Source organism: Chionomys nivalis, chromosome 13, assembly GCF_950005125.1.
Source record: "Chionomys nivalis chromosome 13, mChiNiv1.1, whole genome shotgun sequence".
Taxonomy (NCBI): domain Eukaryota; kingdom Metazoa; phylum Chordata; class Mammalia; order Rodentia; family Cricetidae; genus Chionomys; species Chionomys nivalis.
The window spans coordinates 41437408-41509005 of record NC_080098.1 but is presented as its reverse complement, the minus strand read 5'-3'; the positions used below and the strand labels follow the sequence as shown (position 1 = coordinate 41509005).

Sequence of the window (71598 nt, the reverse complement as noted above, 5' to 3'; positions counted from 1 at the left end):
CCAGGCTCCCCAGCCCAAGATGCTGCTTTGACAGGATCCTTTCCAAACACACTGGGGAACAAACACCCTTAGCAAACATTCTCCGGGGAAAACAACAGCCTGAACCTGAAATATAGACTAGGAATGAGCTGATAGACAGTGTTATGATTTGCTGGCCTGGTTTGTCACCTGGGTACCCTGTCCCTTGAATAAATAAGCCCCGCCCTCAGCCCCTCCCCTTTTGCCTAGAAAAGCAGATATCCACCTCATTCAGCCTGTGCTCTCTTTTTCCATCTCTTTTCTGAAGAAGTAACTTCTGTTCTCTCTCTCTCTCTCTCTCTCTCTCTCTCTCTCTCTCTCTCTCCACCCTCCCCCTCTCTCTTTGCCTCTCTCCTCCTGCATCTCCTCTTCCCCCATTTCTTTTCCTTCCATAACCCACTAAATAAACTCTATACCCAAGCTCTCTCTGTGTATGTTGAATCATTCTGTCTCTCACTTACCAAGATGACCCTCCAAGGACTCAGGGGACCTGCTGAAGATTTCAGGTCACCTACCAAGGTTTCAGATCACCTGCCACTATCCATCGTGGGACCAGCTGCCCCTCATGGGAATAGCCTTTCCCCCAGACTCCTCTTGTATCTTTAAAAAACTACAACATTGGTGTATGACTCTGCCAGGCTCTCTCCATGTTCCCTCCCACCCACAGGCAGGCAAGCTGAGGACATGTAGGGACCCTAGAAATAAACCATTTTCCAACATTGCTACTGGTAAGGTTCCCTATCAACTTCTTTCTAATTTCTATCAGCAAACATGACTGCAGTGTATTTCCCCTGCCATCACATGCCCATCTGCTTTTCTTTTTGCTGGGCAGCCCCTTGCCACCCACCTGTAAATGCTCTTTTTCTCTCATTTCTATTCCTTCTATTCTGTCTCTGCCACCACTATTACTGGACCCACAGAAACAGGCAAGATAAATCGGATCCACGAATCAGCTGTTTACAATTCCAGCCTTTGCTCCTCACGGTAACTGGTGGTGATTTGGTGATGCAGTGGCTTATGGTGCGGAGTATTTTCCTCCCACCTCATGTATGAAAGAATGTGTGACTGGTGTAGCCACACGGATGTAATTCTGTGTTTATTCCACACAGCCTCTATGTCTCTCTTGTTTCTATATTTAAAACTCTCGTGGCTCTAAAAATGTGACTTCTCTATACAACATGTGACTGCCGCCATTTTGACTAATGTCAGGTGACCTCTCCTCCATCCTAACTAAGGGCAGGTCAAGTGACCAATCTTTACTGAGGTATCCTTGCCTAGCCTTGCAGTTTACTTATGTTTTTGTCTCTAAATTCCTCTTACTTTTCCCCCTCCTCTTTCTCTCTGCCCTTCTTCTGGTAGAGGCAACTTCTGCTTCTCTCCCTTCTCCTCCCCCTTTTTCTTCCCTTCCCACTTCTCCCATCACTGCCAGGCCCTACTCTGTCTTATAGACTGGACTCCAGTTCGCAGCTTGGTGGCATAAGAGGCACTGTGTCCCGGTGCCCCCGTCCCCCACCCCTGTGCTGTCTCCCACTGCAGGAGTGGAATCTGTCTCTCTTTCATTCATGGAGTTCTGTTTCTACCCATATTATTAACCTGTGGATCTCCACGTGGCAGTGGCTTACCGGGAAAGAGTTGGCATGTCTGTCTCTCATGGATCCATGGTGTCTCTCCCCCTACTCTGCTTTTCTTCCTCCCAGCATTCAGTTCTGTCTTCCCCACCTACCTAAGTTCTTCCCTATCAACTAGGCCAAGGCAGTTTCTTTATTAACCAAAGACAGAAGGACCTCCTACACCTTCCTTACATTACACAACACATCTTAACCATCTGTTTTCCAGCTTCTTACCTTTTGTTTTTGTCTTATAACCTTATCTGCTGCTGAAAAACCTGTTGTTCTTCCTTTGCATAGAAACATCAAGATCATGATGATGCTGCAAATATCAAACAAACAAGGTATTCAGTTCATGACTTTAAAAAGTTGACAACAAAGGGGTTGTTCATTTTGTATTTCAAAAAACCTTAGCAGAACATTTCTCCACAACTGCTGTGGAAGCTCCTTCAGCCAATAGCCTTTAGGATAACAGCCCACTTGAAGCAGGCTCTCTCTCTCTCTCTCTTTCTTCCTCCTTCCCTCCTTCTTTGTCTCTTTCTCTCTCTTCCAACTCTCACTTCTGGCTGCAAGATTTGCTTCCTGTTCCCCATTCATGCAGAGCACTGTGATCTTGTACAGTAATCTGTTAGTCTACTCCTAAATAAATAACACTTTATTATACATAATTCTGAATTAGTGTGAGATTATTTTTGTAACTTTCGCCATCACCTGGTGCCCGAATGTGGGGGACTAGTCCACTCTTTTTGGTATCAATTTGCCAGCCACATGGTGCATTGGGCACTGACTTTTCTGCCATCAGCTCCAGCTAGCACTAAGATGCAAAAGGCTGCTGCTCAGTGCTTCCTACTGCTCAGTTCATTACATGCCAGCAATCCCTGTGGTAGACATGGTCCACAACTCACACTGATGGAAAACTTTCGGTTTTCTCTTTATCCTGCCCCCAACCCTTGGAACCATTTGATCACATTACTAACTGCTCATAATTTGTTATGCCGTTCGCTGCTGATAACATCCCTCATCCATGAGACTGCAACTGCACATATGCTGGCCGATAACGATTATGACACCTACTCCAGTCCATTGCAATCGCCTTACAACAGGTAAAATCCAAAAAACTACAAACATTACTGATAACTATCAGGGAGTTCAATAATTATTTTTGCTTAAACTATGAATGATATTCTACAAGGCTTAGGTGACTTCCCTTCTACAAACCTTTATTTGATTCTAGAAATTAGTTTTGTTTTTCATATTATCCCATTAAGAAATGGTTTGATAATAAGGCCCAGGATGAGGGTCTTTTAGAAATAGATTAAGGATGGACAGCTAATTGAGAATATCACTACTACAGGGAAAGACAGCGTCAATTTGACAGAATATTCTAAAAGAATTTGTGCTGTTGAATTTAACAATCAGAATCTGTTGAAAGCATATGATAGATTAAGGGAAAACATGTCCCTCCAGGAAGGTAATAAGCACACCATCAAAATTATGTCCAAGGATGAGATGTTATCTTTATGGAACAAGTTTCATACCTTGGAATCCTCAGTGAGGGCATTAGAACAGAACACTGGACAGGAGATTCAGACTTTACAAAAGGCAGTGGTCAAAAGAATCGAAAAGATTAAGGAATTTATTAAAATTGATGAGCAGGAACAAAAGGAACAAGGACAGGTTTTAGCCTCATCAGCCAGACCCCAAGATGACTTACACAGAGTTTTAACTGCATATCCAGTAATTTCCTCAGGAAGACCATCTGGCACAAAGTACCCTAAGGTAGTTAAAGAATATACATGGGGACAAATACATATGAGTAATCTAAAAGAAAATAAACAAGCGATGGTTTTTTATGGGCTACATTCAACTTTTGTCAGGGAAATGGTGAAAACATGGGCTCCAAGCACGAAGGCTACCCCACACAATTGACTTCAATTAATCTCAGTGGTCCTAGAAAATGAACCTCAGTTGCCTTGGAAGCATTATTGGCAAGAATAGCCAAACATTTTAGAACAACAGGGAAAAGCCAAAGGATTTGAGAATTCTCAAAATCAAATTCTTGGCGAGAGAAATAGAGTGAATGTTTGTAAGCTATTCTTTATGGATAATTTAAATTGTTATAGATTTTTGTTTATTTATACAGGTTCAAATTATATTTATTATATTGAATATGTTCCTATTTCTGTTTACAATATATGCACACCTATGCAAAGTTATTTTGTCAGATTATATACATACATGTTTCTACCTCTGTTTAAGACAGTTTATATATTGATACAATTTAAAAATATATTTATCATATTGCATTTTACATTTCTACCTCTGATCAAGATATTTATACACTCTTTACATTTTGAGGTCATTGTCTTACTTTACTGCACAGTTCTTTAAAGATTGTTTAATATTCTGATATGAACTTTTAATCTTTATGTTATATAAGTATTAAGTATTGTAAGTCAATAGTCTTTCATATTTGTTATACTTTTAGTCAAACTAACTAGGTTCTTTAGATACATAGAGATTGTATTCAGCATAGATAGGTAACCTTCAACCATTTCAAAGATCTTTAGAACATGGCATTTAAATAACTTAGGATCTGGTTCACATGAGACATCACTGCTTCTGGCAACACCAATCTATTCCTGAGAGAATGTGAAGCACTGAAGATCAGTCTGGTCTACAGAGCTAGTACTATAACAGGCTCCAAAGCTACACAGAGAAAAGAAAACCTTGTCTAGAAAACACACACACACACCCAAAAAAGAATTCTACAATTAACACCTGCTTAAGGCCTTTTTCCTTCCTGACTATAAACCTGCAGATTTAGGAATTCTCATTAGAAATTCTCATAAAATAAGGTGCAATCCCAGAGCCTCCTAATTATACATATCAGATTATAATCCTATCTGAGGCATCTCCAGAGCCACCCTATAATTTCAAATTATAATTTGAGAGACATCAAAATGGGATGTACAGCTAGTACTTAGACACTGTGTGACACAATACTCCACCCCCCAGAAGCCATGCTCTAAAGCCTGGAGTCTAAACGGTCTCACTGTGTGTCTGAGAATCTCTTTCTCTTAATCTAATGCTTAAAAAATCTAGGGTTGAAATGTGTGTTGATAAGAGGTGCTTCATTCTGCTACTTCAGAACACTCTTTTCTGTGAGAGACCCAACTCAGAGCTGTGCCCCTCCCTGTCTTAGCTGCCCCTGACAGGTGCACTTTTAGAGCTCAGTAAATCACTATTGTGGCTGTGAGAAAATCCCTTGTGGACCATGGCTCTACTAGCTGCATGCCCTTCAGGGGAAGGCATTGGATGGTGCTCAGGTCTGGCAGTGTGAGGCTGGATGTCTCGACAGCCAGAAGACTGGGGGCAAAAGACCCTCCCACATCCTAGCCTTGGAATTCACTTTCCCTTCTTCATCCAGAGTACTCAATAGATAGGAGAGGCCTGAGATGTTGCCGAATGGCTCTTTCCTCACTATTTTTCTTTCTTCTTCAGTCTCTCTGTTGATTGCTCATAATTGGACATTTCTAATTTGAGCAGTTTTGAATAATCAGAACATTTCCCTCAAAGAGATTGCTATCAGGTCTGGGACTGACTGGTAACTAAATCCAGTTCAATCATATGTAAAAAATTTGCTCAAGTCCTGAGATCATCAAGAATGAGACAGAGCTTCCCTTTCATTTCCTGACCATGGTTAACATGCTGCACTCATCTCTTGTGTCCTTCTAGTGCCTCCACATTCTGCATTTACAATCACACCCATTATTTTCAAAGCAGCCAGCCAACAGTTAGTAAATGTGACTTCTAAGAAAGTCTTCTACTGAGACACATTCTTTTTGTGCATTTTTATTGCTGTTACTCAATTGGTACATACTAGCAAAAAACCAACAAAAGTCAAACACCACAAACATAGCAAAAGTGAACATTACTTCATCTCCAGGTTGAAGCCAAAATTTTGATGTATGTCTCTTCTACCTACATTGAAATGAATGTATCTTTCATATATTATGACTTACAAAATATAACAATATTATTGGCAAAAAAGAAAAACACAAACAAGCAAAAATAAACAAAAATCCACAGCTCCCACATCCAAAGAGATAGTTTATTCTGAAGACAAATGTGAGTGATGCTGCCCTGGAACACAGGATTTAGTTAGCCTAAATCCCATGCTCCAGTGAACAGCAATGTAGCCTCATGACATTTCTATAGTAACAGAAGAAAGGTACAGGCCAAGGCACTTTTCAAATACATTTGTGAAAACATCAGAAATGTGGATTACAGTCAAATGGAGAAATGTCCATTGTAGGCCTCAGATGCTGTCTGATAGCATTCCAAATTTGTCAAATTAATCAATTCCAATTGGTTTTTATCTGTTAGACCAAAGCATAGGTAGGCAAATAAATGACTTTTTATACCGTTGTAGGTAGTCCAGGATAAACTGTAATAAATCTCTGTACCTGCTGCATTCCAGACTCTCCACATCACTATTCTATTCTGCCCATCTGCCTTTGCTTCCTCCAGGAATTCTCCTGCACACTGTACATTACACTTCAGCAACAACAGTGTCTTATTCTTTAAACATAAATTCCTGTTCTCCAAACTCCCAAGCTGATGTGGGATTCTCTTCTGTAAATATGTTTTCTTACCATTGGTTATTGAAGAAGCTGTTTGGCAAAGACAGGATAGAATATAGCAAGGCGAGAAATCTAAGCAACAGAGGAGGACAGAAGGTGGAATCAGAGAGACACCATGGAGCCATGGAAGGAGGAAAATGCCAGAACGTTATCAGTAAACCACGAACCTCATAGTAAAATATAAAATAAGAGAAATGGTTAATTTAAGATGTAAGACCTAGCTAGGAATATGCCTGAGCCATTGGCAAAGCAGTGTTATAATTAATACAGTTTTGTGTGATTATTCGGGCCTGAGTGGCCAGGAAACAGAGGCAAAGTCTCTGCTTACACCAAGCCAGCAAGTACCATGCACAACTGTCCCGTTCTCTCTATGGGCAATAAAATAGATCTGCATTATTCAGCTTTGTATAATTGCATTCCTATTCTTAGACAGTCTTAAAACATTTCTGGACAAGTTTTAGAAGAAAAACTGCAAACATAGATTATTTTTAAATTTGTTTTTTAGTGTGTGTGTGTGTGTGTGTGTGTGTGTTCCTGTCTGTATTTCTGAATGTATTCCACATGTGTGCACTGGCCCTGGAGACCAGAAGAGGGAGTCAGATGCCCTGGTTCTGGAGGTGCTAGGGTGCTCATTGTTGCAGGGTCTGAGAACTGAACCCCAGACGTCCACAGGAGTAGCCATTGTTTTTAACTGCTAAACCCTCCCTCCAGCACAGCGAGATTATTTTTATAAACATTATCAAATCACATAATATAATAAGTGTTAGACACTATTTCTCATGAGTGTTAACCGTCAAAATTTCACTTCTGAGGGGCCTTTTCCATAGTTTTGGCTGAGGTTCCTTTATATAAAATGTGTTTTTGTAAAACTTGCAAAAGTGTGTATTATAAGAAAATTATCTGAGACACAGTAGGAAAACTTTGCTTCAGTTTTGCCCCATACATCACACAATCATTGCAATAGCGGTATCTGACTTTGCGTTGGTGTCTGTCATTTCTCTTATAGACGTCCTAAATTATATAATACATGGCCTCATAAATCTAAATCTACCCCTGCTGTCTTCTCCAGTCTAAGCCCTCAACAGGAGAGAAAGAAAGAGACAAAGAGAAAAAGAGAGAGAGAGCTACAATTTCTCTTAATTAATGTGTTGCTTTATATCTTCAAACAAACAACTTTATCAAAATTGAAGCTTAACCTATCTCTTCCAAAGTTCAGTTTATACAAAGTTCCACAACTATGGTTACATATTCATTACTTTTTGTCGGTCCCATGGTGTAATGGTTAGCACTCTGGACTTTGAATCCAGCAATCCGAGTTCAAATCTCGGTGGGACCTTTTGTAAAGACCTTTCATAATTTTCAGCCTGGCATCATACGTGGAAGAACTTGTTCTTCTACTCCATGTGACATTGGACTCTGAAAACACAGACACAGAGGTAACAAGGCCTGGAGAAAACCTCCTGTCTAGTTAGAGACGCCCCAACAGCTAGGAGAGAACCCCTTCTTGTGACTGCCTGCGACCTCCTCAACCCCACCCTGCTTGCTCCTGAGTCTCATATTTCTCTTTGTCTTTTTCCTGATTCTTGTCCTGGAACTGCAGGAGAAAGGTCATCTCCTGTGGGCTGGAGCCAGGAAGCTACTATCTCTGCCAGGACCACAGACCTGGCCCTGAAACTGAGCCTCTTCCCAGGCTCCCCAGTCCAAGATGCAGCTTTGATAGGATCCCTTCCAAACACACTGGGGAACAAACACCTCATGGCATCCCTTAGCAAACATTCTCCTGGAGAAACAACAGCCTGAACCTGCAATGTAGACTAGGAATGAGCTGATAGACAGTGTTCTGATTTGCTGGCCTGGTTTGTCAACTGTCCCTGTCCCTTTAAGAGATAAGCCCCGCCCTCTCTTAACCCCTCCCCTTTCGCTGTCTCCTCCAGCCTGTGCTCTCTCTTTGCGTCTGTCTCCTGAAGAAGTAATTTCCGTTCTCTCTCTCTCCCCCCCTTCTCCCCTTCCCCCTTTCCTTTTTCCTCCATAACCCACCAAATAAACTCTACACAAACTGTCTCTCTGTGCCCCGAATCATTTTGACCTTCACCCACCAAGATGACCTGCCAAGGACTCAGGGGACATGCCGAGGCCTGGGGGAACCCAATTAGATCTTGGGTCACCCACCAAGGTTTCAGATCACCTGCCGCTACTCATCATTGGATGGGCCTTTCCCCCCAGTCCCCTCTTGTATCTTTAAAAACGTATAACATTAGTGTGTGACTCTGCCAGGCTCTCTCCATGTTCCCTCCCACCCTCAGGCAGGTTGTCTGAGAACATGAGAGGACCCTGGAATAGAATCACTTTCCAACATTGCAAATAGGTTCCCTATCAAATTCTTTCTAATTTCTACCAGCAAACATGACTGCCGGTGTATTGCTCCTGCCATCTCACGCCCATTTGCTTTTCCTTTGCTGGGCAGCCACTTGCCACCCGCCTGTAAATGCTCATTTTTCTCTCATTCCTATTCCTTTTATTTTATCTCTGCCACCACTACTGTTAGTCCCGCAGAAACCAGCAAGATAAATCGGATCCACGAATCAGCTGTTTACAATTCCAGCCTTTGCTCCTCACCGTGACTGGTGGCGATTCGGTGATGCAGTGGCTTATGGTGCTGAGTAATTTTCCTCTCACCTCAAGTATGAAAGAATGTGTGACTGGTGTAGCCACACGGATGTAATTCTCTTTCAAGTGTTTATTCCATACAGCCTCTATGTCTCTCTTGTTATTATATTTAAAACTCTCTCAGCTCTAAAAATGTGGTTTCTCCATACAACATGTGAGTGCCACCATTTTCACGAAGGTCAGGTGACCTCACCGCCATCTTAACTAAGAGAAGGTCAAGTGACCAAGTCCCACCATCTTTACTGAGGTATCCTTGCCTAGTCTCTAAATTCCTCTTACTCTTCCCTGTCCTCTCTCTCTCTGCCCTATTTCTGGAGAGGCAACTTCTGCCTCTCTCCCTTCTCCCCTCCTTTTTGCCCTTCCCCATTCTCTCATTGCTGCTTGGCCCTGCTCAACTCTGGTCCCAGAGCCCGGGCCTCCCCACCCCCACCCTGCCCCTCATGCTGCCTCCCACTGCAGCAGTGGAATCTGTCTCTCTTCCATTCATGGAGCCCTGGCCTGTTTCTACCTCTGCTTCACTGTGGGCAACAATTCTAAACCCGGACCTTCTACCAGCCCACTCCCCAGCTTTCCATCAGTCCACTGGGAAAATTGGTAAGAACGGGCCCTTTTTGGCTTAGTGCCTCTGGGCGATTGCCCTTTCTCTGGTTCTCCCTTAGCCCTGCACTCACTGAGTGGTGCATTAGCTTTTGGAGCCCAGGGCCCCTGGGATATTTTTCTGCCTCATTGCTTCCCTTAGCTAGAAATGTGAGCAGACCACTCGGTGTGGTCCCTACACTGTTAAGATGTGTGTGTGTGTGTGTGTGTGTGTGTGTGTGTGTGTGTTTTCTTTTCTTTTCAGACATCTCGTAATTGGTCCTCGCCACTGTAAGGACTTCTTAGAGCAGTCCTAGCCCCTGGTTCCTGAGCCGACAAGCTGGTAATTGGCTTGGCTTATTATCAAACATGTGCTAGCCTGGAGATGTCCAGCTAGTTGCCCAGGGGTTTGTGCCATTTTACCATTCTCACGTTTTCGGCTATAAAAAACAAACCACATTTCTAACTTTTACCAGCAGGCAGCAATAGTCACACCACCTGGACTGTCGCGGTCCCCATCGTCCAGCAAAAAGGACGCAACACTGGAGCTCTTCCTGCTGCAGTTTATTCAGGACCTTTTGACAATGCGTTCTCTCTCTCTCTCTCTCTCTCTCTCTCTCTCTCTCTCTCTCTCTGACCTTTTGACAATGCGTTCTCTCTCTCTCTCTCTCTCTCTCTCTCTCTCTCTCTCTCTCTCTCTCTCTCTCTCTTTCCCTTTCCCTCTTTTTCCTTCTCTCTCTCCCTCTCTCCGGGCAAACCTCTCCCAGCCCTTAAGTAGGCCTGGGCCGCCAACCCCAGATTGCCAGGTGGGCACTGCCCATAGGTCCACGCATATGCAAGCAACTGACAATCATTGCATGATAATAGCATAAGTCAGGACCAGTTGATATTAGGAGCTGATTATCACAGAGAGCACTCGCTTTCGGGATCGCGGAGGGAGGGAGCCAGCACCATCAGGTACGACTCCACGCAGCTCTCTACACTGGACAACCATGGCTGCTGCCATTTTCTTTGGGCTTAGCAAAGGGAGGAGCCAGAGGTTCTGCCCTTAGCCATAGAGCATCAGCAGTAGGCTCTCCTCATGAGGTCCCGCCCTTAGCCAGCTTCCTCTTGCTCACTTTTCATTTAATGTTATGTGTATAAAGCTTAAATTCAACTGGGTGTGAATGCACGAATATTTACTGTTAGATGTAATTGTCTGTTCATTATATTTCATTCCAGACTAAGAAAGCTGTAAGTCTCATATTTTAAATTGCTATGTACTTTGAAATCTCTTACAAAAAAATACTGTATATGTAATTCAACCCTGCTTTAAAATATATTAACTGTTCTCTACTATTGTCAGGTCTACTGTTAAACAGCCCTCAACTGCTCAGAAATCTGGGGAATAAGGCACTTAAATATTTAATTATTAAAAGACTTTTTATAACAAAAAGAGGCAAGTTGGCTCCTAATAGGAGGACTCAATTTTCTCCAAAGAAGACAGAATACAAATGGGCACAGAACAACGTCAATCTACAATTCGCTTCAACTGCTAAGCACTGACCACTGGTCAAGACTGCCTTTCATTTAAACTGAAGATCTCCAAACAGTGGACAAAATCACTGGACTCAACAGCCTAGCTGCTCAGGTCAAGGTAGGCTTGTCTTCCTGCAGATTTCTTAGCTCACAGGATCTTTTGGAGCCTGGCAGGCCCTGTGCTAAACAGCAAAAGGCAAATACGACCCAGACCTCATGGAGGACCCAGAGGAATGGCTCAGGCAGCCGATCAACTCTAAAGAATGACTCTAGGTGGGCGTCCAAGTAAGTTTGCTGCCATTTTTTAATCAATAACTCCTCAAGTAAAACGTTATCCTTCTCAAAGACCTCTGATGCATTTGACAGCTGAGAGGTTTTGTTGGTTTAAAAGAACAGCCTCACCAAAAAAAATTTCAATAAAATACAAATGCAAGTTATTAAGATGTAATACCTGCAAGTTATAAAGGGATGAGAACAAATACAAGTTATCAAATTTCTCTCTCACACTGCCTTCCATAGTCTTAAAAATTCTTTTCATTGTGTAAAAACAACTACCACAGTCATTCTGACATAAATATGCTACTTTTTATACAATATATATGTCTAAAACTTAGGTTTTCACAAACCCAAAGAATTCTTGTGTGTTCCAGGAAGTCGAATTGAAGGGTCCACCTTAAACAGGTCAGATACATCCTTCTGCATTCCCTGGTCCTGAAAATTTTTTTCTCTTCCTAAACTTGACTTTGTCCTATGTTTTGCCAACACCTTGCCAGGTCCAAGAGATACCAGACAGTTCCGTACCACAAACCTTGAACAGGAGTAGAGCAGCCAACTACCCTAGGATGTAATCACCTTTCTCTGGTCTTCCCCCCAAGATGATGCCCACAAATAAGAATCCGCCGTCCCAATTCCTTTAACCTGTTGTGCCTAAACTCCTGCCTTTTTATTATAAGAAACAGATGGGAATGTTATGATCTGCTGGCATAGTCTGTCACCTGAGTACCCTGTCCCTTTAAGAAACAAGCCCTGCCCCCTCCCAAGCTATCCCCTTCCACCCAGGGAAGTCGATATCCCTCCTCTTCCAGCCTGTGCTCTCTCTTTTCATCTTTCCTAAAGAAATAACTTCTGTTCTCTCTCTCTTCCCTCTCCCCCTCTGTCTGCCTCTCTTTCTTCTTCCTCCTTCTCCCCTTCCTCCTTTCCTTTGACCTCCGTAACACACTAAATAAACTCTATACCCAAACTCTCTCTGTGTATGGTCCATCTTCTGTCTCTCACCCACAGAGGGTCTTCCATCTGCCAAGGTGACTCACCAAGGCCTCAGTGGGACCCGCAGAGACCTTCGGTCATCTGCTGCTACCCCTCTGGGACCTGCTACCCCTCGTGAAACCACCGCACCTCATGGGACCAGCCTTCCACCACCACCCCCACACCCTTATATCTTTAAAAAAGAATAACAGACAGTCCTGAGGAGAAGGGAGGGCAGCCAAATTTCAACAAGAATCCAGCTAAGCCAGTTCAGGCCCAATTACCTACTGTTGATACCTAATCGGGTCTCTCTCTAACCTTGCTATCTAGTCAAAATCACTTCAGGAATTTCCTGTCTAGTAACCCTTACCCTACCATCAGCTGTGAATGCACAGCTGTTCCAGTTATATCTGGATTTAAAGGTCTGAGGACTTAACCCCAGGCCATCGTCAAGAACAGCCAGTGTTCTTAACTATTGAACTCTTCCTCTAGCACAGAGAGATTATTTTCATAGACAATGTCAAATCACATGCTAGAATGATATTCCTCATGAGTGTTAAATGTCTAAATTTCTCTTCTGAGGGGTCCTTTCCATGGTCTTAGTAGAGGTTCCTCTATGTAAGGTGTGTTTTTGTAAAATTTTCAAAACTATGTATTATAATGGAAATTACCCGAGATTCAGAAGGAAAGCTTTGCTCCAGTTTTACCCTATACATCACACAAGCTTTGCAATGGCCGTGTCTGACTTTGCATTGGTGTCTCTCATTTTTCAACAGATGTCCTAACTGTGTAAGAAGCCTCATTAACCCAAGTCTACCCCAGACTATCTTCTCCAGACTAAGCCCTCAACAGGAGAGAGAGAGACAGAGAAAGAGAGAAATAGAGCAGCAATTTCTCTTAATTAATGTGTTTCTTTGTCTCTCCCAACAAACAACTTTATCAAAATTGAAGCTTAACCTATCTCTTCCAAAGTTCAGTTTATACAAAGTTCCACAACTATGGTTACATATTCGTTTCTTTTTGTGGGTCCCATGGTGTAATGGTTAGCACTCTGGACTTTGAATCCAGCAATCCGAGTTCAAATCTCGGTGGGACCTTATGAAGGCTCTTTTGTAAAGATATTTCATAATTTCCAGCCTGGCATCATACGTGGAAAAACTTGTTCTTCTACTCCATGTGACACTGGACCCTGAAAACACAGACACAGAGGTAACAAGGCCTGGAGAAACCCTCTTTCTAAGTGGAGACGCCCCAACAGCTAGGAGAGAACCCCCTTCCTATGACTGCCTGCGACCTCCTCAACCCCACCCTGTTTGCTCCTGAGTTTCATATTTCTCTTTGTCTTTTTCCTGATTCTTGTCCTGGCACTGCAAGAAAAAAATCATCTCCCACGGGCTGGAACAACGAAGTAGCTGTCTCTGCCAGGATCACAGGCCCGGCCCTGAAACTGAGCCTCTTCCCAGGCTCCCCAGCCCAAGATGCAGCTTTGACAGGATCCCTTCCAAACACACTGGGGAACAAACACCTCATGCCATCCCTTAGCAAACATTCTCCTGGGGAAACAACAGCCTGAACCTGCAATGTAGACTAGGAATGAGCTGATAGACAGTCCTGGGAGGAAGGGAGGGCAGCAAAATTTCAACAAGAATCCAGCTAAGCCAGTTCAGGCCCAATTTCCTACTGTTGATACTTAACCTTGCTATCTAGTCAAAATCACTTTAGGAATCCCCCCCCCACCCGCCCAGTAACCCTTATCTTATCATCAGCTGTGAATCTGCAGCTGTTCCTGTTTTATCTGGATTTAAGGTCAATTTCTCCTCCCTATTGCAGAACCCTTCCATATAGAATTCTGCCTGTTTAACACCATTTGGTACAAATTTTGATACTTCTCTCAAAGAAACCCACCACAAGATTTAGGGTGTGATCAGCCTAAGAGAAGACATGTCAGGAGTGGTGGCTAGACAAACTCATGACAGCCAGTTTCTTGAGGAAATCAAAACAGACTCTCAAACCTGTCCTAAAAAATAAAGGTGATGGCACAGTGATACAATAAAATATAAAGACCTTACAATTATCTCAATAAAACAAAAAACAAAAAAAATTCACTTGAATCAAATTTAATGACCTTGCATGATTTAAAAACAAGCAAAACAAAAACTTTTCAACAGATTAGAGGTAGCAGGAATAAGTTTCAACACAAAAAAGGCCATAGACAACACACCCTTTGTAAATGTCACACTCAGGAAGAGAAGTGTAAAGGCTTTCCTCTGCATCCAGGTCAAGAGGTGTTTACTCTCTCCAATTCTTTTCAGCATAGTATTGGAAGTACGGGCCTCTAGCAACCAGACAAGAGAAAAAAAATAATAATAAAAGAATACTAATAGGGAAGAAAGAAATAAGAACATCTTTCGCTCCCCATTACCTTAATTTTTATTTTAAAAAAGAAGAAATACAGAAATCATCTATATTTGCTAATGAGATGATTTTATATAGACAAAATCCAAAAACTTGCTCTGAAAAACTGTTTGAATTTATAAAGTCAGTGAAGTTGAGGACATGAAATGCGCTTTAACAAACTAATAGTGTTCTTGTGTAGTAATAATATAGTGTTTGAAAATGAAATTAAGAAATCTCTGGCCGGGCGGTGGTGGCACATGCCTTTAATCCCAGCACTCGGGAGGCAGAGGCAGGTGGATCTCTGGGAGTTCGAGGCCAGCCTGGTCTACAAGAGCTAGTTCCGGGACAGGCACCAAAAAAAACCAAAAAAAAAAAAAAATCTCTGCCCAGGCAATGATAGTACACACTTTTAATCCCAAAAGTCAGAGGCAGGAAGATCTCTAAGATGGAGGCCAGCCTGTTCTACAGAGCATATTCCAGGACAGAGAAACCCTGCCTCACAAAGAAAGAAAGGAAGAAGAGAGGGAGGATGGAGGAAGGAAGGAAGGAAGGAAGGAAGGAAGGAAGGAAGGAAGGAAGGAAGGAAGGAAGGAAGAAAAAACTCCTGGACTTGTGATATTTTGTTTGTGATCTAAAAAATAAAGCTTGCCTGAAGATCAGAGTGTGGAGCTAGCCATTAGTTAGCCATAGAGGCCAGGCATTGGTGTCACCATGGTCTACATGAGATTAATCCCATCTTAAAGAGAAACAGAGCCCAGCAGTGGTGGCTAAAACCTTTAATCCAAGTCTTGGTTCACATGCCTTTAATCCCAGCACTCGGGAGGTGGAGACAGGAAGAAATATGGCTGGACAGAGAGGGGAATATAAGGCAGGAGAAGACAGAAACAAGACATTCAGTCTGAGGATTTGTAGAGACAGGATATCCTATTTGGTCTGGGGATTTTGTAGAGGTAAGAACTAGTGGCTGACTGCTCTGCTTCTCTGATCTGTTGGTAGGGGCTGCTCATTCATTCCTCGGCTGCTCAAACTCAAAATAACCACATAGAAACTATATTAATTGCAATACTGTTTGGCCAATAGCTTAAGTCTATTTTTTGCTAACTCTTTTATCTTAAATTAACCTATTTTTACTAATCTGTGCATTGTCACGTGGCTGTTTTTGGTGGGCTCCGGCAGAGGCATCTATCTCCTGCGGGTGGCTACACGGCTTCTCACTGACTCCGCCTACTCTCTCTATATATCTTTTCCAACCTGGCTATATTCTGTTAAGCCGTTGGACAAAAGCAGCTTCTTTATTAACCAATGGCAATAAAACATATTCATAGCATATAGAAGGGAATCCCACACCACCTCCCCTTTTCTGTCTAAATAAAAAGGAAGGTTTTAACTTTAACATAGAAAGATTACATACAATGAAATAGCTATCAAGCAAGAATTATAATTACAATATTTACATCTACTTTATTTTTTATCATAACTAAGGAAAATTATAACTATTTTTTAACCCCATCAAAGACTCCAAAAGGATATACTATTACCTAAGTAAATAGGAAGTGCATTGTAAGAAACTTTTAAAACTCTAGAATTGACAGAGACATCTCATTTCCTAGACAGTTACCCAAAGTTCTTTTGGAACATTGGGGCACCCGTCTTCAGTCTACAGGCCCATAGTATCCGGCTGACTTTTCCATGAAGCAAGAGGAAATTTCAAAGACAGTTTTACCTATATTGGCAGTTTGTCAGTCACTTTTTTGCATGTGTATCCTACAGAATGTCTAGCAGACTCTTTTATGAAGGAGGAACCCCAAAGGATCATCTCACCTGTAGACAAGTTCTGTAGTCATTTCTCTGTGGTCCTTACAGTTCATACAGCATAACATCAAGCAGTCCAGTAAAGAGCAGTTTCTTACCCTAATGGCTAACCAACCATAAGGAGCCTCTTTAGTGCCCATCATCTTCTTGAAGTAGATTGGTACTGCCAGGAACAGGTGAGTCTCATTGTCATGAAAAGTCTAAGTTCTTAAAACATTTTAAGTGCCATATTCTGTAGTCTTTGCAAGATTTGAAGAATACCTATCTAACTGAAATATATCTCTATATATTTAGAAAACCTAATGTAACTACAAGCTTGACTATTATTGATGATTATCTATTAATCTGTATTTCTTAATTATACATTACATTTTTAAATTAGCTGTACAAACACAATACCTTAATCAAGAACAGAAATATACATATAACAAAATTGAGCTAATATTTATATCAATAGACCAAGATTTATACCAATACAAAATATTCATCTCTATAGCATATCCCCCTTTAAATGTAAACAAACATTTATAAACAATATTTGGGAATTTGGGTGTAGTTCTCTCCAAACTGCTTTCTCTTTTTTGTTAGGTGAAGTAATTTTGTGGGTGTTCACAGTGACCATTCAGGGGGTTTTGGTACATCAAACCACATTAGTCTGGAAGGAATTCATAGGTTCTCATCCTCTGTGGAAACAAAAGAAGAACCTCTTTTCTAAAGCAACAAATTCTTAGACCCAAATTTTGAAGTCAAGATACCTTTAAAATATAAATGTTGGTTTAGCTTAGCAGCCCATACAATGAAATGTCTCTTTGTACTTAGCTCATTCACAGTCAAATAGTTAAAAGAAAACACAATAATTTACATAATCTAGACTCTCTAGGTAAATTAGTGTTGTCTTGCTCACACTAATAATAGTAAATATTAGAGTAAATACTTGGAGGTCATCGCAGCTCTCCTGGAGTGCAGGCTTGCAGCATTTAGTTCAGTGTAGTGCATGGGTGACTTTTCTGTGGCCTTTGTAAGAAATTAACATAAACTTGGAAGCTTAAAACGATACACATTTATGCTCTTAGTTTAAGGGTCAGAAATCCAAGTTTTATCTAGGCCAAACCTCTCCAAAGAGTAGGAGAGAATCTGCTTCTTTTATTTTTTTCAGCTTTTTTTGTTTTTTGATTGTTTGTTGCTTTTGTTTTTCAAGGCAGGGTTTCTCTGTGTATCCCTGGCTGTCCTGAAACTCACTCTGTACACCAGGCTGATCTCGGACTCAAAGCTCCTCCTGCCTCTGCTTCCCTGACATTTTCAGCTCTTAAGCTGCTTCCCATGGCTTGTGGGGGCCACTGCCATCTTTAAAGCCAGCAGTGCAGACTTTGCATCAGTCTATACCTTGTTTTTATCGTCTCCCCTTTCTTCTTCCGAAAACACATGATTCTGCTCAGGGCTCATGTGACCTAAATAATGTTACCAATAATCCTGACTGGTGTCCCCACCGGGACAGAAGTGGCAAGTCTGTTATGTGGATAATGACTTCATCCTGATTGTACTTTAAGGTCCCATTCAGAAGAGGAATTCACACCTGGGATTGTAAGCCCAGTTCAAAGTATCATAGGTCCTACTTGGGAAGCCGCTGGTGTTTTTCTGCTAAGTGGGTGTAATGTGCTTGTCAAATCACCTTTAACTAACTATGTTCATACCCAGGAATTGGTGCTGCTGCTAGCTTTGGTCAGAAAAGTTTGTCTTCCCAACCCCAGGGATCAGTGCTAGCTACAGACGCATAACTGGTCAAAGTGCTGAGTGTCTAGCCAAAACAGATACCATACACTCTATAGCACTCCTTCCAAGGAAGGATGGAGTGGGAAGAATGTGAGAGCCAGAGGAAGTGGAGGGAGTGATGTGGAACCCTGATTTTCTCAAATGTCATCTTGCTACTCTCATGAACTCACAGCAGTTGTAACCCTGCACAAAACCCACATGAGACTGTGCCCATGAACGTTCCTCCACAGAGAGGTCCTGAGTTCCTAACTTCCTGGGGATTTAGAAGTAGATTGGTGCTGCCAGGAGCAATCGTGCCTGACATCAACAGAATCCTAAATTATTTAAATGCCATGTTCTACAGATCTTTGAAGTGTTTGAAGATTACCTATCTATGTGGAATATAATCTCTGTGTATTTAGAGAATAGAACCTGACTAGCCTAACTATAAGTATGACAAACATGGGTGACTATTGATTTTTATCTCTTAATACCTATATAGTTTAAAAACTAAGACTTCTCATTTTAAAATTAGACAGTCTTTAAAAACATGTGCAGTAAATGAGGACAATGACGCCAAAATGTAAACAACATATATATGTATCTTGACCAGAGATAGAAATGTATACTGCAATATGATAAATATATTCTAAAACTGCATCAATATGCAAAATTTTAAGCAGAGGTAGAAACATGCATGCATACAATATGACAAAATAACTTTACATCAGTGCACAAATTTGAAAACAGAAATAGGAGCATATTCAATATAACAAATATAATTTGAATATCTATCAATATACAAACTATCTTAGGAATACAAAGATAATTATATATATATATTCTTGTATATATATATATATATATACAAGAATCTATACCAATGTAAATTGCCTATACCTAATAGTTCACAAGTAGACACACTAGCCGGGCGATGGTGGCACATGCCTTTAATCCCAGCACTCGGGAGGCAGAGGCAGGCAGATCTCTGTGAGTTCGAGACCAGCCTGGTCTACAGAGCTAGTTCCAGGACAGGCTCCAAAGCCACAGAGAAACCCTGTCTTGAAAAACCAAACCAAACCAAAAAAAGAAAAAAAAAAAAAGTAGATACACTAATGTACCTATTATTCCATCCCATCCATTCCTCCCCCCTTTTTATTCAAAAGAGATCACTGAGCCTACTTTATTTCCACCCCCAACCCTATACAATTATAAGCAACCCATAACAGATAACAATTGTCCCTAACCCTGTGGACAAACTCTGTTGGGAGAAGGGATGTCATCTTCTAGAATTACTTCTAGCTGTCATGAGGGCAATGTTATTTCTATGGGATCCTGTAAAAACTAAAATGATAGTAAGTTTTAAGATTACTGTCTGGTACAATTTAGGTAGTCTACAAGTAGTTAGTAGGGGTTTTTTTTAAGTTATTATTTGAAGCTCTGGCTAGAATGTGGTAAAAAGGTATCCCATCTCAGCTAGCCAAACTGGAATCATTTTGAGCAGTTTGTAACCCAAAACCGATCTTAGAGGGCTGCTATCAGCATCATGGCATCATATGAACCAGGTGGAATTGTGGGACTCTATCTTCTTCCCTCTTTTCAGATAACTCTGGGCTGTGTGCCGTTGACAATAAAAACTAATTAGGACAACATGCACGAAAATATCAAAAAGACATTTTATTTAAAAAATAAAGGAAAGAAAAGAGAAAAAACAGAATGAAGAGCTAAATTGTCCAAGAACTCCTAGTTTATACAACTAGATACTTACTAAAATATTAGCAAATTCATTCAGGTTGGGAAAATAGAAGAAGCAGTTGGAATTTGCTCTTATGGAATTATTATCGAGCAAAAGCAATCAGTGTAATTGTTTACTTTTCCTTCATATTTTACACTTTAAGTGCTTCACAAAAGAGTAACTTGTGAGCACTTAGCCCTCAGAAGATGTTTTCTTTCCCACACTTGATGCCTTTTGTTTATGCAATCTCTGTAAATGCTCTGTAATTCTGGTCATACTGCTTGAAATCTGTTCTTTTGATTTATGTATAAATCTACTTTCAGAAATAAAGAAAAAAACAAAAACACTTAGAAAACCAAATCTCAAATGTCTCAGAATTTTCCCTGTCTGGTAATGTTTGGAAATGAGTGTGTGGTCCTGTCTGCTTGTGTGCAGATGTGGTTGCTATGGGACAGATTGAAATCTTCCAATACACCCAATGAAAGCCTGGTCTTTGTCTTGTTTGCCATTTGTTCTTGTTCTAACAGAGACTGTTTCAATCCCATGCACTTTGCCTCTGCCTTTCTTCTCTATACTGCTCTCTTTCCTAGCAGTTGGCACGCCCCCTTCTCTGCTGTCCCTAATACGTTTGTTATTTTTCATATGGCTGTGACCAAACTCCTGGTAAGAAGCAACAGCAGAAGTGGGATTCATTTTGGTTCACCATAACAAGAAAGAGGACCATGGGAACATATGACAGCTATTGGCTCACAGTGTAGCAGAACAGGACAGGAAGCAGGCTGGACTGTGAACTTCACCGTCCCACCTCTGTGGCCTCCTTTGTACATCAAGACCTCTTCCTAAAAAGTGTCACCAGCTGGAACACAGTTACAGAACACAAAGGCCTACGAGGAAAAACTTCATATTCAAACCATAACATCTGATTAAAGCAAATTACTTTTATGTGTCCTCCTAAGCACCAGATAACCCTGCACCACTGCCCAACACTGTGTTTGTTTGTGTGACTTCTGCTCCTTTCCTACCAAATGAGCTTTTATCTCATTTGGGTTCAAAAGTCATTTACCTTTTCACACTTAATATGAGTGGCATACAATTAATTCTTTGAATAAATGGGGGCTTGAATTGAACTCCATAATTATCAATTGAAATACATGTGTCTTTTCCACTATGATGAGGTGTAAGAGAGGTTATACACTATAAAGAATTCCTCCAGAATTCATTTCAATCACCTCTCATTCAGAATTACAACTTTGTGGTTTTAGCATGCTGGTCTAGAACTTTGGTTTCCTGGACTAGATATATGCCTCTAACTACCCAGTTTATATCAGTGGAGAATGAAGACTATACTTGTCACACACTTCTGAGACTCCCACTTCCAATCTTAACACTGACAAACAAAAACAAAGTCATATAGTCTCCTGCATCAGCTTAAAATCTTTGTAATATCCATTTGCGGTTTTGAAAAATATTTTTGACATTGCCTACCAGTACAGAGGTCACCAAGAGCCTCACTCAGAGCCCAGCCCCTGCCATCAAGTTGCTTTCCAAGCCCTAGTGACTGGCACTTGATTTGTGAGTGTCAAGGATTTTTTTTCTCTTTGGCCCATGATGAACACATGACAGTTTAAAGAAATCAGTGAACACTTCCAAAGACCTGCACTACGTGTATCCGTGTTCTGGAGTATGTGGGCATGCTTATAGACAAGAAAAGGCTGTGCAATCAGTCTATGTGTCATGCAATGTTAAACATCATTGTTCCGAGCTTTATTGGATGTTGCTTTTGTAATAAAATGGTGTAATATTTAGAATCAGAAATATTGAGTTTAAATTCTAGCCTCATTATTTCACTAGCTGTACGATTTGAGCAGATTTCCTTTTCTCCATTCTCATCTAACTTACCTGTAAAGTGTGCACAGTCAGCTTACTTTAGTGAGTATTCCTGTAGATTAAGTGTGCATGTAAAGTGTGCACAGTAAGCTTACTTTAGTGAGTATTCCTGTAGATTAAGTGTGCATGCGGAAAGACATAAAATGCAACTCGGAAAGTGTCCAGTGAGCCTCGATTATTTTTCATCTGTTTAAGTAAGATGCTTAGGATTTGAGAACTCAGATGACTATTTTATAAAGATTAAGTTGAAAGATTTTCAATTTTCTGCTAGAAATTTTCTTAGCCCTGACCTAGATAGTAAGAGAATTTGAAGTATTCGTACTTTAGGAAGCAGAAGTAGTGGTCGGAGAGACTGAACTTGTAAATTTGGTTGTATAATTAAACGTGATTTGGGTTTACAAAAGTACAAACAAGGCCCCACTGGGACTCGAACCCAGGATCTCCTGTTTACGAGACAGGCGCTTTAGCCAACTAAGCCACGGAGCCACCTGGTGGACCCTCTCTAGTTTTTTACCAAATAGCAGTAGATCAGGTGAAAAACTGTCAACTGGTATTATATAAGCACTATTTAGATGGATTGACACTGCCGCCAAAACAAAAACATTTCCTTCAAACCAATAAACCACTGAAACACTGGATTATATAGAAAACTCACGAAGCGAGCCCCCAAAAGCGTGCAAGCCAGAGACCCGAAGGGAGTCTAAAAGATTACCGCTCCGCGTGAGGTAAGACCGATTTCCAGTTTGGCGATTCAGAATCGCCTTGTGCCTGGATATACATCAAGAGGTCTTCTCAAAACACATCAGTCAAGTTTTAGCAAAATCAGTGACATTCCTGAAGGGTTAACAAAAACAAAACAAAACAAAACAAAACAAAAAAAGCAAGCACACTAGAGCAGCGAAAAAAACAAAACCCAACGCTTTGTCTCCAAACAGACTTGATGCAATTGCAGAAAGCTCGGAGGCCGGGCGTTCGTACCGTGCTTCTGAGATTCAAACCCCAGAGCCAGGGCTGTCCTGAGGCTCTTAGGGGGGCGCTGAGATACAAAGCGAGACCTTCAGCCTGGGGAGGCGTCAGGCGTCCTGGGGCTGCTCCTTCTCCACTCCGCCTTCCTCATTTTGGGGGTGATTCTGTGAAGTTCCCATTCTCTCGTGGAGAAGCTAAATTTTGGAGAAGCTAAATGCAATGCTGGGGATTTTACAGAGGAGTTGATTCAAAGACCCCGCGCTAAAATCTGTGGACGCTTAAGTCTTCGGCCAAAATGTGTTGTCAATATTTTCATGGACAACTTTCCGTGAACTTCAGATCATCTCTAGGCTACCAATATCTCTAATTCTTGCATGTAGGCCTATGACTCATTTTAGTGCGTGAGATCCAATTTCATTCTTTTGTATGTGAACAATTTAGCTGATCCAACACCATTTGAGATAATTTATTTTAATTACCTAACTGGATTAAGGACCCTTTAGAAAGGGCATTTTTAGAGGGTTAACTAAGGAAAGGCCTACCCTCAAATATGGATTCCGTAGACTGAGGTTTCAGACTACATGAAAAGGGAAAAAGGAAAAAGGTAGCTGACTCAAGACGGGGATTGCTCTTGTGTGTTTATAATAACTATTTAGTAGTTAATGGTTTATCAAGAAAAAGAGAATGAGAATGGAGAGGAAGCTGGGCGGTGGTGGCCCACGCCTTTAATCCCAGCACCTTGGAGCCAGAGACAAGTACATATATCAGTGTGTAGCTCTGATTGGCCTAGACACCTTTATGTAAACCACACTGGCCTTAAACTCACAGAGATTTGCCTGCCCCTGTCCTCAGAGGGTGCTAGGATTAATGGCATGTGTCATCATGCCCAGGCCTAGTACAGCGGTATTAAGCAGGCTTCTATGGAGGAACAGAACTGACAGAATGCCCAGCGTCTTGGGATTTATTTAATTCCAGATGTAATGAAGTTGACAACCAAGATTAGTGAACATTGTGATAACACTACTTGGTCCTCCAGCCCAGGGTCATCATGCAGCAGCTGAAAACGGGGAGAGAATGCTTAGAAGACTAGTCCTGGGGTTCTCTGTCTGGTGTTGAAAGACCCCCCGAAGGATGTCTTTCTTCTGGAGAGACCCCCTGCCCAAGGACCAGTTGAGACCACTCGTACGGATGCAAACAGCAAGAGGATTTTTATTCTGTCATGACAGGGTCCTTCAGGTTCTGGATATGAAGGACATCCACAGCTGTTACAGCCCATCTTTTAAAGCAAAAAGCCACAGAGACGGGGGGGGGGGGGGGGGGACCTGTAGGTTGTTTTCCAACTTATTGGATTGGCTTATTCAAAAAGGCTATTATCAATAATTAGCTGGAGAGTGATTGCCAGATCAGATGAGGTAAAGGGAAACTTCTGAAGGTCACTTTGCCCCTTCCCAGGGACTAAGTCAAAACATCAGTAACTGAGTCAACACCTAAGGGTTATCATGCCCCTATTCAGGGAGATGGGAAGTTTCCAACATCTTAGTACGTGCATACATAGCTGTTATGTCCTTGGTTTTAAGGGGAGGTGGGGAAGTACTGAGAGTCATCAGAAATGACTTTAGATTTTTCTTAAAGTTTTACATTTTTTTAGGATTGAGGGGGCTTACAAATGCATTTAGAGTCTTTCAGTGTTCTGGGTCAAACACCAGGCATCCCAAGGTGGACACAGTGTCTCTATAGCTAAATTTCAAAGGGTCTTCCTTGTGTGTTTTCAAATATCAGTAGAACAAAGAAAACCTTTATCACATTGATCATTATATTTAGTGATCTAAAGAATGGATAAAATTGTGGTGTGTGTGTGTGTGTGTGTGTGCATGTGTATTGTATTAAAAGGGGATTTATTGGCCTGGCTCACAGGCTGTGGTCTAGGTAGTCCAACAATGACTGTCTTCTGCTGGAAAAACCCAAGATCTGGTAGTTGTTCAGTTCTTGAAGTTGGAAGGTCTAGCAATCCTAATCTGGCACAGGAATCCTAGAGGATTCCTGGGGAACAACAGCTGGTCTTGAGTCTATACTGAAGCCCCAGGAGAAGCTGGTTCTAACACCAGCAAATAACAGGATTGGTGGAATTTGCCAGCAAGAGTGAGGGCAAGCCAGCAAAAAGCAAAATTTCTTTTTTCAAAGTCCTTTTATCTGGGGTGCCACCAGAAGGTGCCACCCAGATTTGGCATGGGTCTTCCTGCATTGAATAATCTGATTAAGAAAATCCCTCACAGGAGTGCCCAACAGCTTGTGGTTTAGTTGAGTCCATATGCTGTCAAGTTGACAACGAAGACTAGCCATCACAATTGTATTGTACTGATGGCTGAGAAGGTACAACAAAGGAAGGCATGGTGGGGAGTGGGATGAAGTGAAGGGGGGTAAGGAGTCACCACAGCCTGAGGCTAGCTACCAAGTCAGTGGGGATAACCAGGTCTGTAATCCCAGATCCTTGCAAGGCTGGGGTAGAAGGACCTGAAGTCAGAGGCTTGCCTGGGCCATTAAGTGAGACCTTGTTTCAAAAATAAAAAGCAAAAAGAGGGCTGGGAATACAGCTAAGAGATCAGAGATGGAGTGATTGCCTACAGGCACAAGATCCTAGCTTTGATCTCCTGTCCCACCCCACCCCACCCCAAGTAAAACAAACAACACCAATAACAAAGAATGACACGGACACTGTTGAGCAAGCCTGTTGGTGTCTGGCAAGTGCTGGTTAGACTGTAAAAAAATGACGTAACGCAAGGCACGAGCCAGGAAAGGGTTCATGCACGCTTAACCTGTGATGTGGATAGCTGATCATGCTGTGGCTGGTTGTAAATTAGCTATTTAAAACATCCTTGTATCTCTACTACTTCAGGGTTGCACCGCCCAGGCCTCTAATACTGGTCAGTAGTTGGCAGCACAGGGCTATTTAAACAGAAGCCCAGTCTAAGACTCACACCTTAGTCTCCTCTTTCCTTAGGGTCAAGTTGCTCGAGCATGAGACCCTTCTATACATGAATGCCCGAAATGCTGCTGTCAGATGGAAGGGAGAGCCAGTACCCATTGTTCTCCTTAAGAACTTCACTAACCACTACCCTCACCCCTACACCCCCAGGTTTAAAAGTGGGGTTTAACTACAACCAGGCAGGCTGCCAGTGATGGTTGCTGTAGGCTTGGTTGGGAGTGGGGAGGGAGGTGCGCATTGGAAAACTTTTCAAAACTCCCTTCTCTTGTTAATGTCACAGAGTGCCTCGACTTGGAAGCTGAGAAAGTTCAAAGGATGTATACCCCTTTGACAGAGGGTCTACCAGACAAAGCCCCTTACAGAAAGAAGTGTTACAAATCACTAACTAAAGTGCTGAGCTTTCCAGTGTGAGAATTGGGGAGCGGGGGAAGTAGAACCATCCCTCTGTGTTCAGAATTCGGGAATCTGTTTGCAGTGATCACAGATATGGCTAATGAACACTTTATCACAAGCATCACGATGCTGCTTTGTGCATAACCTAGACTCCTAAGTCTAGGCTAAGGCCAAGTAGAACATTTGAATTATAAAAGTGAAGGCGGATCTTTCGTCAAAAGCCTGGAGATGCTGGGGATCGAACCCAGGACCTCATGCATGCTAAGCATGCGCTCTACCACTGAGCTACATCCCCAACGCCTGACATTTGAGATTTCCAAATCATCTTTATAAAATTCTAGGTCCATTTTAGACTTCCTAATTTATCTTTTACCTGAAGTAACCAGAACAAAACCCAATAAAGGATTCTGTTACCAGGGTATTCTAAACAACCTGCACTTTTGCAGATACTCAGTAACGGGTATGAACAAACTGGGGCCAGAGATCTCAGTAAGTGTCCCCGATTCTTCCTTCTTGCGCCTTCATTCCCTTCAGTACTAAGGAGAGATCCCTCAATAAAACACGCACCTACGGATGCCCTACAGTCTCTGCATTCTGTTCCCGGACTTCGAAATCCAATGAAAATTAGGAGCCCTGGAGGACAGGGTTCTCCAGGGTCAAGATATTTGACTGCCACCCGCACTGCTCCAAGCTTTGTCCAAAGGATGCCGATAAAACCTGTAGCACTCGGAATCCCAGACTCCTCCATCTTCAGAGCGGGCAGGGATGAAAGCGCGCTTCCTCGCCCACTCAGCTTCTCTTCTCTGGGGCTTTACTTACTGTGCACAGTGGCTCTTCCACCTTTGAAACGTTCCCACTCAGGAAGTCGGATCTTATTCCTGTTGGGAGAGTTCAGGGAAATCTCCATATACACAGAGTCCTGTGGGCAAACCGCGAGAATGGGAGCACGAGGGAAACTGAGGCAGAATAAAGATTCAGAAGGCAGAGAGAGCAGCAGGAGAGAGAGAACAGGAAGACAAAGCCGAGGCTAGAAAACCTTGCTTGGCAAGACGCCAGCTTTCTTCCCATTTTTCCTTATCAAGAGGACCTAGATTCGGCGTTAAAGTAGACAATTTTTGACAAAAGTGACTGGTTTAAATTAACTACGCGCTTTTCCGTTTCCTTTTTCAGGTGATTGTTTCACTAGGAAAATCATGACCTGGGGCCGTTTGCAGCTTGCTGTAGGCTGCCTGTGTGTGTGTGGTGCATGTATATGTGCATGTTTGCACACAGATGCACCTACCTAAACATAAGCATGTAGAGGTTAGAGGTCATTTTCTATAACTCTTTTTTATGATTTATTTTGTTCATGTCTTTGTCAAGGAACAGTTTGCAGAAGTTGCGTCTCTCCTTCCACTACGTGGATCCCAGGGATTGAACTCAGGTCATTGGACTTGGCAACAGGCACCTTTACCAGCTGAGCCCTTATTTTAATTTATTCATATTTATGGTTTTACATATTATAAGGAGGAATTATTGGGTGGAGTTACATCTGAGCCCAAGCGAGGCTAAGAACCTGGTAGTCACTTAGTGCAAGTCCTTAGCTTTTGAGACAGGGTCTCTCACTGAACCTGGAACTTGTCATTTAGGCTAAAATAGCCAAATACAGACACGTGCTACCACGTCTGGCTTTAATGGCCATATGGCGGAATCCAACCCAGGTCACTGAGCCGTCTCCGCAGCTCCAATATTTTCATTTCTTTGTCTTTTGGTTGATTGTTTTTGATGTGAATTGTTTGGTTGTCCATTTGAGACAGCATCTCACTCTGTAGCCCAAGCTGGCCTTAAACTCACTCCATCAGCCTCTTGGATGCTGAGGTTGTAGGTTGTAGGCTTCCTAGTCCATTCTCCACTGAAGTAAAATGTGATGAAGAACTGATCACATGCAAAAGCAGAAAAGGTGCATCCTGTGGATGAGGGGCAGACAAGGTAACAAGCTACATGGCAAGAGAATCTTTTGCAAAGGTCAGAATGCTTTAAAGTTAAGCACAGTCTAGAGATCAGTATTTTAGGACTTTGGGAAAGGTAAATGGAAGATTGGGTTTCATGTAACTAAGTGTGATGGGCAGAGTCGTGGCTCTTGGTTGTTTCCTAACAGTCTTTCCTTGGTTTTCATTATTAGTTTTATAACTTTGTTTTGGTCAGGCAGCTGTGTACCCCATCACTGACAGTGAATGGTCGGCCATGCAGATAAGCCATGCTTCTTAACACAGCAAAACCAATACCCTTCCTTTTCAACAAAATATTTTATAACTTGTTCTTTATTATCCTGGAATAAAACACAGTTCTTTTAAACTAGATACATAAATTTTTTTCCAAACCAACAAATCCCTAGCTAGTACGAGAAATAGAAGCAAATTAGCTTGACATACAGAATTTTAAAAATCGCATGAATGCTTAGAATGACTGTTTAGAAAACAGCATTGTATAGCCATGTTCTTGTACCTTTAAAGACATTGTCTATGAATGAAGCAAATACAAAGAGGTGCAGATACTTGATGCTGAATTAAAGCCAAGCGCATGCTCCTCTTGCTCAAGCTCATTTCCAATGTAGTCAGTGATTCTTAGTCAACTTTCAAAGCGTATTTCCACAAGTAAAGACAAGTTTAAAAGTAAATTAAAGCAGAAGTTGTATTCCTGGGTTATTTACTGATGAAAAAAAATGTTCAGTAGAAAAGGAACATTGAGATTACGTACACTAAGCTTTAGAACTCGAACTCTTTGCTCCAGTTCCCGCCTTATTCCGTAACCGTTACGACACAGAACCCAGGATCCTCAGAACGAGTAACTCAGTGTCCAAAATCCAAGCTCAATCAGGTTCTCAGGACCGCAGTCATTTATGGGTCTCCATCAGCTTGCTCTCCAGCTGTCTTTCAGTGATATGACGGTGTTGGCGGGGCCTGAACCTAGAGCCTCCTGCCGGGTAGGCAGGCAAGCCCAGCACCTGTGGACTGTCACCATTCACCTGGCTTTTAACGTTTATTCTAGGTTGCTCAGGCAGGCATTGTTCAATAACTTTTGAGACTTTTGCCTCAGTCTCTAGGAAACTGGGGTTCCAGGCGCAGCGCCACCATTTTCCTAGCTGTCTCACACTGAGCATGCTCAGCTGTCCTGTGCAGAAGCCATTAATAAGGGCCAAAGTCACAGAGTGAGAAATAAAATGGTAACTGATTAGGAGTGCCTCCAATGTGTGAGAAATTCTCAATTCAAGGGACCGCTGAGTTCCTATATACAATTCCCAATAATGATAGCAATGGATGATATTATTACGTCTCCCATTCCCACTATTTCCCAAAAATAAATTGGAGTCATTTTCTTTTTACTGACTATCCCCTTGCTGAGCTGGCAGTACCCTTGTTTCCTTTGGGATGCTCTCTCAGTGTTCAACAACACTTCCCTCCTGTGTTCACAACCACCTCAGAGTTCTAAGAAGGTCGTGGTGTCTAGATAGTTATATAGAAACGAAATAAACATGCGGACACGAAAAACTTACAGAAGCTTTCAGGACAAAGAAATTTATATGTGTATATTTATTTTTATTTATACTTATATTTTATTCGAAAAGGACAAAAACTAGTGGAGATGCCGGGGATCGAACCCGGGGCCTCATACATGCGAAGCATGCGCTCTACCACTGAGCTACATCCCCCAGTACGCTTAGTGGTCGTACACAATTCCTATCTTTTAAAAATCCCAGTGTATTATACCTGAGCGTTGGTGGGGCGGGAGGGCACGATTGAACTACTAAGGATAAATTCCCGCTGCACCATAGCCCCCAACTCCAGTCTCAGAATCACCGAGAGTAAAACAGTCTCAAAAACTTCCGCACTGCCGATTTTTTTGGTGACCAATGCGCATTCCAAGTACAAGCAGTAAGGACTAAGGGAACAGGGATTCCCACCTCCTATTCTGGAGCATTTTCTGCAACTCAAAGGCCCAAATTTACAAATGTAGATAGGCCAGCCCGGAGAAGGAACTGTGAGAATGTTATAGGATGAAAACGTGAACATCTGCCCTGGTCTTTGTCCACACTGGCAAGGGCTAAGCCCACCTGACCTGGTCGCAAAGCACGAACCTGTGTCCTTCAGCGTCACCACGGATCCTAGAAGGTTCTGCAGCCCATCGAAGGGCTCCGGCTGCAGCAACCTCACCCAGGATCCTAGCGACCAGGATCTCGGACAGGTTCAGTCACCACTGACAGCCTCTAAGTGCCACCTCTGCCCAAGGCTCCGCTGCCGCAGCCGCAGACACAATGGTTCGGTTTCTTGGTTCAGCAGAGAGCAGTGGCTCTTCAGAAGGAGAAATGAGCATCAAAGACACGCTCCAAGAAAGCGTTCATTAGTTTATTGGACTCCGCTAAAATTAAAAAGCAGCCTGTGAAAAACTCAAGACAATAAGACATGTCCCAGGCGGAGGAAAAAGTACTGTTCGCTCACACTTGATAAATCTGATATCCCAACTATCCAATGCCTGGTGGTGAAGGTACTCCGGAGCATCAGGAGTGCTGAGTTTGAAGAAGACTGGACCACATATTGAGTTTCAGACCAATCTGGGTCACAGAATCTGATCCCTGTAACAAATTAAGAGTTGCCACGACTTAGTCTGCCGTGTTGACTTCCACTGTGTCTGAAGTTAAGGACGCGTGTGTTGGGTGCTGGTCCCTAAGTCCTTCACAGCCAAGATTACCCGGAACGCTATGGCAAATTCTCTGAAACCACGTACATAGCTTTTCATACTCAGACTTTTATCTATAGCTTTACAATTGACTGATAAATTTTGTCCGACGCCAAGGATATACCTCTGTGGTAGAGTGCTTGCCTAGCATTCATAAGGCCCTCTCTTGGCACAAATAGCCCTTATCGCAAAAATAAGCTTTGTCTGAATCCATTGTTGCATGATGGTCAAAATTCCTTCCACATTTGCGTATTGGCATGCCATCATAAGAAAAACTTGCCTCCCCTCTTTCTTCCTTTCCTTTCCCTTTCATATCAATGTAGACTCGGGTATTCTTGTTGTATTGTATAGATCATTGCCTTTTATTGTCCAATAACTCGTTTCATTCTTTGTGTTTCTGAAATCTACAGTAGATCCTGGGACCTTCTGAGCATCCGTTATTTTCTAAGCACCTCCTTATATTCTGGCATGGGATGATGTTCTAGGCTCAGATTGTACTTTCCCCATCCTAGCCCCTCTTTCAATGAAAATTTCCTCCAGAACATTGCTTTCGTTTTCGTGGTATTCATACCAAGTAATCAATATATAAGACTGGCTCTGCTCTCTGTGTGCGATTGTTCTTGCACTGTTTCGGTACACAAAGCTAGGATGGAGCTGTCCTTTGCCTTTGGGGAAAGTTTGTGTATCCCCTCTCTCACAATAATAATACTGGCTTCTAACATCAACTTCATTCTTGCACACACACACACACACACACACACACACACGTACACACACACAATTAAAATTATATACTAAACAGAACTCAAAATTCAAATGTGGTTCTATTTTTATCTAAAAGGCAGTTGTGTCAAAGATCCACACAAACATCCACTTGGGCTCACCCTCTTTTTCTATTGTGTCATATTTTTACTTATTCTTTGACAACTTCATACATGTATATAATGTATTTTGATTTCTATTTCATAATGTTTTATTTCTTTGTTTTTTTTCTTATTGGCATTCAAATTTAAAATAGTTTCCCTCTCTCTGTGTTGAATCAGTGTTTAAATATTAATGTGAAAGACATAAACACAGTTCCAAAAGCAAATCTATAGAGAACTGTCCAGTTACTTGAGTTGTGGATGATTACAGAATCTAGAATTCAGGTGGGCCAATGGGAGGACCCTCTTGGCATCACCTTGGGAGTTGATTTCAGGGCTAAGAGTGCAGCATCTGGACCTTGGCATTGTTAGCCTTCGTTTGGTGTGGTTTAGAGATAAACACAGTCTAGCAGGTTTGGAAAGAACAGACCTGTGTAAAAGGGATCTATGTAACCCACCTATTTTAGGTTCTGAAAACTTGCAGATAGGAAGACCATCCTGGGGTATTTATGAAGCAAGTTTTGACGTTGCTAGTGTAGCTCAGGAGAGGCTTCTCATGCTGAGACCCTGAGTCCGCAGCTCCTCCATCTGCAAATCTTTCTTTTAGGCTGAAGACCTTGTGTCCAGATTTCCCACCTCCAATTCTTAGTTTACTTACATGTCCGCCATCTTTCTCAGCATGTTTCCTGCCCCTTTGAGGTTTAAAAGGCTATTTTTTGCTTATTTATATAAACTTGGCCTTTTTTCATAAGGTGTAACATTTATTATTTTAGATATTTTACTTGTCTTGGCAAATTATATGCTCTTACCATGTATAATATGATACTATGGAAAACATACTATATATATGTATACACACATACACACACACATGAAGTTCAAAACGACTTAATAGAGTTATCAATATACATGTCTTCCCTCTTGTGCTGACCTTCCTTCTTCTATGTGTCCTTTCTGTGAGTGGTGGAGAGAGGGGTTGGAGGGGAGAGAGTGAGGGAAGAAGAAAAGAGGGAAGAGAAAGGGCAGGTGGAGGAGGAAAGGAGGGGAGAGGGAGGCCTTGTAGAAGCTCAGAGGAGGGTATGACCACAGGGCCACACTTAGCTGGGGCACTGGCTTTGTACTTCTGGATGATTCCCTGCTACCATTCCCTACTAGCATCTAAACTTGTGATCCTAGCAATAACTTTGATGAACCCACATAATTTTGATCATACAACTCAGTTATGAAGTAAAATTGTTTCTCTGTGTCAAATAAGAAGAAAGTATTTTAGAGAGACAGAGTAAGATGAGGCTTGAGGAAAGATAACGAACCTTCCATTTCTAATATCTGACACTGTGTGGAAATGACAATGGCTTGGTCTTCTCTATGTAGTAGGAAGAATTCACTATTGGTGATGCTTACACTATCACTGCTTGATAACGCGACACTTTCAGAGTCTCCACAAACTGTCTTCTGCTCACATTTTACACTCACTAGTAGTGTGTGTTCAAAGAGTTTACCTCATACTTTCATGAATTACTGTTTCTTAACGTCTTAAAAACAGTCTCCTCATCTAATGTTGGGCCATAGATGATTCACACAGTTGGCTCTTCAATTACTTTGAACCGTCATTGACTCTAAATGAATTCTGGGGTGATGCTGCTAACTTCTTGTATTAATTAAACATCAGGGGAAGTCACTCCAAATCATTTGCCATATGTCTGAAAACATTTCTCTGACTGCTGCAATTAAACAAGATTTAAATACCATATCATGGACTACTGTTTGTTTGTTTGAATGACAACAGTGGCTCACCCTTTTAATCCCAGCACTCAAGAGGCAGGCAGGCCTCTGTGCAAGGCCAGCCTGGTCTACAGAGCAAGTTCCAGGACAGGCTTCAAAGACAGAAATCCTGTCTTGAAAAGCCAAAATAAATAAATAAATAAATAAATAATAAAATCTTGAGTTGGGTAGTGGTGTAGTGGTGGGGCAGGCTTTTAATCCCAATGCTTAGGAGGCAGAGGTGGGCAGATCACTGAGTTTGAGGCCAATCTGCTCTATAGAGTGAGTTCCAGTTCTGGTTAAAATTTTTAAAAAAAATGTCATTTTTAAATTTTTTAGGGTTTTTTTTGTATTGGTTATTTTTGTGTAAGTTTGGGATTTGGTGACTGATACTCAGTCTGGTAATGTTTATATATCTTCTTTCAGCAAAGTTGTACTGCCCATGAACCCTCAGAAATTTGAAGATTGTGAATGACTAAAGTCCTAGATTAATAGAAAAATGATCCTCAAGAAGTTTTTCTTCAGTTTTCTTAATTTTCTGAGCTGTGTCAATCAGCGAGACCTGTGGGATTCCTGTCCAACTCTCTCATCCAGGCATCCTCTCCACATCGCCAGGGGGAGCTCTCGTCAGCACTGAGGCCTTCAGGGCCTTCTGAATGGGGAAGGTCGGGGCAGCAAATAGTTAATGATACTTTGAAAAAGGCAAGAGAAGGGAAGGGAAAGGAAAACTGACAGCGAGAAATGAAATAAAAGCTCTTTCCGGTGGGGAGAGCACTGTGGCTAAGACCTGAAGGTTCCTGGTTCATTCCTGAGTCTTGGCAAAGCTGGTTTTTAACTTTACACATCAGATTGTGAGATCATTCTTCTGTGAGACGGGAATTCTGAAGGTTTACTCCGACAATCTCATGTATTGTTGGTATCCTGTAGTAGGCCGAGGCTCAAGTCTTCACTCAGGAAAACTATAGCTTGATTTTGAAAGGATTTTTCTAACTCAGTAATGCTGTCTTTTCCTCTCCGTTCCACCCTTTCTTCCTTCCCTTACGTTTTTGTTTTTGAAATACTGATGATCCAGCTCAGGGCTCAGTGATTAAGATATTTGTAATTCAGTAATGAGCTTGATAAACAAAGCCCAACCTTATTGTTTCAACTGTGCAGGCATTGATAAGGCAAAGTTACAGAGTGTGGTGCACAGATATCTGTGACTCTGAAAAGTAGTAGAAGCAGCGCTCAGTCAATACGGTTCAAAGGGCCCACCCAACTCGACAGGAAGCCATCACACAGCATCTCCAAGGAAGCTGAACTGTCACTGTCGCCCAGTCACCTGTACACAAGGAACAACACCCTTCTAGTTTTCAGGTACTTACAGTCTTTGTCTGCAGCACTGCCTACCTATACTCTCTCTTAGGAGGAAACCACCTTGCTTCATAAGGGCTCTGTGGCTTAGCTGGTTAAAGCGCCTGTCTAGTAAACAGGAGATCCTGGGTTCAAATCCCAGCAGAGCCTCAAAGTGAACTCTGGGTAGTTCAGCTTTTAAAAGTTGGGTTTATGATGTCGTTTTACTACCAGTCCTACCGCACACCCTACTATGTCCATAACTATCATCAACCTAAGGCTTTACAAACAAAAAACAAACCAACTTTGAAGCACTGGGCCCAACACAGGCAGCACTGCAGGAAAAAGCAAAAGGTGATTCAGTGCCATCCAGGCTTTGTGGGCGTTTTTTATAAGTGTTTGGGTTTTGTTGTTATTTGGGGTTTTTTTGTTTCTGTTTGTTTGGTTTTGATTTGTTAAAAGTTTTCCAAATTAGATATTCCACTGGGATTTTCCCACTCAGCATTATCTTTATTATTCTAGTCATAATTTCATATAAAGAACTAAGAATGAGTAACTGAAATTTAGAAAGTCTGTAGACCTCGCACATGCATTTTAGTGAAATGTCCAAAAATTGTTGTAGTAGAATATTATGAATGTTGATTTAATATGACTGCTCCCACAGCCTGTGTACCAACCCAGTATGCCCAGAGCAAAATGAAAATACCAGTTCTTGTTCAAACAAAAATTGAGTTCTTTCTCAGCTTCCCCTCCCCTCCCCACCTCTGCTCTCCCGTCTCCCCACCTCTCTCCCTCTCTCTCCCTCTCTCTCTCTCTCCCTCTCTCTCTCTCTTCATGTCTCTTTCCATTGGTGAATTTAACTTTTGGCCCAAGACTGCCTCAGGTGCTCTCAGTCTCTTATTTCTGACTGAGCTAAGCTTCAGGTGTTTATTATTTCTGAGGACGTGCATGTGAGCATCACTCACGAAGAGTGGGCTTTGTTAGATCCTTCCCAGAAGAGTCTCTACAAAGATGTGATGCTGGAGACCTCCTGGAACCTCACTTCTAAGGGGAAGAATGAGAGCTTTCTGTCACGTTTTAACTTAAGGGGGCAAACCTTTCTTGGAGATTGTGAAGTAACTTTTGAGTGAGTAATATCCTCAAAACAAATCTGAATAGTAGGTGACCATCAACTGTGAGAAACCCTAAGACAGAACATAAAAGGAGAAAGGCCTAGTTCACACACACACACACACACACACAGAGTGCAGCAATGGGGCTCCAGCAACATAAGTGAAGCCCAACCCAATTACACAGGAAATGCTCAGTGTGGCCATGCCCTAAATTTCAACATAGACAGACAGTTGTGAGCGTATGAAACAAGTGCGTATTGTTTGCAATCGCCTGGTTTTCGGTAGTTTGATACATAGCAGTAGATAAACTCGGTGATTTTTCTCCAGTATCTTTTGTCTTGCTGACAATTTTGTGCATAGAATTAAAGACAACCAAAAGAAAAAATCATTGATGCAGAGCACATTCTGGTACCCTCCTTATGGGAGGAAGGGATCTCAAAGAGTCACAGCAGCAGACCTTGGCATGGACTGATGAAGGGGAAGGAAGAAGGATGCTTTCTAATAGAGCAACCACAACTAATGGCAAGCTTGCAGGTGGGAAAAGGACTGAGTCTGGGTTTTATTTTGGAAATCAGGAATTCAAATCCTTCCTATCAAGCCTGAAAACAACTAAAATTGAGACCAATCACATTCGCTGCTAAGTAGATCAGTCTGGTTGTGTGGCTCAGCGGTGGACTACAGGCTAAGCTTATGGGAGTCAAATGATTTTGGACTCCACACTGTTTTTCTTTGTCTCCATCAACACTGTACATACCTCAGAAAAATATCCAAGTTTTCCAACTTTAAATTGTCTTTAGTCACATTTTTCCTTGCTCATCCTAAAGCAAATCTATCCCTGGGCAGAAGACTGTCTTTGAACGTATTTATTCCAATGCTAGTTCCTGGCGCCTGCAAGTCTTGCTCCATCAGCACACGTACAGGGCTGTATTCCGCAGCCCCCAGCTCGCAGTCTTCCGGAGTCTAGGAAAGGAAACATGCTGGCCGTGCAGCTCAGGGGTGTAGTGCAGCCTTCAGTACGAGAGGACCCCGGTTCGATTCCCACACAATGGAGGGGGTGCTGCACCATCCATCTTTGAAAAGGCTTGGCCGTGCCTCTGTCAACTGTGTGACTCCAGAATGAGGAGAAAACACCTATTTCCCCTTTTCCCACTTCAGTCCCTCATTCACGGTTGACGGTAATTGAAACCAATTACCAAAAGTATTGGAAGAGATGGGGATGCATATACCTGAAATCCTAACGCCTGAGAGGTGGAGGCAGAAGGATCAGGGGATTCGAGGCCATCCATTGCTACAGAGTGAGTTGGAGGCAAACCTGAGCTGCGCATAACTGTCTCAGACAAACAAGGCAGGGGAACGCAGAGTCAGCATCCAGGCCTATTCAGGATGAGAGAATGAGAGGATGATTTCTCTGAAGGAATGCTATGAATTTCAAATTCCGAAGGGGGAAAATGTCTGTGCGAGTAGTGATGTGGTCAAACTTGCTTATCTACGGGGTCTCCTGGTGGTTTCAGCTCTGGGCTGAAATCAGTGATCTGGCTCTATAATCTGAAAGGTTCAAATTTTATGTCCAGAATAATTTCTCGAAGTCTACCCCTCCACACTACTCTTCTGAATTCATTTCACATAAATCTCCCCAATAGCTGAGTAAGAAGGGCCAGAATTGAATATCTTTAATTTTTCCCGCTTTCACCAGGACAACCTTAGGTTCAACATATTAAGCCATTAATGAAACCCTACCTAGCTAGGCTTGGTGGTACAGACCTATAATCTCAGCCACTTTGGAGACTGAGACAAGAGGATTGCAAACTCAAGATCTGCCTGGCTACTGAGTGAGTCAAGGTCAGTCTGGAGAACTTAGTGAGATCCTGTCTCAAAATAAGAGGTAAAGAGAGGCCTGGGGTGAAGTTCAGTGTTGGGCTCAAAGTCCTGTGTCCAACCCCCAGCACCAATAACATTTTTCACTAGTTTAAAAAAAAACCTACTTAAATTAAATTCCTTTCCATTAACATCATAGGAAAAAGACTTGGGATTCTGTGGAGGCTGGCAGTCATGTACAGGAATCTAAACTCCATTCCAGGACAGAGCAGTTGCTACCTCAGTGTTGGCTGGCCTCAGGCAGTCTAACCTTATCGCTTTGTGTTTTATATGACTTTCTTACACAAATCGACCTTTCTTTGAAGGCACTTTCTGAACAATTGCAATTACATGGTTTTATTCTTTTAAGTACCTGCTGCCTGTTGTCTCTCACGGGTTTTCCCATTGCAATGTTTTGACAAAGTCATCCACTGAGCTTTGGAGATATACATTGGTAGGCCTGGGTTCACTTCCCTAATAAGGAAGAGTGTCTTTTGTTTAGACAATGGAGGGCTGTGCATATAGCTTATAGCAGATTACTTCTCAGCACGAAAAGGAGAAAACTGTTTAATTATAAAATTTAAATTTAATTTAATAAAATTTAAAAATAAAGAAAATTTGAAGTTGAAGAAACTTTGGTAATTTTGCCCCTGAAACCATCTTGTGAAGAAACCTTCAAGGGAGGACTTACCCCCAAATTTGTATTGGTTACGATATTTCATCATGCCAATAAAAACTGCAACTAAGACACAGTCTCTTCTAGTACAGTGTTGGAGACATCAAGCTTCTAAAATGGAACCAGATTTCCTGTGTTTGGAGAAACCAGCAGTGTGTTATAATTCCTAAAGGGTCAGAGTAGAGTAGAAATCAGTTCTGTTTCCTCCATGACTCAATCTCTGGACAGAGTTTTAACCAATGAAAACCACAGAACTCCTTCCCTGGGCACCTCTGTCTACCCCTGTCACACTCAGCTGATTAAATGATTTGGGGCAAAGACAGAAGAATGAACTTCTGCTTTTTCTGAGTCTCCTTTCCTGAACGGGACAGAGAATTTAAAGCAGAGACCATTACTGTGGCCCATTCCGCATTCTACCAAGTCACAAGATCACCCTTCCCACCTTGTTCTTTATCTTCTTGTCTTTGTAAGGCAAGGTCTGTGGAACTTGACTAGCCCAGAACTCACACATAGGCCAGGCTGGCCTTGAACTCACAGAAATGGGCAATTATTCCATTTTGATGGACAGCAAACTTTAGGGACTCTCCCAAGCTATTAAAACCTGTGGGAGTTAGGTTTGTACGTGCAACACAGCTCTGCCCATTGTACGTCTCTGTCGCGGCCCCCCTTGTCCAGCAAGGATGACGCGACCACCGGAGCTCTTCTTGCTACAGTTTATTCCAGGACTTTATTCACAGCAATCTTTTCCCTTCTCTTTTTCTCCTTCTCTCTCTTCCTCTCTCCCCCGGGCAAACCTCTCCCAGCCCTTAAGTAGGCCTGGGCTGCCAACCCCAGATTGCCAGGTGGGCATTGCCCATAGGTCCACGCATATGCAAGCAGCTGACAGTCATTGCATGATAATAGCATAAGTCAGGCCTTAGCCATAGGAGTTGATTATCACAGAGAGCACTCGCTTTCGGGATCGCGGAGGGCGGGAGCCGGTGCGACTCCACGCAGCTCTCTACATTGCCATCAGGTGTGGCTTCATGCAGCTCGCTACAGTTCCCCCTTTTTGTTTTGTAAAGCTACAGGCAAGAGTAGAGGTCTGATCTCTGTTAAAAATGGAACATGTGCTAGTGTCCGTCCAGGTGTCATCCACCCAGCGAACACTAGACCTGTCCGGTGTCTTTTACAGAGGTGGGAGTTAGACACCAACCCACATGCAATCAGACTTGCTCTTCTTGAGGTTGATGTATGCTTACCTCAAATGCAGTGCGCAAGCCTCGCATCCTGTGCTCGCTTCTCTTTTAAGATACATAGCCAAACTTGGGGAGACTGTCCTGCTTCAATGGCCGTGAAGGCCTGAATGATCATAACTGCATTGCAATGCTGTGAAACCCTTATGTGACAGACGCACCACAGGCATACCAGGGAGGCAAGCACCATTAAGCCTGTTAGGGCTCCTACTCCCGCCCACTCCTTCAGATGATCCATGGAGTGATCCAGGAGGATAGTCCTTCTGCCAGGCTGGTATCCATGCGTGTGGAGTTCACAGTTGCAATCGTCATCCGAAGCTTTTCCAGTTTTCGAATTCACCAGACCAATTACCTAAAAGATATCTAGACAATTCTTTAGACAGATTAGCTGCATGAGTCATACTGAATGCTGGTCACACACAGCCCTGGATGGATAGAAATGTCTGACAGACTAGGGTATGGACTTGCCTCTCTTAACATACCCCAGCTGCCATACCCCCGTGGCACATTCATTCTTGTCAGCTGAGTGCATGGAAGACACCTTCTCCTCGTGCACCTCTTTGGCTTCCCTAGCAGCTCAGCTGATCCTGCTTCTGCTAAGTGACCATATGCTGTATTCTCATGGGTTGTCTGATCTTACACAGAATTTAAAGATAAATGCCCATGACAACAGGTGTTGAGATTGCCAGCAGTAGGGTTCCTAATCACCATTAGACCCAACCTCCCATTTGGGCTATGGTATTCTACCAACCCTTTGGCTAAAACAGTACCCACAGGTACCTGCTCTTACAATAGGGCAGTCTCTTGATTTAACTTCGCTCTGTCGCAGACTCTTCAGAGGCGTGCAGAGCTTAAAACTACCATTGCCTTTTCCTTGCCCTGCAGCTACGCTGCGTTCTCGGGCAGCCCTGTGGGGTCTGTGCTCCAGCTTGTCTCAGCTCCAGCACTTGTTGTTGCGTTTGCTGATACTCTTAGCACTGCTGTGGCATCTGCCAGGCTAGGCACCAACTGCTGAGGCAATGTGCCTTCCACCACAGCCACCTAGCAAAACTCTGCTCCAGCTGCCTTTCTGCCCCAGCTGCATTTGTTCTGGGTCCAGACTGGTGCATGGAGTGGAGCAGAACTCAGGAAAGCAGGCTTGCTGCTCTGAAAGAACCCCGCTTAAATTACCTTATAGGGAATTTGGACGTTGTCAATCTCTCTGGCTACTTCCTGCTGAGCGGGGACGTTGCATTTTTACTGCCATTTTCAGCCTCGCTTGGACGCAGGTCACGGCAGCGACTGGGGAGAGGCGGAGACTCTACCTCCCCACCGAGCTGGAAGGTGGAGGCGTGGCAGCGCAGAACAGCCCTGGTTGGCTGCGCTTCTATGCCCGGAGGCACACGCTGGGAGTGGCCTAGCGTTCTGGCCTTGTTGGTCCTCAAGGCAGGTCCTGGGTGTTTGCAGCTTCGCAGACCCTCAGCGCTGCTTGGCCTTGGAGCCGCAGCTGCTCACACTCCACTGCAAACTCAGGAGGTCTCGGTAATTCAAACCACATGAATCTAACTCCCTTCCTTAGCGTACCTTGTTCTGCAGCAAAATTCAGATCTCTACCAAGCTTGTCCCAGGATGACACATTAAGATTGCCAGAGACGGCAAACCAAGGAGCAATTGTGTCACATTCAGTCAAAAACCTTTCCAATGCGCTCCGTAACAGCTCATTAAGAGCCAGAAAAATCAGGTGTGATGTTGAAGCGCCCATTCTAAAATCCCATTCTTTTATTTTCACTTTAAACCGTCCACTTTGGTTGTGGCTCTCACTTTGATCCGTCTGCTATAGTCGCAGCTCTCATTACCCCCACTCTCCCTTCTACTGGCGAGAGCGGAAAACCCGCTTTTTTCGCGGATCCCCAGTCTTTACCTGAGGATTATCCGGTGCACCCCCTGACTGCAGCAAGTTCTGGGCTCCACGGAGAGAGGTTTGGAGGATCCCCGTACGCGGCACCACTTGTCTTGTCCCCGTACAGGCCACCAACTGTCGCGCCCACCTCGTCCAGCAAGGATGACACGACCACCGGAGCTCTTCTCACTGCAGTTTTATTCAGGACCTTTTGACAATTGTAAAATCTCTCTCTCTCTCTCTCTCTCTCTCTCTCTCTCTCTCTCTCTCTCTCTCTCTCTCTCTCTCTCTCCGGACAGACCTCTCCCAGCCCTTAAGTAGGCCTGGGCTGCCAACCCCAGATTGCCAGGTGGGCATTGCCCATAGGTCCACGCATATGCAAGCAGCTGACAGTCATTGCATGATAATAGCATAAGTCAGGCCTTAGCCATAGGAGTTGATTATCACAGAGAGCACTCGCTTTCGGGATCGCGGAGGGCGGGAGCCGGTGCGACTCCACGCAGCTCTCTACATTGCCATCAGGTGTGGCTTCATGCAGCTCGCTACACGTCTCCAGAGAACCAACACTTTGGACACTCTTCCCAAGAGAAGGGAATAGCTCAATATGGGGATCTTGGGACCTCGGCATGGATAATGCCAAATCCAGTGGTCACAGGCTGGACCTCCTGGTAATCCCCAGTATTGTTAAACTGCAGTATTCCCACATCATCATACCAGTGTCCCAAATCACAGCTTCAGGCCGTCAGCCCAGCAGAACTGCTAAGATATCAGCACAAAAGAACAGAATCAGGAAAGACGCCCGGGTAACTTTGATACAGATGGCTTGAGATGCTGACTTCCTAGGGGCTGACCATGAGTAGTGAGGGAAAGACACACACAGACACACGTGCAGAAAAGTTGGTATCCCTGGGCTGTGCTTGCTTTGATGGAGCACATCTTCTTCTCAATAACGGAGGCTCACCGAGTGGTTTAGGAACAGCACAAGGGGAGAGTCAGCTAGCCTTGGTAGAATGTGTCTGGAGGCATGCAGCCTCTGGTGTAAACACCCTAGAAGAGCAAACTGCAGCTGTTAGTTTTTGCACACGCTGATCCATCGTTAGTAGCATCTGTATAGGCACACACTGTAAATATTTGCACTAGGATCAGAAAAGCCTTCGCCATCCCCTTAAATCTTACCCGCAAGGCTTTGCCACTCCCTCTGTCTGAAGCATTGGTCCTTGGCATGCCCTCCCGGTGTTAAATAAGACACCTCGGCACCTTACACACTCGCTCAAAGCTTTCTCCACACCCCAAACTGAGAAAAAAGAAACACCAAGTGAAAGTTCTACTTAGTGCTGCCCCAGCCTCTGCACTCAAACATGCCAAAAAGAATTGTGGTGGAGAAACCTGGGGCATCCTTCACTCGGGAGTGTTGTTCTTGCTTCTGAGACCCACACAGAAATGCAAGGGAGGCATTTCAGATCCCGAGGGAGAACTGAAAAGTGAATTAAACTTTTGCAATAATCTCCTCAATCCTAGTCCCAAACTCCCGAACAGATTCTCCAACCGCAGCTGGCGCAGAGGTACAAAGAATAGATATTTCCTACTATTTCCAAAACTTCGGGACCTTTTATTTTTCTTTCATTTCAGGCTACTGCCGTAACTTTAGGAGACCAACCTCTCCTCCCATCGCGGAAAACTCTCAACTGAAGATGTGGGAAGAATCTTTCCTTGGGGCAGCCTCCTAAAGACTGGTGCCCCAGGGAAAAGACTGGTTCCCGGGAGTCTGGATACGAGTTGGGGAAAGTCCTGTTCGTTTGCGATCTTGGGGAGGCGAAGGAGAAGCGGCCCCGGGGACAGGTGGAAGAAAAGCCGCGATGAGGGCGCCGAGAAGGGTTAGGTTGACTTTTTACATCCACTAAGTACCAAGTGGGGGTGTTGAAAACAAAACCCGCGGGGATTTTCTTCTGCCTGTGGCTCTACTCATTATATCAGGACAGGAGGCGGGGACAGTAAAGGCTAGAGGAATTTTCCAAAAGTCTTTTCTCCCTTCTCTCGGTCTCTTTCTTCCTAGTATCTTAATAATGAGAAATCACACCGGGGAATGTGACTTCTAGGCTGGCTTGCTTCCTACTTCTCTGCTTTCAAGAGATCTGGAGTTCGCAGTTTTACATGGTCTCAAAGTTGTTTCCTTGCGGAGAAGCAGTCATGTTATGGAAAGTGAGGTGCCATTGAAGAGATGAAAAAATAGCGTACAGTTTACATCTCTCTGAGTGGGAGAAGCACAGTTAGGAATGCACAAAACATGAAAAGTGTAAGAGAAAAGTACCACTTCTTAAGCTTCAGGAGCATCACTTCCCAATGGAGGTGCTGGGGATCGAACCCGGGGCCTCATGCATGCAAAGCATGCGCTCTACCACTGAGCTACACCCCCTGCTCCTGAAAGGCTGTCTTTAGTACTTCACTAAAAATGAATTCAATTTTCCAATCTGCTCCATGTACTGGCATACTTGGAACGCAGGACCCTAAACCCAGGAAAAGAATACGAACCTATGTTAAATAAACACAAGGAGCGAACTTTGAGTCTTAAGCATCTCCGACTGCGCTTGGCAAGGAATCAAGTGCTGGATTCTCTTCATGTTGTTCAGAATTCCTTCACCCAAGACACAAAGTGGTGGGAACGTCCCTTTTTTCCCACCCAGGCCACTTGATTTCTGTTATTTGCTCAGTGGAAATACAAATGGCCAGGGCTGCTGGAAGAAAGGCACCGTCAGAAAACACTCTGAAAGAGACTTTATTGTATTTTTTTTAATATAAGCTTCTGGATTAATTAATCTAATATAGGACACCTAGGTGATAGTACTAAAGAGAAGTCCGCCAGTCTCTAGGGAAACAGTACTGTAGTTTTTGTCAACTGGGAAGAGGGACTCTCCGTTGAGTAATTGCTTCCAACAGATTGGCCTTTGGGCATGCCCGTGGGCATTTTCTTATTGTTCGTTGATGTAACCGTGTCCAGGCCAGGGGAGCTTAAACCGCATAAGGATCGAGTGAGGAAAAGCCAGTAAGCAGCTTCCTCCACGGACTCTGCTTCACTTCAATTCGTGACTGCCTGCTTCCTGACTTGAGCAGGATCCTGCCCTGGCTTCCCGACATGATGGACTGTTACCTGGCAGACTAAGTATAAACCCTTTGTCCCCAGGTTGCTTTTAGTCCCGGTGTTTTAGCACAGCAGCAGAGAGGCAAACTAAAAGACACAGCTTCAGGGATATAGGTGGGCGTTGAACACGGAGGACAACTGAAGATAGGATTGGAGGGAGAAACACAACAGAACGCTGGGAGCACTTGAGTAAAACCGACAGGACATCCCAACTGACGAAAGAACGGAAAGGGAGATTGTGACCTTGTTGAGTAAAACCAACAGGACATCCCAACTGACGAAAGAACAGAAAGGGAGATTGTGATACCTCTTAGGGTTAGGACTACTTGGGAAGGTATAGCAGTTTTGGGGTACCTTTGTGAAGATGTAACACCCCAGAACTCAAGCTATTACCCACTCTGGCCTGGAATTTTTGAAGAATCAATTACTGTCACTGTCCACAGAGCTAATCAAAACTTACAAACTTAAATGAGAACGAATCAAATAAACACCTTTGCTGCTATGGCTTTTATGAGCACCAGTGTTTGTTCAGATCAAAGTTGTGTTTGAACTACAGGAGAAAAGTAACAACAAGAAAATGTATTGGTGGCTCCAGGTTCCTAGAGGTTAGTAACTTCCTTTTTGTCCTTACGTGGGCCTTTGCTGGTGTCCATACTATCTGCCCCTTTAGAAACTGGCAAGTGAGAGCCGTCTGGTGGCACTAGGCTTCCAAATCATTGTGCAATTTTTATAATAAAAACAGGACATAATGAATTGCAGGGTTTCTTCATTTTAAAGGAACAATTAGCAAAGTGATGCACACAAAATTGATAATGTGTGCTTGCTTGCCTCTGTGTGTACAAAGGCAGGAGAATTACCTTGGTGTGCTATCTTCGAGTTATGATGCAGTGAGATCACTGCTAGAAAGGTCTGCAGAAACACTTCGTTGTATTGTGTGGCTCCTGGAGAGAACTATCAGCTGAATTCTTAGGAATTCACAGTAAGAAGGAATACTTTGTTCGTGTTTGTTTTCTTCATGAATTAAGAAGTTAAATGTATTTAACTACATGCAGATTGTACCATAATTCTTTTATCTTTCATGAATGCCAACACAGAAGTATGATGTGAAAATTCTAGAAAAAGGTACCTACTCAAGAAATATCAACAAGAAAACTCAAGATATTCTTAGGACTGTTTAAAGTTCAGTGAGTTAAACAAATTCCCTTACTCCAGTAGCTTCTAAAGGCTAGTAATTCTTTTCACACACTGGACTTTACTCAAAGTGCAAACCCAGAGTGTTCTTATTGGAAAACCTTCTTTGTAAATGCCAAGCTCACCATACATGCTGACACTGTTTTTTTTTGTTTGTTTGTTTGTTTTATTTTATGCTGACACTGTTTAATTATTCTTTATAGTTTGTTGTTGTTGTCGTTCACAGTTCTTTTGGTAAAAACACCTTTTCTACACACATACACAGCATCAAAGTAGAAATAAATTCTAAATGCAACAGCATATAGCACACTGGATTTCCTAATCCTTAAAAGCTAACAATATCCTAGGTTTAAATAAAGCTTTAAGTAATACTTTAAATAAAGTTCATACTATGTCAACTAAGACCTTACAGATGTTCTTAGTGGGATGGGCAACCAAAGGTATGAGATGAACACACATTACTTTGACTGAATTTTCAAAACAGTAATATATATATATATATAGTTTTATATATATATAGTTATATAGTTTTATATATATAGTTATATAGTATATACTTTAGGATGTGAGATACAAATATTAAAGGTATCATAGTTGTCAATGAAGAGACTACCAAACCCTGGGAAGAAAGAAAGGAAAGAAAGAAAGAAAGAAAGAAAGAAAGAAAGAAAGAAAGAAAGAAAAAAGAAGAGTCTCCTGTAGCTGAGTGTGACTTCACTCCCAGTTGTCTTTCATGAAGAGCTGAGAAGGGAGCTTTTCAAAGCCGAACTCTAGAGCTCCAAGTGTGTGGGACCGCAGAGAGCAGACCTCCTCAGGAGGGACATAGGGCAGTAGCCCCTCTCCTAGGCAGCTGTGACCTCTGCCTCTTTTGTCCTGTTTGTAGTGAATGGTGAGCATGTTAGTTCCAGTTTGCAGCTAACAAGAACTGAACTTTGGCAAATGAATGACTTGTTCTCTGCTCTGCTAAAATGTCTGGAAGCATCTGGAAAGAATGAGTGGATAGCAGAGCTGATAGCAGTGGCTTCAGTGAAGGAACACGAATCACTTCCCCGCTGCTGCCTCAGCATCACTTGACAGGGCTAGCACTTGGCAGGGCGTTTTGCCAGCAAAAGCAGGAAGCTGGAGGTCACAGGAAAATGGAAGTCAAATGAAGGGAAAACAATAACAGATTATAGTTGTATCCAGATCCTTGAGTGAGGTAATCTTGCTCTCTGCCTCTGAACTACACCACTCATGGGCAGGGAATGATTCAGAAACCTTTCTGATCAGCTACCACCTTTGTATTCTGGAATGTGTTTTAGGATTAAAATAAACTCCCTTTGTGTTTTAAAACTTCCTATAGTATGTGTTTTTAAGCATAGCTACACCAACTTTAGAGAAGGAGGAAGGGGAGGGGAGGAGGAAAGGGAGGAAGAGAGAGAGGAGGAGAAAAGAATATTGTTCTTGATCTGTGGTCAGTCGGTGAAAAGCTCATCACCAAATTTCTGGGCATTTATTATTATCAGCTGTATTAGTCAGGGTTCTCTAAAGACACAGAACCGAGAGAATGAGTGTATGCATATTAAATATTAGAGTGGCTTACAGGCTGTGCACTGGGTAGACCAACAGAAGCTGTTTCCTGGTGGGAAGTCCAAAAACCCGTGAGTTGTTCAGTCCATGAGACGCTACGGCTCAGCAGTCACAATCTGAGCCGGAGTCTCAAAGCACTCCTGGAGAGCTGCTGGCCTTCAGTCTGCAGTGCAGTCTAGAAGTAGGTTCTAATACCAGCGAAGGAATGTCTCAACTAGAAAACAGATAAACCTGCCAGCAAGGATGAAGACAAGCAGACAAAAAACAAAAGCTTCCTTCCTCCATGTCCTTTTCTATGGGCTGTCACCAGACCGGGTCAGATTTAGAGTGTCTTCCTATCTCAAATGATCCCATCAAGAAATCCCTCACAGAAGTGACAGATGCTTGGGATTTAGTTGATTCCCGATGTGGTCAGGTTGACAGCCAATTTCCTACACTCTGGCTGTGGTGTGTGTGTGTGTGTGTGTGGTGTGTGTGTGCACCTTCTCCTCTGCCATGGTTTTGTGGCTCATGAGGTCTGTCCTCACTGCTACAATAAAACCATGACTAAAAGAAACTTAGGGGAAAGTGGGTTTATTACATCTTAGAAGTTAGACTCCATCATAACAAGAAGCAAGGACAGGAACTCAAGCAGAAACAGAAGCAGAGACCACATAGGAACCAGTTACTGCCTTGCTCCCTGTGGCCTCTAAGATTACTTTCTTTATATAACCCAGGACCATTTTCCCAGGGGTGGCCCAGCCCATCAATCATTAATCAAGACAAACTGATGGAGCTGATTTCCTAACTGAGGATTTCTGCTTCCTAAGTTACTTTTCTGTCAACTTAAAATAAATAAATAAATAACCAGCACAAGGTCTAAATGGTGTAGCTTTCTAAAGAACAGTTTGTATCATGTGTTGACCACTTTTGTGAGCAGGTAATGGAAACCATGAAGAAAGCTGCGTGTACGCTGAGCTAAATAGGTATGGGTGAAGCCCTTCTTTGGGATGGCTGCCTGCAATCCCGGCACTTAGCATGGCAGGAAAGCAAGAATGCAAGATCAGCGCTGGCCACGTAGCCAGTTCAAGATAGGCGTGGTTATTTGACAACACCTTGCCTCAAGAAAAAACACTAAACAGTTAAATAAATACATAAATACCTGTGGGTGACAGTTATCTCAAGGAGCAGGAAAAAGGTGGAAGAAAACCGGAATTGTGCTCTGGCACTGAGAGAGCATGAGTTCATTTTCTTATATCCATAAAAAATGTTTAGAGTGAACTTCCTCTGAGAACCCTTGTAATTTACAGTGATTATCCACTCTGCCTTGGAATTTCAAACATAAAATACCAGGAGTCCATTTTCTGGGACAGACGTCTAGAGGGTGTCTTCTTTCCTTCATTTGTCTGTGCTCTGAAATTTACCCCGAGCCTCTTTTGAGCTTGGAAACACTGTACCCGCTTAATCATTTCGGCCACCACCATGAGTCTGGTACAACAGATAAGAGGAAACAGAAATCGAAGGTTTCACTGAAGTGGAAGGCTGGAGGTCACTGTAAAGCTGCAAATTGTGTGTGTGTGTACTAGAAAGTAGGAACAAAACGAAAATTATCTCTAAATTGTGTGTGAATAAAGCCCGCAACTCAATTATGTTTTCAGATATTCCTCACAATAAAATTTTGATTTGCTTTTCTCCAAGGTACACCAACACTCTGAGAATTGTTAATTTTCTGTGGCAATATTCAGACTGTTCATAGCATTATGGAAACACTCACCTACGGAGGAAACAGTAAACTAAGCTCCAAATCCAGCTTCTTCTAAGAAACTGACCATTGATCGCAGAAGTCAGAGCCCAGGTTCGGTGTGGAGTTCAGCAGCGGAGTACATTTAGCTTGGGGAGGACTGGGTTCAACAGAGGGTCAAAACTAATCACATACTCTTCCTCTACTCAGGAAACTTCCGGTGCATCCGGGTCAGGGAGAAGATTGTAATTGCTGGCGCTGGTTTTTAAAACTGACAGATCAATAAGGTGGAATTCTCCATGACATTTCTGAGGAGACAAGAACAGACATCTGTTCACTCCAGATAGGGCTCTATCCACAGACCAAAGAAACGATTCCACCCAAGTCTAGCTTAGAGGTCCCGTGCATTTATTGAAGTTGATTACAGGTCTGTGGATGAGGAGTTGCTCGAAGGAGCAAGTTCACTGAAGACCCCACCCCAGCAGGGACCAGGACTCACAACACTGCCTCCAGGTAGCTTGACAAGTCACCACAAGTCCTGTAACTTTCAACTTTCTGAGACTTGTAAGTCGTTTACTTCTACAGTCTTACAAAACAGTATTTCAGTTCAGAGAAAACACCTACACAACATGAAGTTCTATTTTCTTTGGAGCGTTGCCTTTTTTTTTCCCTTTTATTGGTGTGTTGTCTTACAGGGTGTTGGGTTACATTGCCCAGAATCTCCCACTTTGTTTAAATGTGAAAGACAGTGTCTTTATAGGGCAAAAAAAGAAAGACATGGGGAGGAGGCGGAAATACATAACTGTAAAACTGAAACGTCTTTGAAAGAGGATCAAGCACCACGTTCTGACCTGGAGGGTGGCTTAATGACATTACGCTCACACAGCTTTCACTTTGCACAGGGTGGCCAGGGGCTCAGGACACCTTACCTACCAGACCTTCCAAGTCTTGAGCTAGACTGTAGTTTAGGCGCTTGCCTAGAATATGTGTGGTTCAGAATACAATAAAACAAAGTAACTAAAATAACAAACGCTTCTCAATCTTTCATTTCTCCTGCAGAAAGCAAAACAAAAAAGATGAGCTCGTTGAAGGACAATCTCAAAATAAAACAGCAGGGTGGGGTAAGTATATCTCATTAAGACAAAAGTTTGGGGGGGGGGCACATGTCTTTAGTCCCAGCACTCAGGTGGCAGAGACAGGTGGATCTCTGTGAATTTGGGTTTAGCCTGGTCTACAGAGTGAGTTCCAGGACAGCCAGGGCTACAAAGTAAGACCCTGTCTCAAAAACAAACAAAGAAAAATACACAATTATATATTTGGAATTTCTGTCTTATATTTCCTATGGCTTTCTCAGGCTAAATTTTTGACTTTTTTTCTTCTTCTTTACAGCTCTGAAACGGAACCCTGAACACCACTGTCTCCATGCAAACCACCCCAGTCCTGGGCCTTTGTCTCCTCTTCTCTTCTTCCTTAAATGTCAGAGTAAGTGTTCCCTATGAAATCCATCCCATGTTCTCAGAGCCCTAACAGGATACAGAGAAACGATGTTAATAGCCGCAATGTTCCCGCTTTGATCATACTGCTTTCAAGGCGCAGACTGATGGATCTCCCTGCCTGGAACTTGGCGATTTTCTCCTGACACAGCGGTGAAGGGAGATCCCATTTACAAGCAGAGTACAAAGAAACAAACGTCCCAGATCACATTACACGTTAGCACAATCTTTACTGCAACCTTTTCAAAAGTTTTTTGTATTAAAAAGAAAATTTTCACATATTCAACTATGGTACAGTGATTCAGAAATTATAGACATCTTAATACCTCAAAATGGGAAAACAAAGTTAAAGACAGGAGGAGAAAGGTTATTCAGGAATAGAAATACATATTGTCTATCCTTTTAATCTTTTGAGAGCATTAGAACTTAAATGCCTTTTAGACTTTAATGTGTGAGCGATCGTCACGGACTACAATTTAAAATGCGATTTTATTTTTTTGTAGACTGCGAGTTCCGATTGCGATTTCTCCCCAAGGGTCTGGACGCCACCCTTCCCACAGAGGGCGCCACTGTCTCAGTTGAATCGATCCCGTGGATCATTTTAGAACAAACTGGGAACCTCTGTCTTCCGTGGAATGAACTTCAGTCGCGAACAAAGCGCGATGCTGGTGTTCGTCGGTGAAAACAACTCTCTTAGCAGAAAAGCGTTGGAGAAACTGTGCCATTCTTCAGTTAAATCTTTGATCCTTTTTTTCCCCCGGAAATACAAGTCACCTTAGAACCTTGCAATTTCGGAGTGGGAAAACAGCTCGCTCGCCACTCCTGGATGCATCTTCAGATTTTCCATCTTCCAGTTGTGATAACAAGGCCTTGGAATGGTACCCAGCTCATCGGCTGTAGAGTGGGCTTGATGGTTTGTGAAATCAATATTCTGTGAAATCGTTTGGCTTACTGTTTGAGCAAGGAAAATGGTGAAATTGTGGGGAGAAAAGAAACCTGGTAAGCCATAGGCTTGAAAACACTGGAGGTGCCGGGGATTGAACCCGGGGCCTCGTGCATGCTAAGCACGCGCTCTACCACTGAGCTACACCCCCTGACACGGTTGGGCTCTCGGGAATTCATTCAAGACAGAAATCTGATTTTTCTTAGGTTTTGGAAACATCAGGAACAGAAGCCTGAGGCCACGCTATTTTCACCATTTAAAGGCCAAGCCGAAGCCGGGCGTCTGCCTAGCACAGAGGAACGTGCGTACGAATCTGTACCAATGCCGCCGTTCGCAGCTCTTGGTCCTGAGTGCGTGCAGCCACCTCTTCCAGCCCGGGAAGAGCCGGATGAATACTTTCCGTCCGTCTTTATTCCCCTCTTCCCGCTTCCTTACTTTTAAATGGTTGCACAACTGGGAACGAAGGACCTCCTCTGCAATCCCAGCACTTGGAAGGCGAAGACAGGGGGATGGCCACGAGCTGCAAGACAAGCCAGAACTACATGGTGAGACTGTTTCCAAAACGGAAAGAAAAATGAGAGAGCTGAGAGAATTGAAAGACTAAAGGTGGTGTTTCAGAGAGAAAGTTGTGGCTCCAGATAAAAAAAACAATGTGAAAAAACGACATAGACATAAATAATCAGAGATGACATAAGAGTGGAAACGTGGGTTGGGGGGATGGGAGGGGACGAACCAGAGGGGATTGGGGCAATGGGGAAGGGGTGAATTATATGAAAATGCCATAATGAACCTCATTAATTTGTGTGCTAATATAAAACTTAATAAAAGTAATAAAGTATAGTAATGCATGTTTCTTCTCATTTCTCTTCTTAAATGATTTATAGTGCAGCTTTGTGATTGAAAATATAATACAGGACTGATAAATGTGTGGGATACATTTGCCAAAGACAGTACAATGGATGTCACAGAGCAAAGCAATAGTAGGCTAAGAAAAAGACAGGTACTAAGGCAATTAATTGTAGCAATATAAATTTTAAGTTACAACTGATAAATGCAATGTGTATCACATTAATATCACAAAAATAGAAAGACTAGAGCTTTGTAGACCTTACTTTCCTATATAAGACTAGAGTTAAATTATTATAAAACAAGGTGATCCCAATAAGTGAACTTGTATACTGTAAATGGAAAAACCACCCCCCAAAAAGCTTAAACACAGTGAATACATTAATTAAACTTAAATGCTACAGTCATTAGAAAGTATTCACTTACTACTGAAAAGGAATTGAAAAGGAAAATAGATATGAGAGATGCAGAAAACCGAAAGGAAAAAATGATGACACAAACTCAGCTACTCCAATAACATTAACTATAAATGAATTAAACAATCCAATTAAAAGGCACAGACTATAGGACTGGATTTTAAAATCATGCTCCAAGTGAGTGATACCAGCAAGACAGTGGAATTTAAAAGCCCTGGACCAACCTTCTCCCATGGAAGAGTGAGGTTAGCATCAATGCACAGGACAATATGTCTGAAAATGAAAGGAATTAGCTAACAATTTCCTACCAAGACTAGCACCATGCTAACTACTGGGGTAAGTGGAGGAATCATAGCAGTTCTTTCCCTCTGCAGCCGCTCCTGCTGGCCACTCCCTACTTCTCCTCTACCATTGATTGGTCTTTGAAATGAATGAGGAAATTTCCAACTTGCCTCTTCTTCCTGGGAGTGGGGTGTGGGTGGTTAAAGAAAACTTCACAAAATAAAAAAAATTGATCGATGTAATGCATATCATTCATAAAACAAAGGCCAAAGACACATGATCGTTTCAAAGATGCAAAGGAATATTTTTTTCATTCAACAGTCTTTTATTTGCTTTTATTTTCAATTGGGGATTGAGCCCAGTGACTTACACCAAACTGTACCCCAGGCCCTCAACATCTTTTTAGTGTGCTGATATGGGAATATCCCCTACAGGGATTATAGGTCAAAGGAACCACATGCCTGGAATTCTGTGCAGATGGGAGGAACTATGACAACTGAGCAGATCCGAGCCTTAGATAGTGTGGAGACCAGAGCCTCCAGAGGCTTTCTCCAGATCCGAGCCTTAGATAGTGTGGAGACCAGAGCCTCCAGAGGCTTTCTCCAGATCTGAGCCTTAGATAGTGTGGAGACCAGAGTCTCCAGAAGCTTTCTCCAGATCTGAGCCTTAGATAGTGTGGAGACCAGAGTCTCCAGAGGCTTTCTCCAGATCCGAGCCTTAGATAGTGTGGAGACCAGAGTCTCCAGAAGCTTTCTCCAGATCTGAGCCTTAGATAGTGTGGAGACCAGAGTCTCCAGAGGCTTTCTCCAGATCCGAGCCTTAGATAGTGTGGAGACCAGAGTCTCCAGAGGCTTTCTCCAGATCCGAGCCTTAGATAGTGTGGAGACCAGAGTCTCCAGAGGCTTTCTCCAGATCCGAGCCTTAGATAGTGTGGAGACCAGAGTCTCCAGAGGCTTTCTCCAGATCTGAGCCTTAGATAGTGTGGAGACCAGAGTCTCCAGAGGCTTTCTCCAGACGTGAACTACTGTAGAGTCCCAGACTGGAGTCTCTACTGAAAATGGAAATGGGTGAGAGGAGAGGGAGGAGGAATTTGCTTGAGGTAGGACAACAGGATTATCCAGTGCTGTGCAATCATGTTTTACACACACACACACATACACACACACACACACACACACATTCACACACACCAAGAAATTCACAAAGCTATATGAATTTTGTGGTCATTTGGGGTTTCTCATTAAATAACTAAAAAGGAAATTTGAGTTTAAAGCCCACCTAGCCCTTTTGCGCACTCACTGCTATCTCAGTAGAACCATATTGCATAAACCAAAATGATGGTGTACTCAAAACTGCCTAGTACCACGGACCCTCAGGACCGCCACACCCCTTTCTGTGTCAGACTGAGCAAACCAGACCTCCGCAGTGGGTTATTCTCTTTAATTTTAGCTGTCTTGTTTTTATTTTCACACATTGCTTTACGTCTTTATTGGCTGGTTTCTAGAGGGGAAACCACATGTCTTAAACATGAGTTAGCGAAGGAGCTGACACTGTGAAATGACTAGACTTGGAAAGTGTGTGAATTTGCAATACCTCAGGGAAAGCTTGAAAATCACATCCCAACAATGACACACCCCATTGGAGCTGGCTTGGCTAGGCCACTGAAGATGCAGGCTACCCTGGGTCTTAATGCCTGCCTTCTCCTTCTTCCCAGCATCTCCTAGCTATTTTTTCTCTAACTAAGAATGTTCTTTACCTCCGCAAGGCTTCTTTGTTTCATGTGTGTTATCTGCTTTTATTTACTGAGCACTGGGAAACCTTGCTTTTTTTTTTTTCCAGTTACAATGACATAGATGAACAGTCTGATGCCATCCCTTTCCAGATTCATTTAGATGCTATTGCTTTCTGGATTCCTTATTTTTAGGTTATGGGTACTAAAAATGGGCAATAATAAGTTACACAGTGGTGGAGCACACCTTTAATCACAGCACTTAGTAGGCAGAGGCAGGCGGATCTTTGAGTTTGAGGTCAGCTTGGTCTACAAAGTGAGTTCCAGGATAGCCAGGGCTACACAGAGAAACCCTGTCTTAAAAATCCAAGTAATGATGATGATGATGATGATGATATAATGTAACAAATAGAATAACATAAAATAATAAAGCATAAAAGACTTGACTGTGAGTCCATGGAGAGGATAGAAAGGACTATCTACCTTAAAAGCCACTCACAGTAACTCCAACATAACAGTTTAGACAGGGTCGCCTTAGCTGAGTTCCACTGGATGTTGTAAATACCAATTTGATGATTTCTTTTATGGCTCATTGCTGCTTTTCTCTATCAGGATTTTGAACTCATTCAAAATTAAAAGCATGAAGAGCCAGATTTAGTGGTGCATGCCTTTCAGACCAAGACTACATATAGAGAACTTGTCTCAAAATATATAAATAGAACAAAAAATAAATAAAATCACTTGAAACAAAAGCACACATTAGATGCTGAGCAGATGGCACTTTCTTGGGAGGCTGAGGATTATTGTGAGCTCCAGGCCAGCCTGGGCTATGTAGTGAGTTTAGGGTAGCTCGAGCTACAGAGTGAGATCCTGTCTCAAACAAACAAACAACCAACAAAATAACAGACTAACAGATACAAGAACACACAGAGAGAGAGACACATAAAAAAACTACACTAAATAACAGTATTGTAAATATTGTTTCTTGATGTGGTCTTATGGACCAAAAAAGACATATAGAACCCTTAAAACTCATATTGAACAAAAGATTTTGTACTCTCAAGACAGACATTTGATGGGCTGAGTCATTCTCCAGAATATTAAAGCATGTGTTAAAGGAAAACACACATGATGGCAAAAACAATTATGTCTCAAAATTTCAAAATTATTACCATAAAAATTTTATCCAAGCAGCTGACAGTAATTACATCTCCAACCCAAACAAAACAAGAATCCTAAAGTTGGCCAAGATGACCCTCTAGGTCAGCGGTTCTCAACCTAGAGCCACGACCCCTTTGGCAAACCTCTATCTCCAAAAATATTTACATCACAGTTCATATCAGTAGCAAAATCACAGTTATAAAGTAGCAATGAAAATAAATTTATGGTTGTTGATAACCACAACATAAGGAACTGTGTTAAAGGGTCATGGGCATTAGGAAAGTCACGACCACTGCTGTAGGTAAAGATGCCTGCTGCCAAGCTGAAGACCGGAGGAAAATCTTCGGGACTGTCAACACAAAGCTCACAGCTCTCACTTTAAGGGAAATAAGAGTTTATTCTGGAGTCGTTTTGGGTGATCGTGGCTTGGGAACAGAGATATAGATTACCCTAAATTCTATGTTTCAATGTAGAAGCGGTTTCACAGTTTTATTATTTACAGAACAAGGAAAGTCAAAAATCAAGGCAAGTTTAAAACACATGGGTAGATGGGGGACATTTCTCTATAAGCCTATCCTGCTGTATGACTGTCTTAGCTTTTGGGTTGGTGGAAGCTAGCGGGTCTCTTAACAGATTCCAACTGGTTGTTGTTGTTGTTGTTGTTGTTGTTGTTGTTGTTGTTTTGTCACAGTAACGAGGGTAAGGAATGGCTGTTCCTGGGAGCCAGAGCTAGAGCAAGATAAGGTAATTAGCCCCTGGACCGGCAGCATTCCAGCGTCCCGACAGTACTGCCTGAACTTCTCACCAGCCAGTCGGTCAGTGTCTCCAGGCACAGCCTCTCAGGAGTTTTCAGCCGCAGGACCAGCTGTTGGAAAGAGAACTCTTCTTACAGGTTGAACTGGGATTTCCATGGGGCTGCCTCTCCCAGTTCTCACACAACAAGTAAATAAAGAAATGGAAGGAAAACCATTTGAAACCCCTAAACTCCACTTTTCTACCTCAAGGACTATTTAGACAGCTATGAATGGATTCCATGTAGTACTTTTTTTTTTTTTTTGATTTTCGAGACAGGGTTTCTCCGTAGCTTTTTTTGGTTCCTGTCCTGTCTCGAACTCACAGAGACCCGCCTGCCTCTGCCTCCCGAGTGCTGGGATTAAAGGCGTGCGCCACCATCGCCCGGCTTCCATGTACTACTTTAAGTATTTGAAAAACTGATTGTGCTCATGGCTCGTGTTCTGGTTTTATGTCAACTTGAAACGAGATAGTCATCTGAGAGAAAGGATCCTCGTTTGAGAAAATGCCTCCATAGGACTGGGCTGTAGGCAAGACAGTAGGGCATTTTCTTAATCAGTGATTGATGGGGGAAGACCCAGCCCATTGTGGGTGGTGCCATCCCTAGGCTGGTAGTCCCGGGTTCTGTAAGAAAGTCAGCGGAGCTAGCCATAAGGAGCAAGTCAGTAAGCAGCACCTCTCCATGGCCTCTGTATCAGCTCCTGTCTCCAAGTTCCTGACCTGTTTGAGTTCCTGTCCTGACTTCCTTAAGTGATGGATTATGATGGGAAGTGTATGTAAGCCAAATGAACCCCTTTCCTCCTCAGTTTGCTTTTGGTCATGGTGTTTTATCACAGCAATAGTAACCCTAAAATGGATACTGAGTACATTTCATGATGTTCAAAAGCAAAATTAATTTATTTGTAGTTGTATTGAAATCTCTTCCAAAACATGAACACTGTTGTCAAATATAATTGTTATTACAGTAACAGAAACTTATTGCCTACGATGTCCGACTGGTAGCTCTTATACGCCCCATGGAGGTATTTATTGCCCCTTTGGAGGGTAGGATTTAAACAAAAATATGCATAACTAGGCAATCTGGCCAAGGTGTGGTCTCTCTTGCAAGGTCAGTCACTACTGTGATTAGCTGTAGAATATTTCTCTAGGAGGCAAGTTCCTCCTCTGAATACTCCCAGGGCTTCAACCACTTCTTCTCCTAGCAGGAAATTACTTAGGGGCCATTCTTTCAATAGTCTGATAGCCAAAGAGAAAGCACAAATGTCTCTTTAGAATACATCAATTCCTGCCAGTTAGGATGGTTATAGCTGTGTTAACAAAATCAGTAGCGTTCTCAGGGTTGTAATTTAGAAAAAGCGGCACTGGAGAGAAAGATACTGTGAGACAGAGTTCATGTGGAGGGGTTTTTATTAGGGGAAAGGGGACATAAAAGGCAGAGGTAGGCGGATTTCTTTGAGTTCAAAGCTAGTCTGGTCTACAGCCTAAGTTCAAGGACATTCAGGGCTACACAGAGAAACTCTGTCTTGAAAAACCAACCAAACAAACAAAATTACATTTCTCATTTTTAAAAAAATCATTACTCTCAGAAATAATACAAATTCACATTTTTAAAAAATCAACATTAGCTGCTGGGCAGTGGTGGCACACGCCGTTAATCACAGTACTCAGGAGGCAGAGTTCGAGGCTATTCTGGTCTGCAGAGCGAGTTCTAGGACAGGCTCGAAAGCTACAGAGAAACCAAGTCTCGAAAAACAAAACAAACAAAATCTACCTTAGCTGGGTGTGGTGGTCCGTGTCTTTAATCCCAGGAGACAGAGGCGATGGATCTCTTTGACTTTGGAACCAGCCTGGCCTACCTACCAAATTTCAGGCTAAAAAAGTCCTTGTAGTCAGAACCTAAAACAAATAAAAGTCAACATTTTCAAGCCCGGTGTGATGTCAAATTGCTCTGATCCTACTACTTGGAAGGTGGAGGCTAGGATCCAGAGTTCTAGGTTATCCTCAGCCACATACTCAGGGTAAAACCAATCTGAGCTACAGGAGGCCTGGTCTAAAAGAAGGAAGAAGGAGGAGGAGGAGAAGAAAGAGAAAGAAAAAACAAGTATTTTAAAATAAATATAAAATTATTTTTCTTAAAAGACTATTTTTTAATTACGTACATATGTGCATGTGTGTGCACGAGTGGGGGCATCGACAGAATGGCTGATCTCCCCGAAGCTGTGGAGTTACAGGCAGTTTGAGCCAGCGTGGGTCCTCTGAAAAGGCCGAAGGTGCTTGGACAGGTTGAACAGCTATTAAGCTCAGCAGTTGTTTACTCTTTTTTTTTTCTTTTTTTTCTTTTTTTTTTTTTTTCTTTTTAAACTGCTAGGTAAGGGTCCTCAAGAATCTTTCAAGTTCCAGTTTTGCCTTAAATCTCCTAGGCTCCTCTTTCTGCCTGGAGCAAATGTTTCCATTTGGAGGGAATGCTGCATGTTCTGAGGAACATGCCCAAAACAGTGGGTCTGTGTGTTTTGAAGTCAGCAAAACCCTGTCTTAAAAAAAAAAAAAAAAAAGCAGGTGGTATACATTAACATCACAACCCCGGGCCGGGAGTGCACATCTTTGTTTAAGCTCCTAGAACTACCTGGGCTGTCTTTGCAGGGTCAGTGCAAACAGTCCCCGGATGCTCCGACCCGAGGACCGCCGTTTAGTGTTGGCGCCCCTCATTCTGAAAGGTGGCCCATGTTGTGCATGAAGTTTGCAAGTGTGTAATGAAGTATTCACACTTGCGTATGTGAGGCCCTTCAAAATACGAAATAAAAGCAGGAAGCGAGTGACGTGTGGCCTTTGCGATTTCCTTCGTTGCCTCGGGCTTGATTAAACTTACTTAGCCCAAACAAGCACTTTTATCTGGATGGAAAGCTGCATTATACTTTTTAAATTACTTGAATGCACACAAGATATAAAAATGGAAGATAGGAACCAAATGGAGGATCAACGAAGGGGAAGTTGCCGTGGGAGGAGTGGGGGAAAGGAAAAAGTTTCCGATTTCCCACTGCGGATTGATTTCTTCCCTCTCTCGTATTTCCTAGTCCCTGCCTGCTCCCAGACTGTCCTCTCTGCTCTCTGTATCCAGGCATTTTTGCCACACTGTGTTTTGGATTGAAGCGCCTCGGTATAAAATGCGAGAACCAGTGAACAGGCTTTTTTGACTCCCTTGGTCTTGGCTTCTGTTCCTGTGGATTGGAATTGACAGAGGACACAAACCAGACTCGGGGGAAAAAAAAGCACTCTGAACACTACTTTAAAAAGTGGAGGTGCCGGGGATTGAACCCGGGGCCTCGTGCATGCTAAGCACGCGCTCTACCACTGAGCTACACCCCCTCGCGGACAAACATTCTCGAAATACTCTTATGACTGGCTAGTGCCATTCCAACCGGCAGGTGTCCTGCAACTAATTTATAATGCATACTGAGCACCGCGTCTCGGATGCTGTGTGGAATACAAGCTAGAAGAAGAAAAGATAAGGTGACCTGCAAAGTCTGGATCTCGACCAGGGAACCTTCTATGATCTGTCACCTAGGATGGATCGCAGGTATTCTGCCAGGCTGCTCCAGAGAGGGGTTTGAATGGAGATTTCTGCTGTGGAAGGTGGCAGACACGGCAGTGTGGTGACAGAAGGTGAAGAGAACAAAGCAGGCTGGGAGAAAAGCGTACTCGGCTGCAGACTGGCCGGCAGGGGGGTGCGGGCTCGTGTAGACCCTGGGAAGCAGCAGGCGCCAGTGCACGGGGCCCACTACCCACCCCACTCACGGCGTGGACACTACTTCTTCCTCCCCCCCCCCCACACCCCATGAAGTCTCCATCAAGAAAAAGACGCAGAATGGAAGTCTGCACAACCCTTCATGCTCCGCAGAGTCAGGGTCCTTTGGTGCAAGCGCAAGCACTCTCTACCTCTCTCTCAGCCTTGGTACAACAGTAAAAATGGGGCCAGCTTATATTATAAAAGAAAATACACTGGATCAGCAGACAAGCCCCATACTGGGTAGTCCAGCAGTAGCTAGCTGCATGCTCAAAAGACCAGTAGTTGTTTAGATCATGAAAGCTGGGAGTTCCCAAATGTCGCTGGTTTTGAGTCCATGTTGGAAGTTGAAGTCTGGTGGCACCAGTAGACAGCAGCGGTAGCGATAGTGCCACTCCCTCAAGGGGAATCTGAGGAGGCAGGTGCTCGCTGCTTTTTCCTTGGACCTCTATATCTTGTGCTGCTCTTTAGGAAGATCCATGTTGAGGGTATATCTTCCACCCTCAATTAATCCAGAGGCGTGTCTCCTATGTGGCCAAGCATTCCTGCTGACGATTAAGAGCGACCACACAATGTAGGAGGAAGAATGGAGACTGGGTCCTTAGAGCTCAAGACAGGAACGACAGATTTCATCAAGCCCCAGGTCTCCATTGTTCCCGCGCTTTCTCCAAGAATTAGAAGACCGGCTTTCTAAAGCGTGGAATCAGAAAGCTGGTCCTTCTAGTCCGTCTCTCGCCGAACACTTGGGGTCACTAGGAAGATTTGGGACCAGAGTCTCTGCGTCAGTTGATCTGGGTGGGCCATAAAATCTTGCAGTGCTAGCAAGTTTCCGGTGGTGAGAAACTAAAATGTCCAAGCATCAAGTAGGAACATGGAAGAAAGTAAGGAAACTTCACTATATTCCAGAACCGCTCCAAGAAGAGCGATCCTTTCATAGGAAGTGGGTTGCCAGGCAGTAGCGAAGTCTCTCCCAGCGCACCTTGGGGAAGCAGATCTGAGATCGGTATCAGTCAGGCAGAAGCCTGACTGAGACTTACTGCTTGGTTATGTACATCTCTAGATGCCCGTCCCCAGCTCTTCTGTGACTGGGTAAGACAGTGCAAATGCAAGACCTCCATCTTGTATTCTTGCTGGGGCCATTTTAGGTTTAACTAGAATTTAAACTCTTTGATGGAGAAGTCCATGGAAAATACCCAACTCTTTTCAGAACCGTGCTCCGGATGTCCTAGCTAACTTAGCTTCTGTCAAACCTCCTGCTTGTTCAAACCTTCCTCTCCAGTTAACTGATTATCTTAGCTTCTACCAAACTTCTTGCTAACATAAAGTCACCCCAACCTCCTTAAGTTGCCAACAAAATGCCAGGATAGGGTGTCGGCCTTCAAAAATCCTGTGTTTTGGACACTCTAGGCTACACATAGGTCTCTAAATACCTGGGTGTAGTCCCAGCCAGCTGGAATAAAGACTTCCAGATGGCTCTAAGATACCCTCCTCCCCATAGATTATGCAATTGCACCAGACTGTGAGATTGAGCAGTGGGATGAAGCAGCCACCACTGCATTCGAATAAGAACAATGATACTCTTATATCTGTAATGGTTCCAGGACATAATAAGTACCTTGGTGACCAGGCAACTGTGTGCACTGTGAAGAATGACTAAGTCTTTGGTGATGAGAGCATTCCGGTAGTGATTTGAAGTGAACGGATGACTTAGAGTAAAAGAATCCTCCTCCCTAAGGTAGGAGCTGAGACCCTAAGGACCTGAATGGGAAGTAACCTGCCAAAACCAAGCTCCAAAAAGAAAGAAAGAAAAGAATGGATTCCCCAAGACAGAGGGCAACCAACTCCTCTGACTGATCCAGACTCACCCACGCCACCTCCGCGCCCCAACAAGATTTAGTACTCTCTGGACTGACTAAGGAGAGACTGGACAACGAGAAAGAGCCCTTTGAGATTTAAACTAACTCCATATCCTCTCTCCCTACGCACAGATTTCCCTTTCTTTCCTTCTTGGCATGGTTTCTTCTTGCCGTGGGTTCCTCAGAGAACCTGGGAGACTTTAGATCAGATTTGGTGGAAAGAAGGGAAACAGCCTCTTAGTACGGTAAAGTCCAATCCTGCTTTGGACCTGTAGGTCCTGAGACAATTGCTTTTCTAACTGTGCCAGGCAATGCTACTAAAGCTTTAAATCAGGATTAAGTATTTTTTAACAAGTTGGTTTCTAAGGGATTTAGTCAACACAGAGGGTCACAATGTGTCTGCACTCAATTCATGCCATGCTTGAGTGGGACAAAATGGTATCAAGGTCGTGTTCTTCTTCCCACAGTGTCCGTGTGCCCCCAGGGAACAGCGCCACCTATGGGGATTGAGCGCACCTCCCCATTCCTTCCACTGCATAGGATTCCTTTCCAGCTAAGAGTTTATACCTAGGAACCAAGGGAAGATCAAGTAAGATTCAGGTGACACAGTTTGGTGGTTCCAGTTGCAATTTATGAAAAGACATATGAACTCCCATTCACTGGGTTGAGACCAGTGGATTGTTTCTTCTGTTCTTTATTATTTAGGGCCTGTATGCTGGAGGATTATATCTCTTATATCCATGTTAAACTAACCTGGATGTTTATTTGAAAAAAAAAGAAAAAGGTAATTGCCTATAACTAATCTGTGAGGTGTGTGGATGCCACAGGGACTTGTTCCTGATGGAGGTTGGGCTCATTTCATCATGACACTAAGCTCACAATAAGCAAAAGACAAGAATATGGCTTGATGCCATGTTGGCTGGTGACCTCATCAAGATGTAGGCAACCATGTCACTTGGGTCACCCGTCATGGCTAGTTACATCATCAAGATGGTGAAGACAGGGATTTCACTACCATCTTGGTTCATGAAACTGTGTCGTATGAAACAGAATGGTGGAGCCCTTAATGGAATCACTGCACCCCTAGAATTTTCTACACCACAGGCATTCAGTCGCATGCCCCAATCCTCTTCTTCTTTTGGGTTTTTACCTTCTTGGATGGAATCATGGCAGTATCAGATGCAGAGACCCCTACAACAGAGGCTCTCATGCCAGGTGATAAACTCAACACATTTTTATAATGAACTACAGAAATCATACCAGACCTCTGGGGTGGATTTTTGTTTTAACACTGACAACTGTTTTGCCTGATGTATTTAATGGTTATAAGAGGAGACTTGGAGTTTTCCCAGCCATGCGCCGCCAGTACTAGCCATCTGCCAGTGGGAGCTAATGAGTTGAGATGGCTTGACTGGAAAGCTTGTGGGAATTTGCAGTGACCCAGGGAAAAGGCAGGAAGACACATGGCAACCAAGACCCATAGGACAGATTATCAGTTTCTAGAGACACTGTTGCTGAGTGAAGGATGTAAAAACGGGACTTTTCTTTGTGAAGGGTTTCCATATGAAGAAGATGACTGGATGAGGTCAGGCACAGTCGAGCACACCTTTCATTCCAGCAGCTGCCAGGCAGAGGCAGGCAGGTCTCTGTGAGTTAGAGGCCAGCTAGATTTACAGAGTGAGTTTCATACTTACCAGGACTATGGTAAGACCCTGCCTATAAATAAATAAATAAATAAATAAATAAATAAATAAATAAATGCTAGATGATTTATTATAATGGAAAAGAAAGCTGGAAAGCAAGCAAGATTTGCAGGTCTACAGAAACTATATCTAAGGAAAGCAAGAGATGAGAGTTCTGTATATGAAATGTCTACTTAAAGAGTCATTGGTCTACAGAGGGCCTTAAAGCAGAACAGGCTGCGTTGGGAGAGAATGGAGGAAAGCTGGCAGGCTGACCAGTCCAGCTGACACTCAGGCCTAGGACCGAAGCTGTGGGTTGACCCACACCCCAACATCCATCTCATCTATGGACTGTTAAAACATGAGAAGGGGATGAACCCACTATCTCAAACTGCAGGATCTCCATGACACAGGACAACGGCAGAAGTCTGGGGCAGCTGGTATGAGAGCCTGTTGTCAATGGTGTGACAGAAGATAGAGGCCTTGAACCAGAACTCAGGGCAATGAGCATTGGCAAATGAAGATGAAAGGACTGAATGTGTGTGCAACTCAGCGGGCCACATCACAGCTTCCACAATGAAATTTTTTTCTTTCTTCTTTCTTGTTCTACTTCGTTTGTTTGTTTGGTTTGGTTTGGTTTGGTTTGGTTTGGGTTTTTTTTTTTAATTTTGTTTTGTAGTGGTAGGTTGCAAGGGTGAAGTGCAGATGGGATGGGGAGATCGTGGGATCGGACACATGATGTGAAAACCACAAAGAATAAAGGTTAATAAAATAAGGAAAAAGAACTTAAGTGACATAAAAAAGAGTCATTGGTCTGATCTGTGTAGTAATTACAAGGATTGACTTAAAGAACAAAAATGTATGCATTTAAATAGATCTTAATCTATTTAAAAGTGCTCATTTCTTGTCCAAGATTTATCAAAATGTTACACAGTAATTAAAAGTACCGGACTGGTGTAGGTGACTTTCCAGGTGTTCAGTAATCGTACTTGGAGACTATACTGTTAAGTCAGAGGAATTACAAAGGGAACAACAATATTACTTGCAGTCAACTAGGTCTGGGGAAACTATAGCGAGACACCTGTTACCTTGTTCAGGGAGGTCATAGGGACCCCACCCAGTGAGCTGTAGCCAGTGCCCAGTCTACAAAGAGCAAGGTCTACATACAGGGAAAATTTCAGTGCAAAGCCATAGTCAAGTGAGGCCTTTGACCTCTCCTCACACAGATGGAACAACTGGCCAAAGAAAGACTAGAGGAGCCAACGTTTCCTCTAGACAAGTGACCTTCACGTGGCCTTGATAGTACCCCCAAAAAGTGATTAATTTGGCGACCTTGCGTGGTCTTAAACACCAAACAGGAAAGTATAACCAAAGATTAAAATGATTGGTATGTTTCCTTAACAGTCCAAGGGATTGCACTCCCTGGACATAGACTTAAAGCCAGAGACTTATCCAGACAGCTATTTTTCATTAATGACGTTCTTCTTGATAAGAAAAATGTTGCCCAGGTATAAGACCTTGGTTCATTTCTGTACCTACCTGCAGCCAAGATAGACAGACTCCCAATTGTTTGATCCCAAAAATTAAATAATGGCTAAATGTATTCTCTATCTAGGAGCCATTCGGAAGGGACATCACTCTGATTCTCACTTTAACAGCTGTCAAAGTGCCTAAAAACAGATGTTCAGTTCTTCACTCTGGAGAGCTGTCTTGCAGGCCAAAGGGAAACGAGGACCCAGTAGATGGGCGCTCTTGTGAGCCCACCAAGAGATTCTAATGGACTTTGTGTTATGCCCAGATCATGAAGTCCACCCAAAACCAACAGGAGACTGAGTCCTGTATGTAAAATTATTCTTACACAAGTTTGCAAACTCTGGCTCTCTGTGTCCAACGTATTGGAGTGAACAGAGAGCCCTCAAGCTCAGTTAGGGTTGGGTTTTTATAGTAGCAAAGGTGGGGGTGAGGGATTTCTAAGGTTCAGGATCCCTGATTGGCAGACATTTGTCTAGGGGTGTCCTGGTGAAAAGCGATGGGCATGTGCTGGCAGGGGATCCTATCTACAATGGTTGGAACATTAGGAATTTCCTTTGGATGGTCTGTTTCTGGGGGGTGCCTGGGTGGTCTCAGTTTGTGGTCTTTCTGGAACCAGGCATTGCCTCGGGGTAAACTACTAAGACTCAGGCCTCTATTGAGCTTGTCGCGGCTGGGTCCTACTTTTCCGCCTTCACAAGTACCAGTAACAGGTCCCAGTCATGGGTCCTGCTTGCCCATGGGTTTAAGGAGATATTATTGGAACCTAAGAACCATTAGCTATCAGATTTTTCCAGGGCAGTGACCAGTCTACCAGGCCCTGTAGCTCCGATCTCTTGAGTACAACCAAATTGTAACTATAATCCTGAATGTCCTCTTTGGTTCTGTGATTCTACATAAAGAACCAAGCTGTCTTTTTTATTGTAGAACCATTTTAGTTCAATGAATTCATTAATTGACAACTCTGGGCCTACTTTTTATTTTTGGTTATGTTAATGGGCACAATAAGTAGCCATTTTTGTCCCCCATGCCAGGGAGTTCCCTTTTGTCTCAGCATTTTAACCTATTTTGGGCAGGGAGCATGAGATGAAGTGTTCATTTCTGAAACTACTTTGAATTAACATTAGAGTATTGCTATTAGGGCCCAAGTAGGCTGAAAGGCTAGCCAAAGGTGAGGATGGAATTCAGGCAATGGGGAACTCATCAGAAGCATCTGGTTCTCAGACTCTGTTGAAGAGACAGGGAGAATTCACATCAGCTGGACTGGTCCTCCTCAGCTTTCAGCAAGTTCAGGGTTTGCAGTCGTTTGGAGCAGGTTGTAGTCAGCAACTGATGCTTAGATGTATCTGCCCGTCAAATGGAAACCTATTGAGTAAGTTTAAACTGGGACCAGAAGTTACAATTTATGTACTCAAAGAAAATTAACCCATTTGAAACTTTTAGCCCCATATTGAAATCCATATCATAGAAAAAAAGCAAACAAAATAGAACAAGAAAAAAGAAAAGAAGCTTGTTTAGAGTCTAACTGAAATTGCCCTCACCAAATAATCCCCAGTCACGTAACAATTTAAGGTTACTAGAGATTTCAGAAAGTTAGCATATGTTGGTTGAATTTTAAGGAAGAATTAAAATGTATTAATAAAGAGGGAGGGAATTATGAGACACATTTTTTTTTTCTATGAAAGTAGGCTAGTCTACAAAGGATCAGTAGTTTGTAAACCTCCTCTCTCTTGAGAAACTCCGTACAGCATCTGTCTGTCTGCTCGCCTTTGGACATTCCGAAGACTCGACTCTGTGACATCCTTCCTCTTCGGGTTGATTGTGAGTTCACCAACTGGGTCAGATTGTGAGGTCAAGCTTCCACTAATGGAGTGCGGTACAGTCACCACGTAGTGCCTCAGAATAAAAAGTAAGTGAACTTCCTTCGGCCGTGTGGATGCGTGCCTGGTTTGGGTCACAACCTTCCCTATTTTCAAAGTGAAACTGCCTTGCCTGATGGCTGTCATTTCATTTGTGTGCTTCTTTCTGTGACAGTAAGAAGATGACTTTCCTACATATCAGCTTCCTAAGCTTGCTACCATGTAGTCATGTAAAACTCTTTTAATGCCTTGAACTTTAGAGAAAGAAAAACTTTATTGTACCCCCTGTGGATTCAGTTATTGAGTCTGAATTAAGTTTATGGTTTGAGGATTAAGAGAAGAAATGATACCCAAATTTATTACATACATGGGAACTATCGCAGGTATGGAAAGTAAATATGCCAAATGGAGAAAGTTCTAGAAGCTTCTATTCCTTCTTCACAGGGGATGGGGAGGAGATAGATGCAAGCAACTTGGAGAAAGGAATGATTTTTTTTTTTTTTTGACTTTTTGAGACAGGGTTTCTCTGTAGCTTTGGTGCCCGTCCCGGAACTAGCTCTTGTAGACCAGGCTGGCCTCGAACTCCCAGAGATCCACCTGCCTCTGCCTCCCGAGTGCTGGGATTAAAGGCGTGCGCCACCACCGCCCGGCTAGGAATGATTTTAAGAGAGATGAAAAACCTCTGGAGGTTTGCTGAGCATTTTGAAAAGCCTGTCTGGTGTGTAGACTGTTGGCCTCCCATAAAATGAATTAGTCCCTGCTTGATGCGATTCTAGGAGGGGTTCAGGGAAACTCTTCACTGTTTTAGTTTGGGAAGGTTAGGTTTTACGTAGATAAGGAAAATTGAGAGAAAGCTCCTCTCTGCATTTGCTGTTTCCTTGTGAGCTCTTTGTCAATCCCTACCTCCGGTGTTTGAAGAAATTAACTTGGAAAATTATTGAGAAAAGAGAACACGGAAGCTTGGGTAGAAAAAGAAAATTTGCAACCAAATTTAAGCTCCCGGTTTGGGGCGTCATGGCAATGCGGGAACAGGGAGTGTGTGGAAGAGCTTGAGGGAAAAGGCGTTTTAGATAAATGAGTTCAGTGTGTGAAAGGTCAGGACAGCAGGGGAAGAGGAGAGAGAGCTCTGGTACTCGGATGAGTAGTGAAGAATGTGGTTATTGCTCACCAAGCTTCGTGGCCCTTGCTTTATTTTTCCAAGAGCAGCCGGAAGAGATCCACAAGGAAATAATTCCAACTGTCTTAGGGTTACTATTGTCGTGATAAAACACCATGACCAAAGCACCTTGAGGAGGAAAGAGTTTATTTGGCTTACCCTTCCACTTTGTGGTCCATCATTAAAGGAAGTTGGGGGACAGTGACTCAAACAATGCAGGAACCTGGAGGCAGGAGCTGATGCAGAGGCCATGGAAAATGCTGCTTACTGGCTTGTTCTTCCTGGTTTGCTCAGCCTGCTTCCTTATAGACTGAAGACCAGCAGCCCAGGGGTTAGCCCTCCCCCATCATTACTAAGAAAATGCCCTACAGGCTTGCCTACAAGCTGAACTTATGGAAGCATTTTCTTAATTAAGGCACCCTCTTCTCAGATGACTCTAGCCTCTGTCAGGCTGACATAAAACTATCCCTCACACCAGCTAAACTCAAGATCTAACCACAGAATAGTTAGCTGTGTGCTTACGTGTTCTACCAAATAAACAGAACAAATGGAAGCAAACACCCCAAAGTAATAGATGTCTTCATGATGATGATGATGATTCATGTACCCCCAGTTAGGAGACTGAGACTACAGCCCAGTCTGAGACTCTGTCTTTCATTGGTCTTTTTAAGTAAATTGAGAAATTGGTTACAAAGTAATAAACAAAGGAGGAAGTCCACCAACAGGCATCCTTTGTGTGTTTATAGCAGCTCAGCACAATTCTAATGTGTCCTGCACAGACGCCAATCTCTAGTTACCGGGGACTTTTAGTCTGTGGGTTGGATATCATTGGACTCAACTAATTGCCCATTAAAATATTCCAGGAAAAATAAAAGTCAAGAAAGCCCCTCAAATCAAAATAAATTCACGACTGAGCGCTGTGCTGAATTCACAAGACTCCAACAGCAGCTAAAGAGGTGATGGCTTCAGATCGTTGGAGTCTAAAAGTAGAAGGCTCTTGTGTTTCATCTTGCTTTTTCGTTTTGTTTTGGGGACAGGATCTCCTGTAGCCTAGAAGGCTTGTAGCCCAGAAGGACCGCGAACTCTTGGTGTTTGAGGATGACCTTGAACTCTTGGTTCTCTACCTCCACCTCCCAGTGATTCCACTCTTTCCATCCGTCCTAAACTGACTTTGCAAATTTAGTAATCATTTTTTTTTTCCAGTCTTAAGCCAACTTTTTACTTTCGCACAAGCTTTCTTTAAAGCTTGCCGGCTGAGAATTCTTTCTGATTCCCACCCTCCAAACATCAGTGCGCCTCCCTTCCTCATTTGCGTAATAAGGTCCTCTGAGTTCTGGCTGGACATCTCTATGGTTCTAGGGTCGTAGGAAACCTAGTAGCGTTCACACGGAGGAATCATTGACCAACCTGCTTCTTTCCAGCTCCCCAAATCTACATTTTAGAAATCTCTGTAAATTTTGATTCCAAATTAGTAACTTTTTTGTTATACTGAGTCTGTTATTTTTATTGAATAACCCCACCCCTATTCAATCACATTTCGTTTGACTGTTACGTGATTACCCCTCCCCACCATCTGGCCGCGTGGCCTAATGGATAAGGCGTCTGATTCCGGATCAGAAGATTGAGGGTTCGAGTCCCTTCGTGGTCGTTGTGTTTTTAAGAAAAAATTCTTGTTTTACTGTTCTGCTCTCACCTTCTAGAGATTTGAAAAATATTTTTCTTCCTGTAACTCTCATGTCATGCCCTGGAGCTCTTGCTTAACTGTGTACTTGGGGTGTTGACTATGTAATAAGTGCTTTGCCAAGAAGAAGGCAAAACTATCCCAGGATTTCCTAGACAAGATCGTGCAAGACACTAACAGACATACAAATATGGAAGGGAGAAACTCATCTGTTCTCAACGCTAGGAAAAGGCCTACAATCAACGAAGGGATGCTGAAGGCAGGAGAAATAGTTTTCCTCAGAGAAGAGACCCCTACTGGTTATCCATTGTTAGGTGGTCAGTCCTGAAATAATAAGCGGTAAAGTAACATTATGTGGACTGAGCAGCTTGTAATTTAGATAGTAATCAGAAGTAGCTAGAACATTTAGAAGTGTGTGTGGGTAAAACAATTAAAGAAAAAGAGGCCACGAAGTTGCAGGGATGGGGGACAGACAATACATGGGAGGAGCTGGGGTGGAGGGAGGAAAGAAAAGGGAAAATAGATGCAATTATATTTTAATTATATAAATAAAATTAATCAGGTTCTCAATGAATCTCTTTCTTGTGACTACGTCAATAAAACCAATGGGGGAATGAAGAATTAAAAGGTTTGTAGCCTTCTGTAAGAGGTGAGCAAAAGGCTGAGAAAGAGCCTGCGGAGCCCAAGTTTGGTTCTTTGATAGCCCAGGATATACCGGAACTCACCAATCATAGAAATCTGCCTGCCTCTGCCTTCCAAGTGAGGAGATTAAAGACATGCACCAAATTCATTCCTACTTTTATTATTGTTTATTATCATTATTATTATTATTATTATGATTATTTTGAGACAGGGTCTCATTTTGTAGCCTAACCTAGTAATCCCATCTCAGTCCTCCGAAGTCCTGGCACTGCATGCATGAGCCAATCTGTCTGGCTTACACTGTGTAATGTTTAAATGAGTTTAAACATTCAACCTCTTCTATCATTTGTCACTTATTTTTGGTGAAAACATGCAAACTTCTTTGTTCTGGATATTTTGAAATGTACAAAATGCCTTATTCATCATCTATTGTAGTAAGGAGGCCCCTTGTTTGTTTACTGGCTGCCCAGAAACTGAAATAATCACACAAAAACTGTATTAATTAAATA

General features: G+C 43.0%; 10 non-coding genes across 10 annotated transcripts; 4 read left to right on the top strand and 6 right to left on the bottom strand.

The window, feature by feature from the left end:
• Positions 1–7535: 7535 nt before the first annotated feature.
• On the top strand, positions 7536–7607 carry Trnaq-uug (transfer RNA glutamine (anticodon UUG)). The gene has a single exon. It is a non-coding gene; the product is annotated as a tRNA-Gln (tRNA).
• Positions 7608–13302: 5695 nt separating this feature from the next.
• On the top strand, positions 13303–13374 carry Trnaq-uug (transfer RNA glutamine (anticodon UUG)). Its single transcript has one exon. It is a non-coding gene; the product is annotated as a tRNA-Gln (tRNA).
• Positions 13375–22269: 8895 nt separating this feature from the next.
• On the bottom strand, positions 22270–22343 carry Trnat-cgu (transfer RNA threonine (anticodon CGU)). The gene has a single exon. It is a non-coding gene; the product is annotated as a tRNA-Thr (tRNA).
• A 4079-nt stretch (positions 22344–26422) lies between these two features.
• Positions 26423–26494, bottom strand: Trnaa-agc (transfer RNA alanine (anticodon AGC)). The gene has a single exon. It is a non-coding gene; the product is annotated as a tRNA-Ala (tRNA).
• A 3321-nt stretch (positions 26495–29815) lies between these two features.
• Positions 29816–29887, bottom strand: Trnaa-cgc (transfer RNA alanine (anticodon CGC)). Its single transcript has one exon. It is a non-coding gene; the product is annotated as a tRNA-Ala (tRNA).
• A 5078-nt stretch (positions 29888–34965) lies between these two features.
• Positions 34966–35039, top strand: Trnat-agu (transfer RNA threonine (anticodon AGU)). The gene has a single exon. It is a non-coding gene; the product is annotated as a tRNA-Thr (tRNA).
• An 8926-nt stretch (positions 35040–43965) lies between these two features.
• Positions 43966–44037, bottom strand: Trnaa-ugc (transfer RNA alanine (anticodon UGC)). Its single transcript has one exon. It is a non-coding gene; the product is annotated as a tRNA-Ala (tRNA).
• A 7718-nt stretch (positions 44038–51755) lies between these two features.
• Trnaa-agc (transfer RNA alanine (anticodon AGC)) lies at positions 51756–51827 on the bottom strand. Its single transcript has one exon. It is a non-coding gene; the product is annotated as a tRNA-Ala (tRNA).
• Positions 51828–60193: 8366 nt separating this feature from the next.
• Positions 60194–60265, bottom strand: Trnaa-agc (transfer RNA alanine (anticodon AGC)). The gene has a single exon. It is a non-coding gene; the product is annotated as a tRNA-Ala (tRNA).
• A 10076-nt stretch (positions 60266–70341) lies between these two features.
• Trnar-ccg (transfer RNA arginine (anticodon CCG)) lies at positions 70342–70414 on the top strand. The gene has a single exon. It is a non-coding gene; the product is annotated as a tRNA-Arg (tRNA).
• Positions 70415–71598: the final 1184 nt, after the last annotated feature.